Raw genomic sequence first — 71,472 nt, forward strand, 5'->3', positions numbered from 1 at the left:
AAATATCATTTATCTAGTTATAATAATAGAAATACACTTTCTAATTATGGCAGGTTAGTAAAAAGATAAATAGAACACATTAATAATTAATAAGATTATTTTGATAAAATTGATAGTATTATTTTTTGTGTAATTTTGTTATTTGTGCGAAATATTGTAACGTAACCATTGTCGTCTAATGAGAGAGTATACCGATTATCGACCGTTGATATCATTTTTACTTTTGTTAATCATCAAAATCCTCTCTATTTCGCAAATAAATATCTGACTCAATTTACGATAAGGAAAAATCCGATAAGGAGAGAATCTCGATTCTTCTGTGAAAAACCGATAACCGATTAATAAAGGAAAAAAAACCGATAACCAAAATGAAATCCCAAAAATGCCCCTGAAGTGTTTGACTTAAATAACAAAATCCTTAGTACATAACATCAATCCTGCATTCATTCACACACAAAACCAAGGGCAAGGTGGTGACAGAGTTACAAACACAAACACATGTTATTGTTCTTCTTCTTGTTGTTGCAGGTAAGACCATTTACAATGGTCACCAACATTAAACACCCTTCAACACCCACTTTTTCAATTTCCAACACTCCACATCATCTTCTCTCTCTTAATTCAACACTCATTCAACTTTAACCTCTCCAATGGTTTTTTTTCATTCAACACTCTACCCCACCACCTTTTATTTCTTATTCTTATTTAATTTTATATTTTTGTTTTTATAATTACATAAAATTACAATTATCGATTATAATTAAATTAAAATAAAGAAACACTTAACATTTTTTTTTGTAAAAACAAAATTTATTTAAATAATTTATTTTTATTTTCTTAACTTAAAATGCAATACAACAAACTAAGCACGCAACACACAAATAACTTAAAATGCAAGAAAAAAAAAAGCACACAACACACAAGCAATTTATTTAGTACGATACAAATCATCTTCAATCACGAAACATTCCAAACTTTTGTGTGTGTTTGTAATTTTATTTGGCGAGCATGTATATTTAAGTATTTAATTTTTTTTTTCCATGTTTAACATATCAAATGGCGCCATTTGTTGTTTTTTTTTTACTATTTTTTTTTGTTTGCCATGTGAAATGGAGAGCATAATATTTATTTATTTATTTTTTTTTTTTTTGCATGCCATGTGAAATGGCGAGCATCCTATTTGTTTTTTTTTTTTAATTTTTTTTTGCATGCCATGTGAAATGGCGAGCATCCTATTTGCACGCCAATTGCACGCCGCCACGTGGCATCCTGTGGCAGATTAATTGGTGTTGAATCCGTTAATCCTCTCTCTCGTCCAGCAGTTCATTCAACACAGTTTCAACATGCCATTGCAGTGCTTTTGCTTGTTTAATGTCAGGTTCAACAGCACCATTGCACATAGTCTAAGATTGTGAAGGAGAGTTGGATCCTCTGCTACAACCTTACCATGGAGATTTCTATGCGTAGGTCAATGGAAGAGGTTACAAAGGTAGCACAAGAAAAGGGTAGTGATCCTTTGGCTTGGGCCCTTGAAATGTATTCCAGTTTGAACTCATCAGGAAAATCTCTACCCTCTTCAGAACTTGCTGAGTTTTTGGTTTCTTACATTTGTTGGGACAACAATGTTCCTATTATTTGGAAGTTTCTTGAGAAGGCATTGATCCTTAATATTGTTCCTCCTATGCTTCTTCTTGCTCTTCTTTCTGTCAGGTTTGTTTCTTTCCTCAATTCTCATCCATTATTTACATTTTTTTTTTTTGAATATTTTGATTATCAACTTTATGCTGATATATTTGTTTTTTGTTTTTTTTGCAGGGTTATTCCTTGTAGACATGCTCAACCTGCAGCTTATAGGTTGTATTTGGAACTTGTCAAAAAACATGCTTTTGATCTTAAATCACAGATTAGCAGGCCAAATTATCAAAAGTAAGGTTAAATTTATGTAATTTATAAAAATAAATACTTTTTTGCATCTCAATTATATTATGTTCTTTGAAAATCTGTGATGTTTTTTTACTACATTTATGATTGATTGTTGAAATCTGTTTTGTAATTGATGGTCATGACTTTGGCCTTGTTTGGATAAATAATTTAATTAAGTGTTTATCATATAATTGTTTATGTATAACTATAAGCTATTTTTATAAGAAAAGAAAAAAATGAAGTCAAACTGTTTTCATATGCTATATGGGAGAGCTTATGGAAATAAGATGAAAACAACTTATGAACATATCATAAGTTGTATCCAAAAGCTAATCCAAACAGTCTCACAAGTGTTTATGTCATTGTCAAATAAGTCAATCCTGGCACATGGTCATCTTCAATGCATTTTTCTATGACTGAATGCTATTGCTAACTGAAGTTTCTAATTTTGAGGATAGTACGACACCTGACACCCTTTTTTTATGTCTGTATTTTGCGATATTTTTTATTTGAGATTACATCGCAGATGAAAAGTTTTTGGTATGAGAATTTTCTCTCCTCTATTGTTCAATGTTGATTTTGTAATTTCTTTTAGTGATTAATGGTGGAGACAAACACGAGCTATTAATAATATTAAGTTATTTTATCTCAGTGACGCGTTTTGGTTCCTTGTTAACTCTTTTGGTTATGCAACGGACAGGGACATGAAATCTATAGATGCTGTTCTCCATCTTTCCAAATTTTTCGGCATGTCACAAAGCGAGCCTGGCATTGTGGTGGTTGAATTTATTTTTTCAATTGTCTGGCAGTTGCTTGATGCATCGTTGGACGATGAAGGTTTACTAGAATTCACACAGGAAAAAAAGTCTAGATGGGCTATGCTATATCAAGAAATGGAATTGGATGGACGCAACAATTATACTGAACAAATTGAGAATTTGCGTAGTACAAATACGCTAATTGCTGTTGAGTTGATTGGGCGGTTTTTGCAGGATAAAGTATCATCAAGGATTCTTTGCTTGGCTCGCCGAAATTTGTACGTATTTGTTATCTTTATATTTATCCTCCACGTTCATTCTGGAATTTCTTATCTATTGAACTTGGCATATGATTCACAATTTTCCATTTTCATTTCTATTTTATCAGGCCTGCACATTGGCTAAGTTTTGTTCAAAGGCTGCAGCTGCTAGGAACAAATTCTTTAGCATTGAGAAAATCAAAGACTCTAAGTCCCGAGGCACTCATACATTTGACTTCAGATGCTTGTATGGTATTGTCTAAAGAATGCAAAACACATTCACAGCAAAAGTTCCGTAAAGTTATGGCTTTTGAATATCTTTCTTCTTCTGCGTCACTGTGTCACGGTGCAAGTCATTCTGCTCTTTGGATTCCTCTTGATCTGGTGCTGGAGGACACCATGGACGGCTATCAAGTTAGTGCAACAAGTGCTGTTGAAGAAATTAGTGGTAAGACTGGGAATACCTACGGAAATTGGAATCTAGCTGAAATGCTAGATTTGTCCTTTTAACTTTAAATTACGTTTTTGTGATATACATTTTTTGTTGTTGATGTTGTTTAGGTTTGATAAAGACCCTCCGAGCAATAAATGGCACCTCTTGGTATGACACTTTTTTAGGTCTTTGGTTTGCAAGTCTGCGACTTGTTCAGAGGGTAAAACTATTTTTCTTCAACTTTGTGTTTTCTTGTTAAGTTTTTGTTTTAAATATATATTGTCTATCAATTACCGTCAGTATTCAGGCGAATTCCGGATTACCTGAGCCCCATTTCACTGGGAACCAAAGGGTTAATACAAAATAAATTACTTCTTGTATTCCATTCCATTATGATTCACTTTGTTGCTAAGACGATTGCATCAATTGCTTACTTATTTTATATTAACTATATTTGTAAGAAAGAGATCCTATTGAGGGCCCAATGCCCCATCTCGAAACCCGATTATGCATGCTGTTGTGTATCATACCTCTTGTTGTTGCCAATTTTATTGAGGAGGATGAGGAGGAAGAAAAGACAACCATTGATGAAAAAGATGGCGATCTTACAGATCAATGGAAGGAGAAAAGGGTTCCAGGAAAATGTCGTAATGATTTAGTTTCAAGTCTCCAGGTATTGGGCGATTATCAGAGCTTGCTCACTCCACCTCAATCGGTTATTGCTGCTGCAAATCAGGCTGCTGCAAAAGCTATGCTATTTATTTCTGGCATCGCTATTGGCAGTGCATATTATGACTGCCTCACCATGGCGGAGATGCCAGTTGACTGTTGTAAGTGATATTGCGTTCTATAATATATAATATATCAATCATAAATTATATATAGATCTCTAGCTACTATGAGTGACTTTTATCAACTGTACCAATGTGTTGTTGGAGATGCTACTTAGCTTGTTCTGATTCTCTGTCTTTTTCTTCAAAATTTGATAAAATATATGCCTCCTGTTTCACATATTATTGACATGAAACGTAACAACAAAAGATGTGTATGATAATCATAATGTATTTTATTCCGGCGAAAACTATAATGAATATGGACTGTGGAGCAATGGGAGAGTATTAATACATGAAGTTGTGCAATAGGCACGTAGCTTTACCGTAATGCTTTGAATGTGTTTTTGTACTTGAGTCTGCTTTTGTGTTTCTGATTCTGTTGGAATTGCAGAAGGTTCAGAGGCCGCAGCTTTCAAAATCTTTTGAAAGGTTGTAATTTCCTATAATGCAACTGTCTCACTCTTTTAAAGGAAAATAGATTACCTAATTTGAATTAGGAAAACACTGCAGCAATAAAACATAGTACAGTATACACCGAATACATTTTTATTTGGAAAAAAATTGAAGATGCCTCCTTGAGCACAGAAAAAAGCCTATTTCATCCTTTGAACAGTGTAATCCTTTTAAGACCCGTACATATTAGCAAGTGTAATTTCCGCTACATTTGTTGGAGAAGTAATTGTGGTTTTTTTTTTTCTCTTTCATTTCAATGCCGTGAGCTATAGGAAGAGCAACTGTCTGTAAAAAAGTAGAAACCATTTTACTTGACTAAAGATTTTTAGTATAAATAGTTGACTTGTGCAGAATCATGGCCCTCTCTCCAAAGGTTGTTCTATTCCTGTATTCCTTTAGACTTTTGGTTTAGCAATTCACTTTTCCTGAAGTTGTTGATTTTGCATTTTTTGTTTAGCATTTTATTTTTAAGAACATATATTTTTCACACCATATCTCATTTAGAAGCTATATATTTGTGAAAAGTTAAAAACACCAGAAGGTTTTTGGTAAAAATATTTTGATTTAGGAACGTCTAATCACTCAACAGGATAGTGACTTTCAAAAAGAAAGAAGAGAAAGAAATGGGAGTTGGCGCCTACATAACAGATTGCTTGCTTACCAAGCCATCCCGGCTTTTAGCTCCTCCAGTTCGATTATTATTTATTATTATTTATTTTATTAACTTATTATAATAAATACTACTAACTATCAAAATAGAGAGTCCCACATACGAGAAAAGGTCACAAATAGAGTTGAACCAAGTAACATTGCAAAGGCATAATGATAGTAGGGTCGGGATATCCCCGCCCTCCGAACCGGACGTGAAGGTCTCCCCTCAAAGAATAGTTAGTGTTTAACAACTTGGCCTAATTTACCATTTGAGTAGTTAGAATTCCTTAATTGTAATAACTTCACCAAAAACTCCTAGTTTGTAATTTACCATATTTTTTTTTAAAAAACTTCTAATATTTCTTCTTTCTCAGCTGGAAACATGCGCCATCTGATAGTTGAGGCTTGTATTTCCCGGAATCTACTCGACACATCTGCGTACTTATGGCCAGGTTATGTGAATGGACACATCAATCAAATACCTCAATGTATGCCAGCTCAAGTACCTGGCTGGTCATCATTTTTGAAGGGAGCTGCACTTACTTCAGGGATGGTGAATGCTCTGGTTTCAAGTCCTGCCACAAGGTATGATTAAGTTTTTGCTTATTCAGTCATTTGATTCATATACCTATTTGGGAGTACATTCAAGAACTTGTAATGTGTGAATTTTGGGCAAACGTATTACTGTATAGAATTTATGGTATTCCTTCAACTTAGGCCTAGAGACACAATGCAATGACCTTTTTATAATTTTTTTTTTTTTGAAGTTTTATTTTATATTCTCAGTCCTGAACAGGCCACAAAATAAGTCACGTACAAATGTTTCAATGGCTCTACATAACTTCATTCTCATGGTCAATGCACCTGTCACTCCGTGGTTTTAAAATGTAATGTGGTTACTCTGTGAACCTTTATATTGCAGTAAAATGCAGCCTATGTGGTTGAAATTGTGGTCGGGGAGACTTCAAAATCCGCAATACTGAGGCAAACATGAGAAAATTTATTGTAAAGAAACATTCATCATAAACTAAATTTATACGATAACAAGGGTGACAGAAAATTAGTAGACTTTAACTTACTTTTAAAAACCGTGGCCTGGTCTTATGCTCTTTTTTGTAAATTTACCAAAAGGTAAATCAACTGAATTTACGCTCCTGGATTTGATGGAAGCTTAGCAGAACTGGAGAAAATTTTTGAAATTGCAATTGCGGGATCAGAAGATGAAAAGATATCTGCTGCTACCATTCTTTGCGGGGCATCCCTAATTCGGGGCTGGAATATACAGGTATGAATCAGACCAACAGCATGTAAAAACTATAACTTGCTCGGTAATGCAGATTTTAGAGCATATCCTTCTTCTGATCAAATTTCGCATCCTAATAAATTTTGTGTCTCTATTTTATGCAGGAGCATACTGTTCACTTCATTCTCAGATTATTATCTCCGCCAGTTCCTATAGAGAACACGGAAGGAAACAGCTATTTGATTAATTATGCTCCAATACTTAATGTACTCTTCGTTGGAATTTCATCTATTGATTGCATCCAAGTATTTTCGCTTCATGGCTTGGTAAGTTTAATTCTATATCAATCCCGAATTTATTAGGTGTTATTAACAAAACTTAATAATTCACATCAATGAAAGATGGAGATCAGCTTGTGCAACAGATGAAATCCTCTGAAAACATCATTACAACCAGAAACATGAAATTAGAAAACTCTTGAGTAAATAACCAGTGATGGCTTGGAATATGTTTTTGCTTATTTATTCTACACATAGTTTGTTACCTTTTCGGGTGTTTTGTATATATACATGAGCTAGGATTATGATTGTATATATACAACAAATTCTTTTCTTTAAACTTGGTATTAATTCATTTCCCGAATATCTAACCAGGTTCCGCAGCTTGCATGTTCCTTGATGCCAATCTGTGAAGTTTTTGGGTCATGTATGCCTAACATCTCATGGAAACTTACATCCGGGGAAGAAATATCAGCCCATGCTGTGTTTTCAAATGTATTTATTCTTCTTTTAAAGTTATGGAAATTTAACTGTCCTCCACTTGAACATGGAATTGGAGATACACCAAGTGTTGGTTCTCAATTAACTCCCGAATACTTGCTATTAGTACGAAACTCTCACTTAATGTCTGCTGGTAACATCCGCAAAGATCGTAACAGAAGGAGACTTTCAGAAATTGCGAGTCTATCGTCTCCAAATTCTGTATTTGTTGACTCTTTTCCAAAATTAAAAGTCTGGTACCGGCAGCATCAAGCGTGCATAGCTTCAACGCTCTCAGGTCTTGTTCACGGAACCCCTTTTCATCAAATAGTTGAGGGACTTCTTAACATGATGTTCAGAAAGATTAATAGAGGAAACCAACCAACTATTACAACCGGAAGCAGTAGCTCTTCAGGGCTTGGAAATGAAGACGCCTCTATTGGACCAAAGTTGCCTGCTTGGGATATTCTCGAAGCCATTCCCTTCGTAGTTGATGCTGCCCTCACAGCCTGTTCTCATGGAAGACTGTCTCCACGTGAATTGGCAACAGGTATGTATGTTTTTCACATGATTCTGAGGGAACACATTGAACACCTTGTTGAACTCATGATTTCTAAATTATCGAGAACTTAAACGGTCGTTGTTAAACCTTAAAAATGTTTATTTTATTAAGTTAAATTTCAAAATTCTCATTGATGTCTTTTACCTCTAAATATAGACCAACCAAACAAGTTCATGTTCATGTAACTTAGATTTTCAAAATTGTCATTGATGTCTTTTACCTCTAAACTTAACAATACCATAATCCTTTTCTTAATATCAGGGCTTAAGGATTTAGCTGATTTTCTTCCCGCATCTCTGGCAACCATAATAAGTTACTTTTCTGCTGAAGTAACTCGAGGAGTTTGGAAACCAGCATTTATGAATGGAACGGATTGGCCAAGTCCTGCTGCAAATCTACAGAATGTAGAGGAACAGATAAAGAAAATCTTGGCTGAAACTGGTGTTGATGTGCCTAGCCTTGCTTCAGGTTTTCTTCTTGTTACCTTGAATTCTTAAAATTCTCAAAATCCTGACTTATAATGCATTTTTGGCAACACAACACAATTTACATTTCATCTTTTACACAGCTTGATTCGAGTAATACATCCAATTGCTTTTTAGGAAATGCGTTCCTTCTTCCTTTTCCGACATTAGTATCAAGTTGTTTACTATTGTAACCAGTAGTTGTTATTTCCACAGGAGACAGCTCGCCTGCCACACTTCCGTTGCCATTGGCTGCCTTCACAAGCCTCACCATAACCTACAAAGTTGACAGATCATCGGAGCGATTTCTTCATTTGGCTGGCCAAACATTAGAGGGCCTAGCTGCAGGTTGCCCTTGGCCTTGCATGCCAATTGTTGCTTCCTTGTGGACACAAAAAGCAAAACGGTGGAGTGACTTCCTTATCTTCTCCGCATCTAGAACTGTCTTCCTCCATAACAGCGATGCAGTAGTTCAACTTGTTAAAAGATGCTTCACAGCTACCCTGGGCATGAGTAGCTCCCCTACCTCGTCCAGTGGGGGTGTTGGAGCCCTTCTCGGCCATGGATTTAAGTCCAATTTATGTGGAGGGATTTGCCCTGTTGCTCCGGGAATTCTCTACTTACGTGCTTACCGGTCGGTCAGAGATATCGTTTTCTTGACAGAAGAAATTGTTTCCATCTTGATGCAGTCGGTTAGAGAAATTGTATGCGGTGGGCTGCCAAAGCAGCGATTGAAAAAATTGAAACTAACCAAAGACGGCATAAAATACGGACAGGTTTCGGTTGCTGCATCAATGACAAGAGTGAAGCTTGCAGCTGCCCTTGGGGCTTCGTTAGTGTGGATATCAGGAGGGTTGACGCTGGTTCAATTATTAATAAATGAAACTTTGCCGTCATGGTTTATATCTGTTCAGAGATCAGACCAGGAAGAAAAGTCTAATGGAATGGTTGCCATGCTCGGTGGATACGGACTTGCTTACTTTGCAGTACTTTGTGGGGCTTTTGCTTGGGGGGTTGATTCATCATCATCAGCTTCAAAGCGACGTCCAAAAGTTTTGGGCACACACATGGAGTTTCTCGCAAGTGCACTAGATGGTAAAATATCACTTGGCTGTGATCCGGCTACTTGGCGTGCCTATGTGTCGGGTTTTGTGAGCTTGATGGTAGGTTGTATACCAAACTGGGTTCTGGAAGTGGATGTAAATGTGTTGAAGAGACTGAGCAATGGGTTGAGGCAGTTGAATGAAGAGGAGCTTGCTCTTGCTTTGTTGGGTGTTGGTGGGGTTGGTACAATGGGTGCTGCAGCTGAGCTCATAATTGACACTGAAATGTAAACACTTCATCATGCAGTTTTACATTTTGGACGATATGTACATTAGTTAAATTTCATGTATAACAGTTTTTTATTTTATTTTATTTTTAAAGTTGCATATATGAGAATTGAGAATTTTGACTTGGAAAAGAAGCTATGATACTATAATGAAGCTGCATCATGAATGGTTCAAATTCCGTTTAAATTTAACATAGAATAGTTCAATTACCTATTAGTTTATCTTGCACAAGACAAAATAGTGACCATACACTTGATGACTTTCTCTCCCCACAATTTATATATATATTTTTTTGAACAAGCACAATTTATTTCTTGATGAATAGTATTCATCAACAAAACAAGCACAGTTTATATTACGATTTGGGTAGTACTCTATATATGCGATCAAATTAATTTATTCTTAGTCCTCGTGAACTTAGCTTAGTTGACAAATGTTTTTATTACACTTTAGTTGTAGGTAGTTTGGGTGACAAAGATACCGTGATTAATCATACCTAATCATCCCTTTAACAAAAAAGCATACCTAATCAATTTTTAATTTTCAAATATAGATGAAAATGAATCCCTAAAAAAAATATAGATGAAAATGATTGAATCTTTTGCTAATCCTTGTGATGGTAGCTAGTGTAGAAATCTAATGGGCCGAGCAAAACCTTGTCTTAAAAGATAGACCGTTTCTTTTCCCACCCACCAATCTTCTCGCACATCCCATTCAATATATACAATCCAAAAAAATGGTTGGAGGGTGTTTTACGTTTTTCGAATTATATAATTTAAAATTTGTAGGACATGCGAGAAATCAGTAAGGAGAGAAAAAAATAGTCCAAAAGATATGGTATGTCAAAAAATAATGTAAACCTAGATTTGGTTATTACTACTTGGAGAACTTATTAACCATTTAGAAAGTTTGACTGACATGGTGATTTATTTTCTAATAAGTTCTTTAAATAGGTTATAAATTAATACTAAATAAGATTATAATTTTAATTCTTTCTATTTTTAGAGGAATTTTAATTCTTTATGTATACCAATAATATTTAAATTATTGAAAAAAAATCCGTAAGTAAAGTAGTTTTTAGACAATGTACAAAATATAATATCTAACAATAATAAATTAATAGTAAGAATAATACTATTATAGAACTAAGAGAACATCTTATTTCCATTGTCTTTTTTTTCTAGTGCTGTCCGGGTTCGAACCCCGAACCTAGCATATATTATTTTAAATTATTGAAAAAAAATCCGTAAGTAAAGTAGTTTTTAGGCAATGTACAAAATATAATATCTAACAATAATAAATTAATAGTAAGAATAATACTATTATAGAACTAAGAGAACATCTTATTTCCATTGTCTTTTTTTTTTTCTAGTGCTGTCCGGGTTCGAACCCCGAACCTAGCATATATTATGCATTGTCCTTAACAACTGAGCTAAGCTCACAGGAACCTTATTTCCATTGTCTAATAGAACGAAAATGTATTCTAAAAGGCTTATATTTAACTCTTAGTTGAATATACTTTTAGTTAAATACGTCATTCTTAAAACTTCTTTGATGTTCCTTAGCTTACCAATTTAACTATGTATGCAGGACTAACTCACAAATTGACCTACCTATGCAGGACTAACTTTAAAAAAATTTGATCATTTAATTGATAAGTTTGTGGACTAAATCATCATAGATTCATATAGATATTATCTTTTAAAAGAAGTAAAATGCCTCCAACGGTATTAAAAACTAGGCTTATTTATTCCTACTTTTAATCTCTCAAGTATTGCGATCATATAAGATTTTAGTTGTCACTTTTTTGTTTGTTTGAAGAAATATAAGATTTTAGTTGTCACTTTTAAATTGCACAATTGTAGTCGCTAATGCATCTCTCATTGCGAACTAACCACTGCGTGATTATGCAATTTTTTGCATCCATCTTTAATTGTACACATTTATGATGATCGAGATACTCAAATCTTAAAACCATCATGTCCAACTATAAATGGAGAAGTTATTTTGACTTCTAAAAGGATGGGTTCATTGCACAAGAAGATGGAAAAATTATTTTGACAACTAAAAAGTGTCGGACACCGTAAGAAAATCTAGTTGCATACGATTATGCATTTTTTAGGCACAAGTCAGGAATACCATTTGTTTATTGATTTCTTTTTCTCTCTTCGTTACATCAACAATTGTTTGAGGTGTATTTATATACGATGATCATGTATGGTGTTTGATTTGTGATGTTCAAATAACATTGTTCAAAAGAAAAATACATTATGGATCAAAATAAAAAGTGAGATTAAGCTGAAGAATTAAATGTCCAAGTACAAGTTATAGTATATGTTTAGTTTCACTTTTAAAGGTATCAATATTGGTTATGCAGGTATATGACTAATTTTGACTTGTTTAGATATTGTTCAGTATAATTAACTTTTCTTTTAAAATTAATACTAACTTAATTTGAAGTTAGGGTCTATAGCATTTAACTCAAAATGCGATTTTTACACATTGTTCAACTTACTTTTACATATATATGTATCCAAACATACATACAAAATGTGAAAACAATACATCAACGAAAAGCTTATAAAAGAAATGGCATACAACATGGAAGATTGGAATTCTATCAAGAGTGCACACCACTTACCAAACTATTTTTTAAAACATTTGACATCTTAATGATAATATCTTCTAGTCATCGTCAATATAAACAAGTTTTACACTAACATTCAATAAGAATGTAATATTATTTTAGAAAAGTTATAAACTAGACTTAGATTGACAATATGGTGAGTTCTTGTATGACATTAGTGTAAAACAAATGTCAAACAAATTTACAGAGAATCCCCATTAAACTTTATTTTCGAATATAGAAAAACAATTCTACCATATATTCCACTATCATTAGAAAGGGGCCAGCAACATAATTAATAATATTAATAAATTACAATTCACATTAAAACATAGTAAGAATAAAGTTATGTTGTTCCAACACAATGCTATCAGTCAGATCAAAGCAGCAACAATAGAATCAAAACCATAAATCAATTTTTACTAATATATTCATTTATTCATTCATTCATTTTAAATAGAAGTTAAAAAGGAGCAACCATATTAGATGATATAATCAAATAAACCAGAAGTTGCAACAACAATTCATAAGAGAGAGAATAAAAGACAAAATGAGAACTGGGAGGATGAAGATGAAGATGTTGTTGACTTGAGATAAATTCGCATACAGTTTTGACGACATTTCAATTTATCCTCCAGATTTTGCATAATATCTCTCATAGTTTCGAAGTTCTCTTTCACATATCTAACAACCACCAAAAGATTATCGAACTGAGCAATTTGTTTCATCATCCAGTTTTTCTTTTCGTCTTCTTCTTCAAAAAGCTTCCCAACATTCTTCAAAAGACTATCCACCTTTACGAATGCATTCATCACCGATCGTTTCTCTTCATTGTCGGGTTCATCTTCTTGAGGCGCAACCAGGTTATTTGTAATATACTGCAATTGGAAAGCATTGTAGTGTTCAAAAGCCTTGATCAGTAGACCAGGGATGTAAGTGGCCGATCTAAGAATGTGATTCTCCATGAATTGAGGATCAACAATGAGCGATTTCCACAACTTGCAAACACACCTTAATTGTAGAGGATTGTCTGACTCGACCCTCAAAAGGATTTCGATCATGAGTTCCGCTGGTAGAACCGTGATCGGTGACTCAGTAGTTGCTTCCGCCATCATGCGCCGACGATACCTCGTCATCATCGGCATCATTTGTTGTATAACTTGATTGTTGGATAGAGGTTGCTGCACTTGAAACCTGAAAAGTTTAATGATTATGCATGTTCTTGTTGTGCCTATATTGATGCCAAAATGCCAAGCATTTATAGTGCATTATACGACCCTTCACATGAGAGAAAACACCCCTTTGACTTGAATCAACACCATGGTTCATTAAACACCCTTTTACCAAAGGTTATGATCGTATACACTTAAATTAATGCTAAGGGTTTATGATCGTATACACTTAAATTAAAAAAAATTATCAATTTATTAATCCCTAAGTCAGCCCATGCAGAGTTGCAAGGATCAAGCTTATTGTATAAACCTTGGATGAGGTGACCATGAGAGTCACGAACTAAACCTCCACAATGAATACTCCTTGAAGATGCAGTAAAGGATCCATCAACATTAATCTTGTAGCAATTAGTGGGAGGTAGAGGCCACGAAATATCCACCAAATTCGACCGTGGTTTCAAAAGATTACCATTTTGAGGAGAACATTCAGCAATAAAGATGGTTTGATGTCTAATGTTGGAGATAAATATCATTTACAAATTACAATGTTGATATGATTCGATAAATACTAACTCATCACGTTTGTTCCAAATTTCGCTCACCGCAATACCAAACATAATTTCCAATATATAGTGTCCAAATCAATATAACCTTGAGAAAGGTTGCAATCGAGCTAATTATGAAGACTTAAACTAAAAAAAAAAAATCTCAAGTAATCTGGATGAATTAAAGGGTTCTAAAACTCTCTCATATCTTCGCAATCCCTCAAGCAATGCATGATGGATTCCAGAGCGTCATGGATTCCTAAACTTTCTACTACTTTTTGCATTTCAATTTTTGCCTCCATCTTTCAATTCTACACATTTATGGTGTTTGGGAGACACAAATCTTATAAAACAGCGATACTCACCACCAAGCGGACTCACTAAACAAACATGGAGTAATTTAAAACCGAGAACACTCACTTTATTTCCAACACTTGCTTTATAATTGAATGAATCATGTGCATTCCACCACTTTATTAGGGGTCTATTTCAAAAATGGTTGGACTCGCATGTTGTCAAAGGGAGTGCATTCGGTACATCTTAGATCGTTGAATCAATACCAGGGGAGTGCAGATTTCAATCACACTATTTTATTAAAAGAGAAATCAAAATATGCATTGAACTGTGAACCATTATTTGATGTTCAAATAACATTGCTCACAAGAAAAATACATTATGGATCAAAATAAAAGTGAGATTCAACCTGAAGAGTTAAATGCTCAAGTACAAGTTATAGTGTATGTTTGGTTTCAATTCAAAGTGTCAAAATTGATTTTATAGACATATGATTAATTTTGACTTGTTTCGATGTTTTTGGGTAGAAATTAACTTTGCCTTCTAAATTGATTTTAACTTGAAGTTAGAATTTATACCATTTGACTCAATGTGATTTTTACACTCAAATTTATTTTTCAACCCATTTTTACATATATGTATTCAAATATAAATCATTCTGACTCTAATTTGGTCACCTAGGAACCAAACATGCATAATGTGAAAACCATACATCAATGGAAAACTAATTAACTCTATTTTGGTTACCTAAGAATCAAACATATGAAAACCATACAACAACGGAAAACTAATATTTGAAATTCTACCAAAAGTGCACATGACTTGCCAAACTATTTAAAACATTTGACATGTTTATGATAATATATTCTAGGAAAAAAAGGACACATCGTCAACGTAAACAAGTTTTACACTACCGTCCAATAAAAATGTAATATTTAATTGTTACTTTAAAAAAGTTTGGACTTAGATGACGACAAATATGGCGAGTCCCCATTAACTTAGATGACAACAGTGTAAAAAGTAGTAATTCTAAAAATCAAAACAACCTCCTGAACCCACACAAAGCAAGATTTACCAAAATGTTTTTTAAACATTTGACATTATAAAACAACCCTATCATATACTCCGCCATCTTTAGAATGGGGCCAAGCAACATAATAATAACTTTATAATTCACATTAAAATATAGCAATAAGAACACGATGCTATTATATCAAAGAAGCATGCTTGTTCAGTTGTTCACATTCAACTAACTAACCAGCAACCAATGAATTTACAACCATTTCAGGGACAATGGAGAACCATGCAAGATAATCAGATAAATCACTAATTTTTACTCCTAAACATTCCTTCATTGTGATTTCATATTAGATCAAAAAAACAAACAAAAGCAACCATACAATATAATCAAATAAATCAGTTGCAACATTTCAAAAGAGAGTAAACACAAAATCATTTATGGTAACGCTTATTAAACAAAAGCACCCATAATGGCGGGTTGAGATTAATTCGCAGAAAGCTTTTGACACACTTCAATTTACCCTCCAGAGGTTGCCAATCACAAATACAGCTTTTGATAGACTTCAATCTATCATCCAGAGGTTGCATATCAAAGTTGATCTTTTCCACTTTCTCTTTGAGAATCCGAGTATCCTCCAAAACAATATCCAAATCAGCAAGTAATTTCGTCAAGCATTTTTTTGCTTCATTCACTTCTCCTTCATCACCAGCAGTTGCTACTACTTCCACTTTATCTTCCTTTACTTCTTCTTCGTCTTCTTCTTCACTTAAGTGTTTCTTGGCCTTAGAACCTAGATCGACAATTTCATCGTACGCTCTAGAAAAGTGATTACACACGAATTGAGGATCAACAGCCAAAGATTTCCACAACTTGCAAACGCCCCTCAGTTGTAGAGTATGGCTTATCTCAACCCTGGAGAAAATTTCGAGCATCATTTCCTCCGGGCGAATCGTAATCGGTGATTCGGCTATAGCCTCCGCCATCTTGCACCGTTGCCTCCACGTCATCACCGCCATTGTCAATGTATCGGTTTTTTGAGATTTTAGGGCTTCAGAAATACATATAATCGTACGTGTCTCAGTACACAGACCGGAAAATGAAAATAATAATAAAATAAAGTTTAAATACTATGTTTTTTTTTGGAGGAAAATACTATGTTTTTTATTTTTAAATATTTCAACTTTTGGTTTTAATGTATTTTTTTGCTTATGTTTTGACAATAATTGATTTTGAGTAAATTGATTACGACTATGACCCAACTTTTTTTAGAGCTAAAAGTTAATTTTGAATCAAAGTAGAAAAAAAGAATTTAAAAAATAAAGTCGAAGTTGTTTGGTACTCCATCCATCCGTTCAAAATAATATGTCGTAGTTTGACCACATGCACAATTTATATAAGGGGCATTTGTTTCAAGTTTACAAAAGATCAACCTCAGACTAATTTTTTTAGGAATATAAGAATGAGAATTTTATTCCCGGATTTACTGAGAAAATGTGTTTGGTTATTATTTAAAGTATTCGTGGAAATGACTGATAAAGCGGTATTTATGGATAATATTAATGATTTTATTTTCACTTTCATGGAAATTTTATTCCTCCCAATTTTCTTAGGAACAAAACAACATTCACATGAAATTCTTTTCCCAGGAATAAAATTTTAAAAATTTGAAACGAACATAATATAATATATCTTTCCTGCTATCATATTCGCAGGAATTTCCAAATATAATTTGAAACAAACGCCCCCTATACTTTGATTATATTTTCTTAACGGATATATAAAGACTTATGTTAGTATACAAGACATTAATTAATTTTTCATAATGAATATTTCTAAAATGGTCTTGCTAACCGGTTAAAATTAAAAACCCTTTAATAGAAATCATGCTTTGAAAATGTAAGTTTTTATTTTTGATGAAGTAATAATTACACTACATTTTTATAAAAACGTACTTGTTTTGGTTGTTTATCTAATGTTCCAGAGACACCGGTTAACATTTTCCTTTCTAAAATGTCAGTTTTACATAAATTTTTACAAAAATAACTAAAAATATTAATGATCGAAATTGTGTATTAGCATGTGTGAAATAATTAATTGCGACACACATTTAAAAACATAGAGAATACGTTTTAATTTCTTTTAGCTTAATTCCATTTCAAAATTAAATTTTACTATTTGATAGAACATTTTTACAAAACTCTTTTTCTATAATGTATTAAAGAATTTAACGAACATAAATTTGAAACGAACATAATTCAAATACATTATATTAAAGAATTTATTTTGAACATACTATTTCTTTCTTTTTGCTAAATTTTATTTTAATATTGTTGAAAAAGAATAAATTTTATTTTACTACACTTTACTACAAAGTTTTTTTTTTATACAATCTTGTGGTTGGCAAGTTTATCATTTTGAATAAAAAAATAATATACGTATCATTTTGAATAATATATGTATTAAATAATATAGAAAACAGAACCTGAGGCACCTTGAGAAATTCTAATATAGTCACATGACCAAAAAAATAGTGTTTGGTCACACACACATAAAAAATTGTTTTTTTAATAATAAGGAGGAAATTGATAAAAAAAAAATGATTGAATATTTTGAGGAGAATGTTTTTGTGTGTGTCCAAACATTATTGATTTTTAAAATTTTACAAAACCTTACACAAAAAAAACGAACAAACAAAACCTTTCACAAAAAAACAACAAACAAAACCTGGTAGAAACACAATGCAGGACATGCTACAACCAAATACCAGAAACACTAAAACAACCCCAAAACACCAGCCAAATCAAATAAAAAACGCAATCTCAACCAACCATACACATACAAGGATCCAATCACCATTCATAATAGAGGCAATGAGACACCTTCAATCTATTCAACCACCATTTTTGCAATAAAAGTTTGATTTTATCCACCGGATCCTTATCTCCATTTTCAAAAAAAATTCCTTTCCAATTAAAAGTTAAAACTCTATAGTCTATACCACACAACTGAAACAAAATTGCAATGAAGGAACAAATGTAATACAATCCATCAAATCACCTGATGGAATGACTCCTCGATTCCTTGTATTGTATTAACTAGATTATTTTTAGACGGAATTCTTTCCAAGAGAAAGCCCCTACCTTTGAAGGTAGTGTTAACCTCGTTAATTAAGAACTACTGGTGCCATAAACATAATTAATAATCTACATTTCACATTAAATATAACAAGAATCGGTTCTGCAGTTGTTACAAAAGTAAGAAGATAATGCAGTTGTGTTTAGACCACTATCTCTAAACACAAACAATAGCATCAAAATCCACTACTTAATTATTACTCTTCAATCAGAAGCTAAAAAGAAACAACCTTACAAAATAATCTAATAAATCAACAGTAGCAACATTTCAAAAGAGATTAAAGATACAATGAAACCAAAATGATAATCTCATATGAGAAAATGAAAATTTTATGTTGTTGATTTGAGATAAATCCGCATAAAGCTCCGGAGATACGTCATTCGATCCTCCAAATCAATGTTAGGTTGCATATCAATGTTGATATTCCTAGTTTCCACGTCCTTTCTTACAAACCGAAACATCTCCAGCTGATAGTCCAATTGAGCAACTACATTCTTCACCAATTGTTTCTCTTCATCTTCTTCATCAGGATTGTCCATCTGAACCAACTCATTCATTGTCACTTGTTTCTCCTCTTCTTGTTCTTCTTGTTCTACTACAGCTTCTTCGTTGTCATCTTCTTCATCTGTTTCTTCGTCATCTTCAACAACATCATCATCATCATCATCATCATCATCATCATCATCATCTTGTTCTTGAGGAATGACCGGGTTATTTACAATATGCTGTGATTTGAAAGCCATTAAGTGTTCCATGGCTTTTGCATATAGAACAGTCATTTCAGTGTACAATCTGTCAAGGTGATTCATCATGAATTGAGGATCAAGAATTAGCGAATTCCACAACTTGCAAACACACCTCAATTCAAGAGGATTGTTTGATTCAACCCTAGAAAGGATTTCAATCATCAAATCCTCCGGGAGTACAGAGCTTGGTGACTCCGCCGTTGCTTCTTCCATCATGCGCCGTTGGCTCCGCGTTATCACCGCCATTGTCGAGATTTGGATTTTTCTCTGGGATTTTTGGGTTTGATGTTCGGAAATCCAAACCTCTTTTTTATACAGTAACTGAGAAATGAAAATAAGGAAAATAATACAATAAGTCAATGAATTTATGAACAGTCAAACTTTGACTTGGACTTTGTAGCCTGTAGCACTTTAAAATAGATTTATGTGAAAAATTTATTAATGTTAAGTTTTTATTTTCTTTTGACTAAAATTATTACTTTCCCTTTCACATTTTTTATTTTTTTTCTCTCTTATATTATTCGTTTATTTTATAATATCAATATAATTTTTTTTTGAAAGATCAATATAATATTTATTGTTATTTTCACTAACATATCTTTATTTATTGTATTTCAATCATTTTTAACTATTTTACTAACTAGAATTAATAAGAGTGTTTTAGTAAATAATACTATATATTTTGCAATTAAAATCAACATTATTAATCATTTTCTTAATAACCGTATAAAACTCAATTGAGACACCTAACTTTGTTTGGGAGTTTGGAGAGGAAAGGAGGAAAGGAAGAAACAATTAGAAAAATATAAGAACACTGGGAGAGGAAATTCAAAAGTTGTATTAGAGAAGAGTTTTGGGGGCTTTTGACAGATTTAATTGAATTCTTTAAATTTAATTTGTGTAGTTATAATATTATAAATTTAAAATATATTAGTCATAAAGTTTCATTTATCATTCTCTAATAAAATATTCTTTTAAAAAATGTGAAAGTTTTCTCATTTTCCCTTATATTTTCCACCCATAAAGTTTTCCATCCTCTCACCTCTTAACTTCCAAACAAAGGCTTAATGTGAGACAAAGTGAGTATTTATATTAACCTTTCTAAGGATCATGAACTAAATTCGATAATAATGTTACAAACTAATTACTGATACTAAAAATGTGTTTGATCTACCAAAAGGTAAGTACTAAACACAATAGCGTAAGATTGGACATCACAATACAAGGTAGAACCACACAATACTAAATTTAAGGTATTGAACAATTTTTTGACTTGTACAATGCTTGATGGACAAAATGTTACTATTTAGATATTTTAGACAACTTACATTTTGGACAAAAAGTTGTGTAACGATTTAGCGAGGGACAATAATTCAAATTTTCTCCGGTCCCTTGTCCCTCAATTTTTTTCCAGTTTTAGGAACAATTTAAAAAAACAAACACGATACAACTGAAATTTGTCATTTCTAGTATCATCTCCATGACATAACTTTAATATCCTCCACCACCTCTATAGCAACTTTTACACATTGAAGAAGTAAACACAATTAGAAATAAGTACGAGTTCAAGTGAGTGTTCCAAGGAGTACTCCTCTTATTTGAAGAGTAGTGCTAGGTACACTGTTAGTTGAAGTTGAAGTTGAAGAAGTAAATGCATAAGGGGTCCATTTCTAAAATGGTGTAAATTTCACTTAATAAGAGAGCAAATGTTAGAAAGAAAGTGTAAAGGAACCTGGATTGTCTGCATCATTAATTTGACGTATTCACACATTCAGTGCATCCATGGTTATTGGATTGATATCGGACGGTGCAGATGTCATGCTTGGTGTTTCTTATTAAAAGAGAAATCAAAATCTGCATTGAATTGAATTGTGAACCATTCTCTCTTTATCTAAAGAAAAGAGATGTACCGAATGCACAAATGGGTCATGTTATTGACTGTGGGTAATCCAATTTCGTGTTAAAGCAAAAAAGAGGATAAATGTTAAAAATAAAGTGTTAAAGTGTGTGTTGCTACCTCGTCTGAAACGTTACATAAAAACTAATAAAATTGACAGCACAGGGAAAATTGAAATTCTACCACATGTGCACATGACTTACCAAAACTCTTATAAAAACATTGACATGTTTATAATAATATTTTCAAATATAAAAAAAGTTCTATCATACATTCCACCGTCTTCAGAATGGGACCAGAAACATAATAATATATAATTCACAATAGCAATAAGTTTTGTTGTTCCAACCACAAGACAAAGCTATCAGGTCAAAGAAGCAATATAATTGTTCAATATTTCACATTTAACTAACTAAACTATTGATTAACAACCATTTCAGTAAGAACCAATTCATTTCAGTAAGAACTAATTTTTACTTCAATATTCATTCCTTCGTAAAAAAGAGAAGCAGTTGCAACATTTCAAAAGAGATCATAAAAGACCAAATCAGAACAAAGAGGATGATGATGTTGCTAACTTAAGAACAATCCGTATAAAGCCTTTGAGACACTTCACTCCATCCTCCATATGTTGCATTTGCATATCAGTGTTGATACTTTCCTTGTTCCCTTTGATAGACCAGATATTCACCAGAAGTTTATCCAACAGAGCAACTGTATTCATCATCACTTGTTTCAGTACATCGTCTTCTTCTTCTGCTACTTCTTCGTCATCTTCATCAATATTATCATCATCATCTTCTTCTGTTCCTTCTGCTGTTTCTTCGGCTATTTCTTCGCCATCTTCATCAACATTATCATCATCATCATCATCATCATCATCTTCGGATGCTTCTTCGTCATCTTCATGAACATTATCATCGTCGTCTTCTTCTTCTTCGGCATCTTCATCAACATTAACATCTTCTTCTTGAGGGACGACCGGGTTATTTATAATATATTCCAATATGAAAGCATTGAAGTGTTCAGTTAGAACGGCAATGTCTGTGACCGATCTCTGCACGTGCTTCATCACGAATTGAGGATCAAGAATCAGTGATTTCCACAACTTGCAAACGCACCTCAATTGTAAAGGATTGCTTGATTCAACCCTAGAAAGGATTTCGATCATCAGTTCTTCTGGGAGAATCGTGTTCAGTGACTCCGGCGTTGCTTCCTCCATCATGCGCCGTTGCTTCCGTGTCATCACCGCCATTGTTAAGGTTTCGGTTATTTGTTTTGGGATTTTAGGGCTTCAGGGATTTATCACAAAAGAATTTGTTTCAATTCAGGTGAGAATGTGTCGCGCTTTTTTAGACTTTTAGGATCCGACTCTGATGCTTCAGAGATCTAATCCTCTCGGTAAATACTCCACTGTAAGAATGAAAATATTTTATAATTAACTTCCTTAATGGATCTATTGATCATTTTATTTTATAAATAAAAAGATCAATTTGTTATGAGATAAAAATATAAGAATGTGAGCATAGCTCAGTTGGCAGAGATATGCATTGGGTCGGGGTTCGAACTCCGGACGCCCTCCTTATTCACTTTAAAAATTGAATTCTAGCCGCAATAAATATAGAGGTTGGGGTTCAAATCACGAACACCTTACTTATTCACCGTAAAAATGTGAATTTCTAACTACTATGCTACTTGACTAAAAATAAATATAGAAAAACAATTTATTTTCATCTCTTTTAATATCTTAATTTCAAAAAAATAATTTTGATATTTTTAAAATCGTCATGGGTTTTCAAAATTTTATCATATCAATTTTCTCATATCATACATAAAATTTGGCTTCCGTATATAAAAACACATAAAATTTGCAATGTGTGTGATGTAAATATTTAAAGGTGATTTGCATATAAAATAAAACAATATTTAATAGAAACACCACATTAATGTTTGTAGGTTTAAAATAGTTATGTGTTTTTTTAAAAACAATCTCATATCGATAAATAAAAAATTGCTTCCACATATATAAACACATAAAAATCTGCAACGAGTACGTTGCATATATAACGGTGTTTTGCATATAAAATGAATTTTTTTAATAGAAATACTATATATTATTGTTGATATTTTGAAAATAGCTACGAATTTTCAAAATGTTATCATATTGGTGTGTAAAAATTTACCTTTATAGACATAAACATAAAAAATCTGCGACGAACGGGTTAGAAACACTATAACAAAATATTTAATAGAAACACTACATTATGTTGATACTTGATATTTTGAAAATAGTCATGATTTTCAAAATTTTATCATATCAGTTTTCTCATATCAATACATTTTTTTGGCGCATCTCATATAAGTATTTAAAAACTTGCTTTCGTAGATATTAACAAATAAAATCTGCAACGGGCGCAATGCAAATATTTAACGGATTTTTGTATATAATTTTTTAATATAAACATTACATTAATGATGATAATTTTCATTTACTATCTTTAAATATTTTACAATATTATTAACGTAATTATTTTTTATATAATCACCTAAATGCTATGCGACCCATACAAATGCACGAGCCTTTTACTAGTTGAAGAATGAAAATAACAGGGTTAAAATGTGTTTACCGTAAAAAAACGTTTACCTTTCATCGAATTTATTAATCCCTAACGTCAATTTTTTTTTTTATTAATCCCTAACTTAGCAAGTAGAGTTGCAAGGACCAAGCTTATTGTAAAAACCTTGGATGGGGTGAGTATGAGAGTCACGAACTAAACCTCCACAAGCAATACTTCTTGAAGATGCAGTAAAGGATTCATATCCACCAAATTCATTCAAAAGATTATCATTCTGAGGAGAACATTGAGCAATAAAGATGGTTTGATGTCTAATGTTGGAGATAGTATCATTTACAATGTTGATATGATTCGAAAAAAACTAACTCATCACGTTTCTTCCAAATTTCGTTCACCGCAATACCAAAAATATTTTCCAATATATAGCGGAATCCAAATCAATATCATCTTGAGAAGGTTGCAATCAAGCTAATTATGAAGATTGACTAAAAAAAAATCTTAAGTAATTTGGGTGAATTAAAGGGTTCCAAAACTCTCTCTCAATGCATGGTGGATTCCAGATCATCATGGCACCTTGAGCAAGTTTTATTAAAGGTCATGTTTAGGAAAAATCTTTTCTCATTCGTCATGAGCTATTTTCGAGAGGAATCCCTTAATACGGATTAGGCCCTCACGATGATCTATTTATATCAAAAATAAGATTCTGATAAGTATCAAAATTTTGTTGATGCATTTGATATGCATACTTTAGAGAAAAGAAACCATCTTAAATAAGTTAAGATCCAAGGAAAACCGTTGGCTCCTTGTGATGGAGGATTTAGATTCGAACAATGCTAAATGGCGCGTCACATTGTGTGCACGAAAATGAACGACACTGAGAAAAAATGACATTTTGACTTTTCCATCATGAACTAAAACTTGATTTGCTCATAGTCTGGTACATGCATTGTCCTTCATGCAAGATATCTATCTAAAACTGGTTAAAAAAACACATTTTAACAAACCACAATAATGGTGAAAAATCTTCGATTCCAATAGTATAGAGAAAGGCATCGATGGTCACTAGAGAGAGATAGATGGGTACTTGAGATCAGTGAGTCACATGGTGGTGAGCACCGTCACAGGAAGCCAATGGAGAGATATGGTCTTTCCTATTTATTTCTGAAGTGTAATTTGTCTTGATGTCGTCATATTGGAACTTTCGTGTGATTGACACGAATTTGTTTTCGCACACAATAGCATTTTTCTTTAGAGTCATGATAATATCGCAAATGTCATTTGAAATAAGACTTTTAATGAGGTCCCAATTCCAAGTTACATGAGACGCATAATGATTGACATGAAAATCTATTTCTCATCGAGGAATAGATGCAGCAAAGTTATATGTTAAAGAACCACATCCAGGGACACCCAAGAATGCTTCCAAAATTTTGTACCTGACCATCTCGATTATGTATATGGGATACACATATCCATCTTTGTTAAGATTAGTGTAAGTGAACTCATTTTGAATTGCAAAATCTTGGTCCCTAGAAATAAACCATGATTTTTCCAGACTTTCTCCTACTTTTTGCATTTCAATTTTTGCCTCCATCTTTCAATTCTACACATTTATGGTGTTTGAGAGACTCAAATCTTATAAAACAGCGATACTCAATACCAAGCGGACTCACTAAACAAACATGGAGTAATTTAAAACCGAGAACACTCACTTTATCAATTGTACACATTTGTGATATTTGGGTGTTTGGGAGACTCAAAACTTATAAAACCATGATACTACTGTACTCACTACTTAGGGGACTGACTAAACATGGGGGAAATTAAAGGGAAAGAGAGAGGGGTTTATTGCACAAGGAAAAAAACATTAGTACAAGTTATTATCTGCAAAACCTTATATCAATGAAAAACTAATAAAAATGGCATATACTAATATGAAAGATTCAAATTCTACATTAAAATATAGAAATAAAAAGTTCTGTTGTTCCAACAACAATGTATCACTCATATCAAGTCTAATAAGCATTCTTTGTTCAATTGTTCACATTCAACTAACTAATCCATTCATTCACAACCATTTGACAAAGAAACTATTTCTGAACACAAACAATAGCATCAAGTAATTTTCACTCTTCATTCATTTTAAACTGAAGCAAAAAGAAGCAACCATACAAAATGATAATCAAGTAAACTTGAAGTTTCAACATTTCAAAAGAGTGTAAAGAAAATCTAAACCATTGATACTCATAACTGAGAAGATGAAGATTTTGCTTATTTGAAATAAATCTTCAAAAAGCTTTTCAGACACTGTTGGTATATGACTCAAAATTGAGTCTTTGTGTTTCTGAGGAATCGTGACACGATTTGTGAAGCGTGTCACGATTTTGCAATGCCGTGAGCATGTTTTGCAGAGTGTCCAATCGTGACACGATTTTGGGAAAACGTGACACGATTTTTGGCTTGCTGGGCAAGTTTTCAGGATAAGGTTGGTCGTACCTTGGGTCGTACGCACCAAACGTGTCACGATTTGGGAAATCGTGACACGATTTTGACAGATCTGAAACACGTTTTAAGCATTCTTTGACCCATTTTGTTGGGTAAGCTTGGTGAATCTCATGGAAACCAAAGGAGGGAACTTTTAGGGTTTTAGATACTAAAGGTTGAGGGTCTTTGGGTGAGGTTCAAAGCTTCAAGATGTGAATCTTGGAGAACCAAAAGAGGGGGCTCTTGGGAAAAGGGTTGGTGCCTTTTGGGGAAGATTCATGGGCTCTTGGGAAACACATGAGTGAAGAGTTTTTTGTAAGCAACATGGGTGAGTCTTGTGAAACCAAAAGAGAAGATCCTTAGTGAAATCAAAGGCTAAGGGTTGGTTCTCTTTTGGGGGTTAGATTCTAGTGTTGGGAAACAATTGTAAACACCTTGGGAGAGTGAAAATTCATGAGTGTCTTGTTCATTGGTGAGATTGGGAAAATGGGTAGAAATTAGGGTTGTTCTTTGTGAGCTTGTTGAAGCTAATTTCTTGTAACCCATTTGTATCTCTTTGTAAGAACTCATTGATAGTGGATTGGAGAGATCAATCTCTCCCCCAGAGTAGGTCAAGTTGGACCGAACTGGGTGAACATTTCTTGGTGTTGTTATCTTTTCTTTACTCTCTTTATCTTGTTTATTCCTTGGTTGGATTGTGGTTTTGCTATGCACTTGGTTTATAGTTGTTGCTTGTGGTTAATTTTGGTTGTTGGTTGCCATTGATACTTGCTCCACACATCATAGTTTGTATTGGTGTGAAATTTGAGTCCGGAATTCACAACAATTGGCGCCCACCGTGGGGCAAGGGGAGAAGTTTGTCAAGTGTGCACCATGGGTACCAAAGGTTACATCTTGGAGATGGAAGCAAGCATAGTTCAATGGAAGTGTATGGAAGCATTGAAGGTTGAGGTTTTGAAGCCGGTCATCCTAGCACAATCGAAGAAGGTAAAGTGTGAAGAGAGGAGGTCATGATGGTAGTGTCATGGCGGTGATGTGTGTGTTCTCAATGGGTAAGTTCAGCCTGGAGAGGCGGTGTGAATAATACTCGTGATCAACCTTTGAGGTGGAGTTTCAAGGTGGAAGCATAGTGTGAGTACGCATTTGGAAGTTGAGGTAGAGAAAGCTCAACTTGTGGTGGAGTTGATGACACCGGGAATGGTACGACTATGGAGGCCTTGGGTGCTATGCTCTAGTTGTGAGCATGTGAATTCTTCAAGAGGACGGAAGGCATTCCGGGGTTTGAAGAATGTTTGGCATGGCTTGTGGAATTACCGGAAAAGGCCAATGGTAATTGGAGGCAAGTGAATCTTCGGGAGGACGGATTTGATCACTCCGGGGGCCGAAGAGGTTATGGTGTAGGCTTGTGGAACTACCTAAAAATCCTAGTGTAGTTGGATGCAAGGAACTTCAAGAGAGCGGAAGGCATTCCGAGGTTTGAAGAGGTAAAGGTGAGAAAACTTGTGGAACTACAAAGTGTAGTTGGATGCAAGGAATAAGACTTGGAAGCTTGTGGAACTACCGAGGGTGGTTGGATGCAAGTGGAGGTCGGTGTGTGGATCAAGGTTCAAGCGGGTCTTTGGACTTGATTGGTTTTGTCTTGGGGAATAGTTCAAGGCAAGGTTAAGGAGCAAGATGGTTGATGGTTAAAGTGGCATCGCCATCAATTTAGAGTCAAGGTGGAGAATGTTGGTATATGACTCAAAATTGAGTCTTTGTGTTTCTGAGGAATCGTGACACGATTTGTGAAGCGTGTCACGATTTTGCAATGCCGTGAGCATGTTTTGCAGAGTGTCCAATCGTGACACGATTTTGGGAAAACGTGACACGATTTTTGGCTTGCTGGGCAAGTTTTCAGGATAAGGTTGGTCGTACCTTGGGTCGTACGCACCAAACGTGTCACGATTTGGGAAATCGTGACACGATTTTGACAGATCTGAAACACGTTTTAAGCATTCTTTGACCCATTTTGTTGGGTAAGCTTGGTGAATCTCATGGAAACCAAAGGAGGGAACTTTTAGGGTTTTAGATACTAAAGGTTGAGGGTCTTTGGGTGAGGTTCAAAGCTTCAAGATGTGAATCTTGGAGAACCAAAAGAGGGGGCTCTTGGGAAAAGGGTTGGTGCCTTTTGGGGAAGATTCATGGGCTCTTGGGAAACACATGAGTGAAGAGTTTTTTGTAAGCAACATGGGTGAGTCTTGTGAAACCAAAAGAGAAGATCCTTAGTGAAATCAAAGGCTAAGGGTTGGTTCTCTTTTGGGGGTTAGATTCTAGTGTTGGGAAACAATTGTAAACACCTTGGGAGAGTGAAAATTCATGAGTGTCTTGTTCATTGGTGAGATTGGGAAAATGGGTAGAAATTAGGGTTGTTCTTTGTGAGCTTGTTGAAGCTAATTTCTTGTAACCCATTTGTATCTCTTTGTAAGAACTCATTGATAGTGGATTGGAGAGATCAATCTCTCCCCCAGAGTAGGTCAAGTTGGACCGAACTGGGTGAACATTTCTTGGTGTTGTTATCTTTTCTTTACTCTCTTTATCTTGTTTATTCCTTGGTTGGATTGTGGTTTTGCTATGCACTTGGTTTATAGTTGTTGCTTGTGGTTAATTTTGGTTGTTGGTTGCCATTGATACTTGCTCCACACATCATAGTTTGTATTGGTGTGAAATTTGAGTCCGGAATTCACAACAGACACTTCAATCTATCCTCAAGAGTTTGCACATCAACTCTCAGAGGTTTCATTCTCCCTATGAAATTTCTAGCAATCTCCAAAATACTATCCAACCAAGCCACCTCCGTCATCATCCAGTTTTTCTCCTGATCACCAAGATTATCCCACTGAGCAGCTGCATTCGTCAACTTATCCCACCGAGCAGCTGCACACTTCAACAAATCAGGACGAAGAGTTGTCGATCTGAAAATTTTGATGTATTTCGAGGCCTCAACAAGTAGAAGGGTGATCTCAGTGCATAATTCCTTAATGTGATTCTTCGCGAATTGAGGATCAAGAACTAGCAAATTCCACAAGTTGCAAACACACCTCAATTGCAGAGTATTGCTTGAATCAACTCTAGAAAGGATTTCGATCATCACTTCTTTTGGGAGAATCGTGTTCAGGGACTCAGCCGTCGTTTCCTCCATCATGCGCCGCTGCTTCCGTGTCATCACCGCCATTGTTATGGTATCGATTTTTTTTTTGGGATTTTAGGGTTTCATGGGTTCAACACGCAGATTTTGTTGTGGCGCAGTTTCGTTTTAACCTTTTTAGGCCTCCAATATTTATTTCATTTTTATTACCTACTAGACGTTTGACCTGTGCGATGCACATGTCTATTAAAAAAGACAAAACAACTTAATAGATACACAATATTGATTCTTCAAAAATAAAAAAAAGATACACAATATTGAAATGAAAATCATCTCAATATACCTGTCAAGAGCATAAGAAAAAAAGAAGAAGCTTATTTTCTTATATTTTCTCTTGAATAAAGCACTCATTAACATTTATTAGACACTCTTCCTTAAAAAAAAACATTTATCAAACACTCTTAAAAAAACATTTTTGAAACAAAATAGTGATTGAAAATAAATCTCTATCAACCCATAGTATTCTCTTACAAACATAACATTCTTGTAAAACCTTTGTCTAATGGACAATCAAAATCAACAACAGCAAAATGATCAATGAGATTTTACAGCTACCTTTCTAACTAAACACAAAAATGACATCGAGATAGTTTCTTTTCATCTCTTATCAACATTATAATTCAAAAGAAATTATTAAACCGAATTGTTTTTTGACAAAAATTTACTAAAACATTAATTAGAAGCCTTCATATTCACACATTTGGTGCATCCATGATCGCTGGATTGATATTAGACGGTGCAGATGTCAAGCCTGGTGTTTCTTATTAAAAGAGAAATCAAAATCTGCATTGAACTGTGATGTGAACCATTCTATCTTTAGAACTTGAGACCACGAGGAGGAGCACTCTCCCAGATCCTAAGCCAATACCACCAAGCCAACCCAAATGAGTTCATTCTATCTTTATCTAAACAAAAGAGATGTACCGAATGCACAAATGCGTCAAGTTATTGATTTTGGATAATCCAATTTTGTGTTTAAGCGAATAAGAGGATAAATGTTAAAAATAAAGCGTTAAAGTGTGTGTTGCTAACTCGTCCGAAACCTTACATAAAACTTGTAAAATTGACAGCACAGGGAAAATTGAAATTCTACCACAACTGCACATGTCTTACGACGCTCTCTTATAAAAACATTGACATGTTTATAATAATATTTTCAAATATAAAAAAGTTCTATCATACATTCCACTGTCTTCAGAATGGGACCAGAAACATAATAATATATAATTCACAATAAAATATAGCAAGAATAAGTTTTGTTGTTCCAAGTTCCAACCACAAGACAAAGCTATCATGTCAAAGAAGCATATAATTGTTCAGTAGTTCACATTTAACTAACTAAACTATTGATTAACAACCATTTCAGAAAGAACCAATTCATTTCAGTGCAACTGTATATTCACCAATGTTGATATCTCATCGAGGAAAACCTATTTCTCAGTAGTCCACAGGACAAAGCTAACATGTCAAAGAAGCATATAATTGTTTTATATTGATTGTTCAGTAGTTCACATGACGATTGACAATGAAAACCTATTTCTCATCGAGGAATAGATGCAGCAAAAGTTATATGTTAAAGAACCACATCCAGGGACCCAAGAATGCTTCCAAAATTTTGTACCTGACCATCTCGATTATGTATATGGGATGCAAATATCCATCTTTGTTAAGATTATTGTTCGTTCCAATTTGAGTTTTTAATCTATAACAGAAGATCAAGTGCACAAAAGATCAATTTCAACTCAGTACAATAGACCTTTGAATCTTCATTTCAAGATTAGAAGAGCTACTATGCAATAGAGGACTTCTGATTATATTTAATTAAAGATAACATTCAATTCAATACAAGATATACACAGGTTTTTTAGATCAAATTCAAATGCCTCGATATACAACATCTGTTTTCTTGAAATTTCACTTTCCGGATGTTATTTTTAATGTTACTGGTACGAAGCAGATTTAGTTTTACCCCATCGTAAATTTATTATTATATTAATAAGGAAAATGCTAACCGATGCCCCTGGGGTACTGGTTAAGGATATGAAAAAGGAAATTATATAGTAGTTAACATTGAAATTGTGTAATTAATTTATAAAGTCAAAAACAGTTTCCTTTTATGATAATAATTCCGTTTTATGGTATGCTTAACCAGTGCCCGGGGGCACCACCCTATTAATAAAATATGATTTTATATCTATTACTTGTGTTCCTTTATTTTAGTTTTTATTTGCATTTATTTATATGAAATACAAAAATTCAAATAAAAAATGTGTATTAAAGAAATCTAACGTGAATTCGAATAAAAACTAATTAAATCTAACGTGAATTCAAATAATTAAAATTGCGTATTCGAATAAAAACTAATTAAATTTAACGTGAATTCAAATAATTAAAATTGTGTAATGAATAAATAAATTCGAAAAGTGAATAAAAAAGATAATTATTGTTCCATTCAAAACAACATGTATTATGCATATTCAAATATATATGTTATCACATTACATTACATTACATTCCGGAATGTACCTTCCAACTGCAACAATTATCTTACCTCTAAATGGGGTAAATTCAAACTTGCTAAACAGCAGGACTCCAACATGTGATCAACATTTTAAATGATGATATTCAAGTGTCAAAAGAATGAGGTGCATTCCTTGACACTTGAATACCATCATTTAAAATGCTCATCGAATGCTGGAGTCCTGCCGTTTAACAAGTTTGAATTACCTCATTCAAAGGAAGACAATTGTTGCAGTTGGACATTTGTACCGAACGTTTGTACCTTCCGACTACAACAATTGTCTTACCTTTGAATGGAGCAAATTCAAACTTGCCAAGCAGCAGGACTCCAATATTCGACCGACATTCACACCGTTCCATTCAAAAGATTAAATTCTTGTTAGTTTGGTTTAAATGACGGTATTGAAGTGTCAAAAGAATGAGGTCCATTTCTTGACACTTCAATACCTTCATTTAAACCTGCCTAACAAGAATTTAATCTTTTGAAAGGAACAATGGGAATGCCGGTCGAATATTGGAGTCCCACCGTTTGGCAAGTTTGAATTACCCCATCCAAAGGAAGACAATTGTTGTAGCTGGAAAGTGCATTCATTCGGTATCTAATGACGATCTTCTGACGGAATCAGACTGTTGATAATATCTTCAGTTGATCTCAGCAACGTTACCCGCATATCGATCCATTGGAACATGTTGTGCTCCCAAAACATGATCTTCACGTTTTTGTCACTACAACATTTTTGACTTTAAGCAACCCTTTTTTTTGCAACTCTCAAAAACCGTCCCAATAACATAGAATAGGCAGCAGTATTTGTCGTGTTGCATGCACAATTACCAATAGTCATAAAACCGCCCCTAAAACCATGTTTAGGCGACGCATTTCAACACCGTACTTATTGTTTATACCTACCGTCATAAAACCGCGCCTAGAACCATGTATAGGCAATGGTGAATTTATTCTTCTTACCAACGGTTAAATGTTGTCCCTAAAGGACAAAATATTCAGCCCGCGGGAACTATCCCGCTCAATTGAAAAGAACCAAATAATTTTATTTATTTTATTAATATATTTATAATAAAAAATTATTAAAAGAATAAAGATAAAAGAAGAAAAAGAATCTAGAAAGACCCATTTGTGTTTGTCTGAACAACACATACCAGAAGAAGAAGAAAGATGAAGAAACTAGAATCACCCACCGTTCTCATCTCAATCTCATTTTTTTAGTCATTCCTACTTAATCGTTTTCCTGTTCAAGCGTGTACTTATTTCGTTCATTTCGTACTCATCTTGTTCAGTTCGATAGCTTTGCTCATTCATCTCATTTTCTGAGTCAATCATTCATCTCAAGTGAGTTCAATCTTACCCAATCCTTTGTTTTACTAATTGTTTGATATACTAACTATTTAGGGTTAAAGTCATTTGTGGTAATGGATTGATTTTTCAGCTTATTAAGATTTGGGGATATTTTTTTTTTTTTGTATTCCTTTTTCTTATTAAGTCTATGAATCCCGTTGTACACTTTTTTGAGAACATGAATGACCAGATTTGGGGGTTATTTCAAGCTAGTAATTTGGGTTTTGTTTGGTTGAAAACGTGAAACTATTGTACCCTTCTTATTTAGCTTATTAAAATTTGGGGTAAAAGTCATCTGGGTACATAGGTTATGTGTGTCAAATATAGCTAGAGAGAAATTATTTTTGAATAAATAGCAGATGAGGGTTTTGGCTATATGATTTTTATGTACAAGGTAATTGATAATCACACTTAGATTTTAGTTTATCCCTGATTGGGTACTGTTAACACAGTAGCAAGAAATTTGTTCTTGATGAATTGATATTGTTTTTAGTTTCCATTCCGTGTATATGGTAGGAAGTATATTCATTGTGTGTTTATTAGACCAACATTAATCCAATGAAAATATATGTCAAGTCTATGAACTGAGTAAATTTAGTGCTAGGAACAACTTTATTTTTTATTAATTGCTTTGTATAAAGTCATATTCTGTAATATGTTTCTACTTTATACAAATATTTAATTTAGACTTTCTTTTTCTAGAAGGAAGAATTAAAAACATATAGTGTTGTTTGAAGTTAACTACCCACCAAAGCTCCATCAAAAAAACGTGTAATCCTTTAAGAGATAAGGTTGACTTATTAGTTTTTTAAGATCCAGAAGCTTTCAAGTTTTTATGCTTTTCATTTTTTTAAGATCTGGAAGCTATCAAGTTTTATCTACATACTAGTGTCTAGTAGTATCTATACTTAAGTAAAAACTAGCATTAGATAGTGCATGTGGCTGCTTTATATGAATGCTGAACTGTGTATGGCTGTTAGCTGTAAAACAAGTGGGTCATATAAGATTATTGTGAGTCATAGTTTATCAAACTTTATCTTTAATGATAAAATCCCAAGTTAACCCCTGAATGGTAAATAAGTAAGTAGACTTACGTTGCTACTAGAATAATACAATAAATGGATATATGTTTGAAGTTAAACATATAGTGTTGGGTGCATAGGTTATGTGTGCCATAGATAGCTAGAGATAAATTTTCTTGTACAAATGGACTATATAAAATAAATGGATATATAACTATGAAGCACAAACACTCTTCGAATAAGTCGTGTCCCGGTGTTGGACATGTTACACATGATTTTCTTAAAGTATTAACGGTGTCGGCGTGTTAGTGTCCGTGTTCGTATCCGTGCTTCATAGATATAGAATGGTCTTATGGTTAACAATTATATCATCAACCATTGAAAATATGATTCATGTAGAACTAAAATATGGGAGGGAGGGTTAACAAGGCCGCTGCATCTAAAAAAATTATATGTTGGTGAATTCTGATTTGTGAGACTGTCACTTCACTTACTTCCCTATAAATACTTGTGTTTTTATATCCAAAAAATATGTTAAGTTCATCCAGCTTGCAAATGTAACTTATCTTGTGTATTTATATGTTGTCGTATTTAGCGCATGATTGAGTGTTTAACTTGTGATGTTAAGTGTGTGGATAACATTTTATTGTATGCAAATTCTTACTTTGTATTACACTGTATTAGATTGGTAGTGATGGACAAAGAGTGGACTAAGCTACCAAGGCTTAGTCGTGAATATAAGAAAGGTGTTGTATCTTTCTTAGATTTTGCCTTTACTAAAGGAAAACCAGAAGGGAGGGAAATTCTATGCCCTTGTGCCAAGTGTAAAAACACTTGGTATGAAAAAAGAAGAGTGGTTTTTGATCATTTAGTAGCCTATGGATTTGTTGAAGGCTACAAAATTTGGGTATACCATGGGGAGCGAAGATCAAGGTTGACAAAAATTGATGATCGCATGGAAGTTCAAGAAGACTCACATGATGACATTGATGGCTTATTGTTTGACACATTTAGAAATTTTGTAGAAACCGATGGAGTTAACAAGGGACCTAATGGGGATGCTAAGAAATTCTACAAGTTAATGGACGAGTCAAAACAACCATTGTACACAGGATGCGAAAATTTCTCTACCTTATCCTTCATTATTCGGATGTACTTATTGAAGTGTCTTCATGGGTGGAGCAATGCATCGTTCACTTCTCTCTTAGAGTTATTGAAAGAAGCAATGCCTGATCTTAACATTCCCAATTCTTTTAACAAAACAAAGGCCATGATTAAGGACATTGGTCTTGATTATGAAAAGATTGATGCTTGCCCCAATGATTGCATGCTATTTTGGAGAGAACACAAGGATGACAATTTTTGTAGATTTTGCAAAGCTTCTCGGTGGAAAGAATCCCCTCTAGTGGATTGTGAGTCCGAGCAACCCAAAAATGATCATAAAGTTGCTGAAAAAATTTTGAGACACTTTCCTTTGATTCCTAGGCTTCAAAGGTTGTTTATGTGTTCAAAGACAGCTGATTCAATGAGGTGGCATAAAGATGATCGCACTAAAGATGGGTGCTTAAGGCACCCTGCTGATGGCAGAGATGGTATTATATGTTTGTCTTTCAAAGAAGTAAATTTTCTAATAAATATAATTTTTTGATTTATTATTTATTTTGTTACAGCGGGCAAAGAAGGAGGATGGATCAGATGTCACTCAAGCAGAAATGTTCATTGAAACCCGCACAAGTCGAAAAGGAAAAGAAGTGGATCAAGATACGCAAAATGTTGTTGTAAGTATAAGAGTAAATACGAGTATATTAAGTATTTAAAAATTGATAAGTTCAAATATACATAGTTGCAAGTATAACATAAGTTGCAAATTGTTAGACGGATAATTAAGTTGACGGAGAAGTGAAAGAGAAAACCAAAACAGACTTTAGTCATTCATGTGGCAGTGGGTGTAATGCCTCTGTGTGCAGTTTTGTATTCTCCTTTGTCATATTTTAAATCGTTGGTTTTATTTATTGGTCTAACAATTAATCTTGTAACTAGGGGTGGGGTTGTTTTGAATTTAGCATGCCTAGAAGACATTTGGTAATTAGGGGTTGTCTTTCATATTACTGTGTTTTAGAAGTGAACACAGTTTGTTTCAAACATTTCCAACAATTGTTTATTTGTGAGATTGCTATTAATTAAGATAGCAACATGGATGGTTTTTTAGAGTAGTGTAAGGACAACTAGTACTGTAGAGCTCCTTTCATAATGAGATCCAGGCACGTGTTTGATCATTGCATGTCTATTATTGTATTTTCGAGGCTTAAGTGGTATAATACCTTAATTTACTTTTGACGTGACATACTATAACGATGAAATTTAACTGATCTTGTGCTAGTTGTACTTGACAGAGATGCTTACCAAGTAACATTGTTGTTAGCCAAGTTATTTGAACTTATGTTTAACCTTTTTTTTTACTAGACTAAACTTCATGATTCCATTCAAGAGTCAAAAGAATGTGCTGGGAAGACTTTTGAATCACTGTTTGGAAAAGAAAAGGCTGGTAGAGTTCGTTGTTTTGGAAGAATGGTAACACCAACTGTGTTAAAGAGAAATGAAGAAATTGCTGATATTAAAAGACAATGTTCTAAAGAGACGGCTCGTATGGCTAAGCAAGTTAACGGCTTACAAGGGCTAGTTAAATGCTTGTTAAAGCAAGTGAATCCTGATTTGGATGATGAAGCTTTGGACAATATCATGGAGAATGCTATGGATGTTGAATGCGGTGCTTCCACATCAATGCATACGAGGAATGTTGAAAAGGTAATACTTGTGACTTATTTAAAATTTTATGATCTTATTCTGTAAGTATTTGTGGTATTTGATTGGAGTTTAGTTAGATATAAGGCTTGTATAGTTTCAGATTTATAGAAATGTTCTGTGTGTAAATTTTCTTGGTCTGGTACATGGACTTTGTATTGTCATTTGCGGTCTAGCATGCTAAGGGAAATGGTGTTGTAAAGTCAATTTAAGAGATATTTCTTGTTGCTTGCACACCTTGTGCTTGGTTGTAATCAATAATATCACTAGGACTAAGAAACTTTCTTATAAATGCAGGAAATTCATCCAACTGGCGAGGAAGGCCAACCTGAAGACGAAGATCATCCTGGAAATGAAGATCAAGAGGGATGATGTTATTTGCATGTTTAGATTTTATAATCTCCAGCTACTACTAAACTATGAACAATGTGTGTATAAACCAATACTTTTTGGTTTTTTTGAAGCAAACACATATGTTACTTTCAATTCGTATATGTTTTGGATATTATCACGCATGTAATATTATGATGCAAGACTATTACCTATTTTATTGAAGTTCTTATCATTCAAAATCTTGAGTAGTTATTATATATATATATATATATATATATATATATATATATATATATATATATATATCGACATATCTAAAACTACCATTCCTATAAATTCAATTTAACAAAAAAGCATTGCAAAAACAGTCAATAATCTACTATGTATTTATAACTAGAAAAGTTTGAATAACTGTCCCTAGAAAGCTTGAATAGCCGTCCCTAGAAAAGTTTAATCAAATCAACAACAGCGAAAAAAACCGTCCCTAGAAAAAATCGAATAACTGTCCCTAGAAAGTTTGATTAAATCAACAACAGTGAAAAAAAACCGTCCCTAGAAAAAATCGAATAACCGTCCCTAGAAAGTTTGATCAAATCAACAACAGTGAAAAAAACTGTCCCTAGAAAATTTGAATAACCGTCCCTAGAAAGTTTGAATAACCGTCCCTTGAAGACTGTGAAACCGTCGCTCATGACTCTGAAGAAACCGCTGCTCCTCTGTCCTTTAGACAACGGTTTTACGCGACTGTGGCCTAAAACACAAAAACCGTCGCTTTTAGAATAGGCCACGGGCGTATAAGGGACGCTTTCATAAGCGTTGCATAACCGTCGCCTATGGATTTAGGGACGGTTTTCTTGTTTACAACAACGCATTTTGAGTGTTGCCTAAGATCAAAAATGTTGTAGTGTGTTGTTCTTTAATTCCACCCAAGTGAATGATACTCTCCCCTCGTCGAGTGTTGGACATTTATATAGAACGTATTCCACCCTCCTTGTGTCTCTGGGGTTGACTCCTTGGTTGAATTCATTCAGTTAATCCTTGAGACCTCTTAACGTTACACGAAGGCACCGAACCTTCAACCTCTGAGGTTCTCCGCCGTTGAATTCTGCATTAACGTCGATCCACCCGACCATTGTTTCAAATCTACACAATTAGAAATTAAAAATAATCAATGAAAAACTCGTTCAAACACTTGTAATGAAAATTTGACATAAACCCTAAAAATCCTAAACAAACCCTAAAAAATTTATAAAATTCGAAAAAAATTATAAATTTAAGCAATATAACTTCATTATAACAGGTGTTCATAATATATGTTAATAGCATTTCAGATCTACAACATAACTATATTAAAAACAAAAATTCAAACCCTAAAAAATTTATAAAATTCGAAAAAATTATAAATTTAAGCAATATAACTTCATTATAACAGGTATTCATAATATATGTTAATAGCATTTCAGATCTACAACATAACTGTATTAAAAACAAAAATTCAAAATTTAAAAATTAAACTACAACTAAAATTATAAACATATAAACACATATACTAACTAAAATGTATGACAATAGCATAAGTGATAACTTACTTGTGATCTAGCGAAAAAAATTTGGATGATTTGGTAGAGTTTTTTTAGAGAGAGAGTGAAAATTTTAGAGAGAGTGAAAATTTTATAGAAAGATGGTGATGATGGAGTGAGTTTCTGGATTCTGGCTACTGGCTTGAATATATTACGAACACAATGGCAGTTAACTGCCGCTGGAGCCAGCGGTTGTTAACAGCTGCCGCTTAGTCCAACGGTAGTTAACTACCGCTAGGGGCTATTTAGTAAATTACTTGTGTCATTGTGAAGTTCTCAATATCAGAAAAGCAATTTTCAGTTTTGTTTTCCTTGTAGGCCTTTTATGGGCCGGCGGCCGTCCGTTGACTACTGCTAATCACAACATTATTTTAAATTATTAAATTAGTTGGATTTATGTTTAAAAAAAATCTGGGCTAGAAAAAATGCACTATTTGATCTTGTTGCATAAAATTCATTTAGGGGATTGTATTGGATATTCTAAGGGATTTTAAAAGACTTTTAATGATGAAAAAGGCTTGTGGTATTCAATCGAAACTCTTTGCAACTTGAAAAAGTATTGTGGTATTCAAGCAAGATTCTTTCTCATTTTAAAAAATTCTTGAGGTATTCAATCAAGACTTTTCATTATTCTAAAAAATCACGTGGTATTCAAAATCATTCAAATTTCAAAGGTTTGTTTAATAAATTGAATTTTGATGGATTTTTTGGGATTTTTTAATGAAATTTTAGCATGAAAAAATCTTTGATGAAAACATGAGATTTTTGAGGATTGTTTTTCTTTTAAAATGTTACTCTCTCTCTCTCTATCTCTCTCTCTCTCTCTCTCTCTCTCCTCTCTTCCCCTCACTATCTCCTTCTCTTTATCTCATAAAAAATAATAGGAGTCTGTATTGTGAATATTATGATAGAGAGTGTGTTGCGATCATTTCTTTTCAACGAGTTCTTAGAATTCATAAAATCTTTTGAAATCTTATAAATCCATAAAATCATTTCAAATATTTTAAAATTTTATGATGTAAATCCAAACTGTAAATCTTGATAGTCCTTTAAAATCGTGAAAGTCATTAAAATCCTACAATGTCTTTTAAAATCCTTGAGACTTTTTTAAGCAAAAATTGTCCTTTAAAATCCTAATCCAATCCACGCTTAGATTGAATTCATTAAGAAAACACTTCAATAAATAATACACCTCTTCAAAAAAAAAAATAATACACTTGATTTATGGATCGGATGGACATCCATCCATTAAAATCTAATAATGGATGAATTAGATGGACATAATACTTTTTTTCTATGAACATAATACTTAATGGATGGATTGAATGGTTTTTCTCAACAACAAAAATAGTGAATTTTAATGGACTAATGGATTGTTTAAATCTATCTATTAGGATCCAATTTTATATCCATCTAATCCATCTATTTTGCCACCCCTACTTTTTTATGCTTTGAAAGAAAGAAAAAAAAACGACAACATTACTTTCATCATATTAATTTAATACTACTACCTACTATCTTTCTCTTTAAAAAAATTAAAGAGAAAGGGAAATGCTTCTTTTTACGGGAAAGCATTGAACGAAAATATGCATTGCAATGGGGCGGGGTTGTGACATGTTTTACCTTCCCCGTTCTCATATCTTACTCTTAAAATACTTATCAGTTACCCTACCATTACTTAACGGGGATGAAAAATTGAATCTCATCTTCATCTTTGACGGGTTTGGATATCCCCGCCTCACCCCATCCCGAACGTGCATAATTTTTTTTAATAAAAGAAGAAGTATTTTTCAGGTCCGGACCCAATGTTGTAATACATCATCCAACAAAAGATGATGATGATTGATGGCTCTGGTGATGGAGAAGAGAGTGATTGAGGGTGTGAGATGTGGAAGGAGAGAGAAATCAGAGAAGAGAGTTAAGTGACCGGCAGCGAAGAAATTCGGGACCACGGGCCTCTCCAAATGCCTTTAGAAATGAGCCGTTGATGTTGTAAATTGCCACATATCGTATGTTAAGTGACTCAAATGGATATATCAATTTCATGGAGAGGATCCTGATTCCTTATTGATAGGGACGTAAGGATGTTGCATTTACACTACTCCTCACTTTTGAATTGCACAATCTTGGTCCCTAGAAATAAACCCTCTGATTTTTCCTAAACTCTCTCCTACTTTTTGCATTTCAATTTTTGTGACTATTCAATTTTTGCCACCATCTTTCAATTCCACACATTTATGGTGTTTGGGAGACTCAATCTTATAAAACAGCCATACTCACTACTTAGCAGACTGGCTAAACAAACACGAAGGAATTTAAAACTGAGAACACTCACTTTATTAACACACTATTTCCAACACTTCCTTTATAATTGAATGAATCATGTGCATTTTACCACTTTATTAGGGGTCTATTTCTAAAATGGTGGGACTTGCGTGTTGTTAAAGGGAGTGCATTCGGTACATCCGTGATCGTTGGATTGATACCAAGGAGTGCTGATTTCAATCTCAGTATTTTATTAAAAGAGAAATCAAAATCTGAATTGAATTGCGAACCATTCTATCAATTGTACACATTTATGATATTTGGGTGTTTAGAAGACTCAAATCTTAAGGGACCGACTAAACATGGAGGAAATTAAAGGAAAAAGAAAGAAGGGTTTATTGCACAAGGAACAAACATTAGTACAAGACATGGAAGATTGAAATTCTACCACAACTTCAAATCATTTTACAATTCACATTAAAATATAGAATAAATAGGTTCTGTTGATCCAACAACGATGTATCACTCATATCAAGTTTAAGAAGCATTCTTGTTCAATTGTTCACATTCAACTAACTAATCCATTCATTCGCAACCATTTGACAAAGAAACCATTTCTGAACACAAACAATAGCATCAAAATCACTAATTAATTTTCACTCTTCATTCATTTTAAATTGAAGCAAAAAGAAGCAACCAAACAAGATGATAATCAAGTAAACCAGAAGTTCCAACATTTCAAAAGAGTGTAAGGAAAATCTAAACCATTGATACTCATAACTGAGAAGATGAAGATGTTGTAGACTTATGATAAATCTTCAGAAAGATTTTGAGACACTTCAATCTATCCTCCAGAATTTGCATATCTTCTCTCAGAGTTCTGAATCTCCCTTTGGCATACCAAGCAATCTCCAAAACACTATCCAACTGAGCCACCTGCTTCATCATCCGGTTTTTCTCTTGATCACCAAGATTATCCCACCGAGCAGCTGCATTCGTCAACTTATCCCACCGAGCAGCTGCGTTCCTCAACAATTCAGGACGACGAAATGTCGATTTGAAAAATTTGATGTATTTCCAGACCTTAACAAGTAGAACTGTGATTTCAGCGCATGATTTTTTAATGTGATTCTTCGCAAATTGAGGATCAAGAACTAGCGAGTTCCATAAGTTGCAAACGCACCTCAATTTCAGAGTATTGCATGAATCAACTCTAGAAAGGATTTCGATCATCACTTCTTTAGGCAGAATCATGATCGGGGACTCAGCTTCCTCCATCATGCGCCGCCGCTTCCGTGTCATCACCGCCATTGTTAAGGTATCAATTTATTTTTTCTTTTTGGGATTTTAGGGTTTCATGGGTTCAACACGCTGATTTTGTTGTGGCGCAGTTTCCTTTTAACCTTTTTAGGCCTCCAATTTTTATTTCATTTTTAATACCTACTAGACGTTTGACCCGTGCGATGCACATGTCTATTAAAAAAGACAAAACAACATAATAGATATACAAATTGAAATGAAAATCATATCAATATACCTGTCAAGAGCATAAGGAAAAAAAATGCTTATTTTCTTGAAAAGGACAAACTAAACATTTTCTTTTGAATAATGCACTCATCAACATTTATCAAACACTCTCAAGAAAACATTTTTCAAACAAAATAGTGATTGAAAGTAAATCTCTATCAACCCATAATATTCTCTTATAAACATAACATTCTTGTAAAATCTTTGTCCAATGGACAATCAAAATCAACAACAACAAAATGATCAAAGAGATTTTACAGCTACCTTTCTAACTAAACACAAAAATGACATATAGTTTCTTTTCATCTCTTATAAACATTAGAATTCAAAAGAAATTATTAAAACGAATTGTTTTTTGACAAAAATTTACTAAAACATTAATTAGAAGCCTGCATATTCAAGTAATATGTATTTTTGACCATACTGCACAAATCAAAATCTCCGATTAGAAAATCCAATGAAAGTTAAATGAATTTTACCTTTTTTAATAACATGTATATACAATGTCAAGAAGACTATAGTGGCATTAGAAAATACAGGCCCATGAATAATATAGTTCCAAAACCACTCTTAATGCACATGCAACATATAATTTATTAATGCTTATATCCTTAGGCTTGACCATGGAATGATACAGATTGGTTTTATAAAAAATTTGAGATAAGTATTAGTAAAAAAAATAGAGATAAGTAGTGTTAATATTGCAAGATAACTTGAACAATTTACAATAAAGGGGTATAACACACCCACCTTCAAGTCTAAACAAAAGAGTTCCTCTGTGATTGCATTACAGAACCACACCCACCTTCAAAACCATCCAGATGAAATTCTGAAGTGCAATCCATAGCTTCTAGTCGCATCAAATTCAGTCCATATAATCCAGAACCTAACAATCAAGAGCACAAAATGAACACATGCAGGCTTGCTAGGGTGAAAGAAGATAGTGGAGATAAATTGAGATGGTCGTCGAATAAATTATATACTATTAAGAGCAAATTGTTTCCACATATAGAAGAAGAGAGATGGAGCAATGGAAAATGATTTAAGTTGCTGTGCACAACCCACTTTCCCTTTTTTGGAAACTCAATCTGATTTTTTATTAGGTCGATTCCAATTCACAAATGAAAAGATAGTCAAAAGATATATCATTCCTAAAACTGGTATTCAAAATCAAACGTAACATATTTTGATTTCAACCATCAATTAGTTTGAAGCTTGATATTCTGAATTAAAGTTTGCATATTCTCTTCCTTATACTTAAAATGTGACCATTGCGTTATCACCAAATTCTCCAAACTGTAAAAGTCCACATAACATTCAACATCATTCAATTCCTTTTGGAAAAACCACCTAAAGCACCAAAGTGAATATGATGTTGTGGATACAATCGTTTCCCACAAAATCATATCCTAACCAAGCTTCCATCAAAGACCATAATTTGCCAAAAACATCGCATCAAGTTTACAAAATCTGGAATAGTTAAATAGACATTTAAAAAATCTGGAATTTTCTTCTCCTATGGACTATGATATTACAAAATGCATGACATTGACTCGTTCAGATCTGGTTTACAATTTGTCCACGATATATTCTTCATCAAGTTCCAAACATAATGAAATTTATTGAGAGTGGTCAATGCCATGAATGAAGAGAATGCAGTTCATGAATTCAACATTTCCATAATTTCGTCACGACAGAAGCTAAGAAATTTGCATATTCATTCTTGGATCCATCAATTTGAATTGTTCTAACAATCCAATCTCTCTTCAATAATTTGAATTGTTCTAACAATCCAATCTCTCTTCAATATGTTGGACATGAAATTACACCTGTTAGTAGTAAGGAATCTGTTGTTGATAGCGCAATAACAATACTAACATATTATTCATTTAAGGATAATCTTTGTGAAGCCTGCTTCCCAGGCCAACTCAAAACCATGAATGACTCCTCAACCATTCAGCAGCATTTGCCATAACGATTACAATGTTGCTTTAGAAGCTCCATCCATATTCAATTTGATCCAACCTAACTCAGGTTTGGTCTAGCCAAGTAGCCAACATTGCCTTGCATTCTTCTTGGACCTTTCCATTTTTAAATCTTCTTCCGAATAGAATTGTCGACCTAATCCTACCTTCAATCTCTAAAGTATTGCAATTCGCAGTTTTAGTTCGTCAATTTTAAATTGCACAGTTTTGATTTCCACTTTTTCTCCATTGTGCAATAAACACTAATTTTTTTCCTTCCAACTTTTAGCCTTTTAATTATCGTGATTGCGCAATTTTCGCCTTTATCGAGCTGTCATAGACACATAATCATAACTTAACAATTAAATTTATCAAAAAAATACATAATATAACAATTCACTTTAAAATATAGCAAGAATCGATTTAACAATTAAGCCATAAACGCGTAATCATAACTTATCAAGAAGAGGTCAAAGAAGCATTGTTTGTTCAGTAGTTAATATTCAATTCAACTAATTAATCCATTTGAGCAAGAACAATCTCTGAATACAAACAATAGCATCAATTAAATTTTACTCTTCATTGAGACTAAATTGATGAAACAAAAAGAAGCATACTTGTTCCATTTGAGGAAGGAAGAACTATTTCTGAATCACTAATTAACTTTCAGCAGTTGCGAACTTGTGATAAATTCGCAAAAAGCTTCGGTAACACTTCAATCCATCCTCCACAGCTTGGGTTTCCATATCAACTTTGAGGAGAGTTTTCATATCCTCTTTGATAGAAAGTAAATTCAACAAAAGCTTATCCAAATGAGCAACGTCAATCATCAACCATTGTTTCACTTTGTCTTCATCTGGAGCAGCATCGTCTTTTTCTTCTTTTTCTTCAGCAGCATCTTCAACACCAGCATCTTGTTCTGGATGATGCGATTTGAAAGCATCAATGTGTTTCTTGACCTTAGAAGTTAGATCAGCGACTTCAGTGGATAATTCCACATTTTAGGATCAACGACCAGCGATTTCCAGAGCTTGCAAACGCACCTCATTTGCAGAGGATTGCTCGAGTCAACCCTAACAAGGATTTCGATCATCAGTTCTATAGGTAGCACCGTGATCGGCGACTCCGCCATCATCACCGTCTTAAGGTTTCGATGATTTTCTTTTTTTGGGTTTTAGGGATTTATCAAATCAGATTCGTATTTTGCTTGCGTTCTGTCGGGTCGGACTGTGAGCAGGTTCGATTGGTACGTATTAGGATCTGATTTTGATGGGTTTTTTTTTTCTTACACCCGATTTTGATGGTTTGGAAATATAACTAGAATTTGTTTTGGTTACTTTTTCTTCTTAAAAAATATTATTTGAAAATCTAATTATAATGAAAAAAAATGCAATAAATCATATTGTTAGGGAAAAGTCAAATTTCTCACTAAAAAAAATTATAAGTCAAATATTGTCTTTAAGAAATGAGAAGGGCACGTTCGAATATATTACTATAATAAATCTCTAAAATTTCATGTTAAAAATTAAAATAGATTTTAGTCTCATTAGTTTATTAGCGTATTTTCTTTTTGGATTTATTAGCTTGTTAGTCTATTAAAGTATAAGTATAATAAATCTCTAAAAATTCATGTTAAAAATTAAAATAGAGTTTAATCTCATTTGTTTATTAGCTTGTTAGTCTATTAAAATATAAGTAAGACAATTTATCTTGTCAAAAAAAAAAAAGTAAGACAATTTAACTTTATACGTTAATATGAAAGACTAGACTTTTAAAAAGGCTAAACTTTGACCTTGATTTTTTTTTTAAGGCAAATTTAGGTATTGCAAAATCTAATTTGACTTAGCTTACTCTCATCCCTACATATGAGGGGTATTTCAAAAATTACTTGCTTTTTGTAGGCAAAATTACTCTTGTTATCTCTTAACTTAACTTCAGGCAAATTTTTTGTCTTTTATCCTTTTTTTTTCACATCATTTATGTTCTTTTGATCAATTTGTATATGAATTTTCAACATTCCAATTCATGACTTTATTTCCATATGAACTCTTAAGCGTTCAAATCTATGTTCGTTCATTCATGTTTTCATATGAATTTTAGATTTGATATATCTATGTTCGTTCATTCATGTTTTCATATGAATTTTAGATTTGATGCTTGAAAATTCATATGCGAAAATTCAAATGCTTGAAATTAAGTTAAAGGACGATAAATGTAATTTTGCATTTTTTTACTACTTTTAGAACAATAAATAAAATCAATTACGTTTTTTTAATGTGTAAAAACAATTATTGTGTCTAACCGAACAGGAGTGTAAAATCATTTTAACGATTCTAACTTTTATTTTACTACTTTCAAAAACCTTAACCACGCGCCTTTATGAAGGACCATAATAGATTTATGGAAAAAGTCGGTCGGGAATTGCAACTCAATCGGAGTTTTACACACAAACAAAATCACAACTCTATTAGTGGAACAATTTAAGAGGCCTATTGAACAACCATCAAAATGTAACTCACTGTTGCATTAGTCCCTAATTCAGATAAAACACAATCAAACTCTTCACTCTTCACTCTCTTCATCGTTTTAATTCTTGACATTAAACATGGACGTTAACTCGGTCAAAATGATGTGGCTACTAAGAAGTCAAATTGTATGATGATGTGTATAGAAGGGACGGAAATAAAAGAAAACTATGCCATTCTTTTTCATCATTTCACAACATGTTTTTTTTCTCTACTCTCCTTTTCCTCTCTTCATTAACATATTAATTTTTTTAAAAACGGGAAATAATATTGAATTACTCCCTCCGTCCAAAATTATAAGCAAAAAAAAAAAATAACACTTATTAAGGGCCTGTTTGTTACGGATTAAAATAAAAGTGATTTTGACATAAAATAATTTAGAGATTATATTTTAGAGATTTTGTGAAAAATCATAATCTATTTTGCGTTTGTTTACCGTAATAAAAATCATTTTTTTAAACAAATAATCTAGTTTGTTTGGATACAACTATATAAAAGTGATTTTTTGTTACAAAATTAGTTCAATCTTTTAAATCATATTTTCTCTCTCCTATAAAAAAAATTTATTTTTTGAGAAGCTGCTCTTAACAGCTTCTCATTTGAAGCTGTTTTTAGATTATTTTTAGATTCTGATTTTTTAAAAAATTTGTAACAAACAGATGCAAAACTCTTAAAAGTGATTATTTTTTTAAAAAAAGTGATTTTTTTTAAAAAAAAAGTTATAACAAACGGGCTTTAAGAAAACTAAAACATAAGAATTTGGAGTATAGTTTTTTGTGTTTTCTTTGGAAAAAGTTTCATTGGAAGATGTAAAAATAATTTTCATTGGCTATTGGTTATGGAAACAATTAAAGAGAGAGAGAATTGAATGTAATTTGCATTTAATTATATGAGAATAAACAAAAGTTTTTCTTGGAAAAGAGATTTTTTAAAAATAGGCTAAAATATGGTATTGGTCCCTGCAAAATAGACCAGTTTTGGTTTTAGTCCCTGCAAATTTTTTTTATAGTTTTTGGTCCCTGCAAAAATAGGTCAGTTTTGGTTTTAGTCCCTGCAATTTTTTTTTATAGTTTTTGGTCCCTACAAAAAATTTTGTTTTTGGAAATAGTCCCTGACCCCAGTTATGTGATGATTTGTCACTTTTATAAATTAAAAAATAATTATTGTATCTGTTTTATTATTATTTTTTAATTAAAAGATAATTACTGTTATATAAATTATAAAAAATAATATTCTTTTTATTAAGTAAGCACATATGCCACATATGCACAAAAGTGACAAATCATCACATAATTGGGGTCATGGACTATTTCCAAAAACAAAAATTTTTGCAGGGACCAAAAACTATAAAAAAAATTGCAAGGACTAAAACCAAAACTGGCCTATTTTTGCAGGGACCAAAAACTATAAAAAAAAACTGCAGGGACTAAAACCAAAACTGGCCTATTTTTGCAGGGACCAAAAACTATAAAAATTTTTTGCAGGGACTAAAATCAAAACTGACCTATTTTGCAAGGACCAATACCATATTTTAGCCTTAAAAAAACAAGATTAAATAGGATAAAAGTTTGTCTTTTTTGCTTATATTTTGGGACAAAGAATATGGGTTTTTTTTGCTTATATTATGGGACGGAGGGAGTATCTCAGAACGAGCACCCGGCGAGATACAAAATTTTACTATAGACCCTGCATCTAGTAGGAAAAGAAAAGCTAAAAAACACTACACTACCGAAGAGCCTAGTAGATGCAACAGAACCTCAAAGAACCAAAACATAACCTTTATTAAGGCTATCCTAGAAACAATATGTAGCTAACACAAGATGCTTTTACAAAAGCTGATTTTGACCAACCAACAACTCTAACTAAAAGCAAATAGAAACACTTGACACAAATGAAAGTTACAATGAACCATAACAGTAGCAAAAACTATAAATGCAGCACTTTAATCTACATAGAAAAGCATCGAATGACAGTCCCTACGGTAGAAAAACCGCGCCTTCACCTGAGAATTCCAGCAGAAAAAGACAATCCAGGTCTGGTTCTTTTCGCTGAACACAGCAGAACACAACAACAGTAACTCACTGCCTCCCAAACCTAAACACAGTGAACACATCAAGCATATACACAAACAGAAAGTCCCTAAAATTCAGCAACAACACAACCAGGCCTGCAACTCAAACAACCAGAACCGCAGCAGCAGAGAACAGAAAGGGGCTAACAAAAATTTTAATATCTTCACGACGACATCACAGGGAGAAAACCTCCACCCCAAGTCCCCAATAAAAGCTAAAAAGCATGACACTAATAAGCAAACAATCCCTCGGGTCCCAAGACCATTCATAAAACAGACACGGGGACGCCTTCAGTCTCAAACTCCACCTCCACGATACCACCTTTATCTCATCCAACAAAACCTTAGCATTATTATTTATAGCCTCATTTGCAAAAATTATCACATTTATAGCTTTTCAAATAATCCATAATATTACATGCCAAATCAACCCATAGCCCTTCCGGATTTTCTTACTTTTTCCCTACTCAAACACTAGAACAGGACAAACAAATTTGGTGACATAATGTTAGATACTGGTTCAGATGTGAATAAATACCGATGATAATTCTATGGTATTTGGGAGATTATTGCATAATAATAAGGGAATGATGTTATTATTGATACATGAAAGTAATTGCAGAAAAGTAACCAACCTCTAGGAATTAGAGAGCCTAGTCTCTCCCAAACCAACCCACATACAAAATACCCATTGTCCTCCCTTTTCCTCTACATCTTTATTTATAATCCTAACTCACTATAGCAGTTACATAGAAGTTCTGCAGATAGCAGTTATTATGTAACAGTTACTAATTAATATAATAAATAAACAACTAATATTCTATAACTTATGCCCTTAGGAGTCCTATATCTAACAATACTCCCCTCCTATAGATTCACCTTGTCCTCAAGGTGAAGGATAACATAAGTGTCCTCCAGGATCCCATAACTTGAAGTAGAGTGACAGATCAAGGTGTGGAGCATGAAAACATATGCCTGGATCATACACTCTGTTTTGAGTAGTATTTTTGGCCCAGAAAGAGAGTGAGGAAGCAGTAGGCCTTTTCTCCATCAAAAGACATTGGCCACCCTCCTCAAAATGGTTGTCGGAATTCCAACAGCAGAATCCTGAAATGACCGTGGAGAATGGACCCGGCAAGGCAATGATGATAGGGCGAACACTAAGGTTCACAGCGAGGAACTCCCCCTTCATCTTTTCTGCATCCTGAACCTTGACTTCTTCTTTGACATCTTCATCGATAACCGTCATTTTCCCTTCTATATCTGAAATTTCTCGTGTCCTTCAAACACCCTTTCAATGGTTCTGCAATGGACCCTTCATTTCTTTTTCCTTCATTTTCTGACTGAATTTTTTCCTTGTCTTCTTCCAACTCAATCAGAACGTTTTTCCGTTGGTTAGTCCCTTGTTGAACATCAAATGAACCTTGAACCGTCAACGACTTCGATTGAATATCATGCTGCTCTTCTTCATCATGTATAGGCAAGACGTCTCGATATTCTGGTTTAAAACGCCACAAAAAGGCAGTGACGAATGATTGCCAACTTGCATGTGGATGACGGCGGTGCCACCAAAACCACCATTGATGAGCACATCCACGCAACGCAGTCACAACTTCTGCCAATTTCTCTGTCTCTGGTGTATTCTTTGCAGCAAAATATTTATCGAAGCAAAGTAACCACCAATATGCGTCTTCTTCGCCTTCAAACACTCGAAACTCCATTTCTGCCATAACATACCACGGTTCCAAGATCGATGCTCTGATACCAGTGTTAGATACTGGTTCAGATGTGAATAAATACCGATGATAATTCTATGGTATTTGGGAGATTATTGCATAATAATAAGGGAATGATGTTATTATTGATACATGAAAGTAATTGCAGAAAAGTAACCAACCTCTAGGAATTAGAGAGCCTAGTCTCTCCCAAACCAACCCACATACAAAATACCCATTGTCCTCCCTTATCCTCTGCATCTTTATTTATAATCCTAACTCACTATAGCAGTAAAATAGAAGTTCTGCAGATAGCAGTTATTATGTAACAGTTACTAATTAATATAATAAATAAACAACTAATATTCTATAACTTATGCCCTTAGGAGTCCTATATCTAACACATAATAATTACTAGACCAAGCTAACTAAACACTTTGGTCCATACTTTAAAGGCAAAATCACAATGCAAAAAAAGGTGAAGAGACGTTTCTTCATTACCAACACACCAAACACACTCGAGAATCTTCAATTGGAATAACTTGCCGAAACACCAAATTACTTTCTGTTGGGATTTAATCATGAAGAAGTTGCCAAGAAAACGTTATTAACTTTGACAGTGCTGGACTTCTCCACATATATCTTAACACTTTTTCCTCCATGCTACTGAACCTATTCTCAATCACCAACATCCCCTCCAATAGAACCAGCAGTTCTTGAAGGAGGTTAGCCTCCCACACAAACAATCTCCTACGCCAAGAAAAAACCCACCTCCAGACATTACCTTCCCTCACCCTCTAATCTTGCACTATAGCATCTCTTTGATGAGAGATAGAAAACAAACGCGTAAATAATTCACAAAAAGAGGTGTTCCCCATCCGCCTATCTCTCCATAAACTAGTCAAGGCCCCATTTCTCACCATTCTAAAAACTGTCCCCGCGAACCAATTGTTATATACCGTTTCCTTTAAAGCACAAATGTCTTTCCACCACCTAGAAGAATTGTAAGGACAAGACTCTGTTCCCCACTCTGCCCTATGCAAGATATACTCTACATATTTCCTCACAAGAACTTCCTTCAATAATGACTATTCATTCTGAAGCAACCTTCATCTACACTTAGCCAAAAGACTGAGTTAATGTCCCTATCAACATCAAGGACTAAAACGACTAACATAGTGAATAGTGGAGGATTTAATTGGTTTTTTCCCTGTTAGGGACCAATGTGACAAGGCGAAATGGTGGTTTTCCTGTTTTCTCTTTAAAAAAAAATAGAAGGCCTTCAATGGTATTAAAAGCTAGGCTTAATCCCACTTTCCTATCCCATTTCCCTCGTTTTGCAATATACCCTCATTTTTTCCAACTTTTCCCAACTTAGTCTTTCAAATATGTTGATTATGCGATTTCTGCCTACTTCTTTCAATTGTACACATTTACCCCTTACTTATAATAATGTTTTCAAATATAAATGTTTATATATACTCAACTGTCATCAGAATGGGGCCAGAAACATAATCATTTAACAATTCACATTGAAATATATAGAAAACATAGGTTCTGTTGTTGCTCCAAGATCAAGAAGAGAAAGTTATATGGTCACAGAAGCATACTTGTTCAGTAGTTCACATTCAACTAACTAATCCATTCATTTACAACCATTTAAGTAAGAAACTATCTCTAAACACAAGCAATAACATCAAAAATCACTTTTACTCTTCATTGTGGATTCAGATTAAATTGAAAAAGAAGCAACCATATTAGTTAATAATCAAATAAATCAGCAGTTGCGACATTTCAAAAGATATCTAGTAAAGACAATAATCAATACTAAGAGGATGAAGATGTTGTTGACTTGAGATAAACCTGCAGAAAGCTTTTGAGACACTTCATTTTATCCTCCAGAATGTGCATTTGAGATAAATCATTAATAGTTTCCAATTTCCCTTTCAGAAACCGAACATCCACCAAAATTTGATCTGCCTTAGCAACTGCCATCATCATCAATTGTCTCTCTTTTTCTTCTTCATCAAGATTATCAAGCTTAGCCAACTCGTTCATCGGCAATTGTTTCTCCTCCTTCTCCTCTTCTTCCTCTTCTTCATCATCATCTTCTTCTTCACCATCTTCATCATCGTCGTCATCTTCTTCTTCATCTGCTACTTCTGCTTCATCATCATCATCATCATCATCATCATCTCCTCCTCCTTCTTCATCATCTTCTTCTTCTTCTTCTTCTTCTTCTTCTTCTTGAGGCATAATATTCTGCAATTTGAAAGCATTGTACTGTTCCCAGACCTTTGCATATAGAAAGGGAATGTCCGTGAATCTCGATAAGAGCTTCCTAACGAATTCATGATCAACAACGAGCGATTTCCACAACTTGCAAACGCACCACAAAAAAAAGGAAAAAATGATTTATTAATCTCGTGGTAAAAAAAAAAAGATTTTAGACCCAAAAGTTGCGATTTGAAACCCGTTAATACCTTATGATTATGAAGGATTTAAGTTTCGATTATAAAAAAAAAATTTAATTAATTCAAGAAAAAAACAATAAACACTCTTTTCTTAAAATAAAAAAACTATAATAATAAGAGAAAGAAGAGAAAATAACCTTGTTCATATAATAATAAGAGAAAGAAGCAAAAATATATAAATACTTAGGGACAAACATGAAACACCAAAATTTGCATGCCATGAATAACAAAAAAAAAAGCCTCTTGAACTAAAGCTTGTTTGACATTATCTTCCAAAGTAAGTTAATCTGCTACTACTTACTCGTACAACTTTTTACAAAAGAAAGTCTCAACTGAGTTTTTAACAGATGCTTCATTGCGATTCTTATCAATTTTTTCTTGGTCTAATGGAGGTTTATAATTTTTGTACCTTTTATTTCTGCATCTGGCATCGATGAAGGCAGTGGGGGCAACAATGTTTTTAAGGGTTTTTTCATCCAGTTTGAAGCTTTGGCATGACTAGAAACTATTTCAGTTTGTTTGTCTTGCTTTCTCTTAAAAAAAAATGTTGCCACTGCTTCTTCAGCTTTATGTTTATCCGGCTTATTGTGTGCAACATTTTTTTCCCATGATTCAACTCGTTACAATGAGATATATTATTCCCCACAGTCTGACAATTTTTGCGAAAAACATGAAGTTTTTCATGGATAACACCAACATGAAATGTGAACCCTTCCCTCTCGACTAGAATATAGTCGTGAATAGGTTTTGATAAATCAACATCTACAACCATTCTTACAAATGGCTAAACACTTTATTTCTAGTACGCCCATCTAATGAAATAGGCATTCCAATAACACAAACAATCTCAAATGAAGTTTTAGGGCGCCAAAATTCCTAATGCTAATGAAGATAGGTTAAAAATAACGAACCTTGTTAGACGTACGAAGATCACAAGTTTGAGATTCCGGGCCAGTAGAACAGACATAACGCATATCATAAGAGTTTGGAAAGAAAATTTGAAGAAACCTTTACTAAGCAATATCAATTTCCAATTATTGTTGAATTCCAAAAGAGAGCTTAGGATTTCACAGAGCTCTCTAGCAGTGGAGGCTTATCTCCTTTCCTAAAAACCAGCCTCCCTTGGAGGTTGTTGATGCATCCTTCCATTCCCTTGGTATTCTTCTTCATAAATTTTGATTGAAATAATGTTCCCTTTCAAATAGGGCTGAGGTAAAATCAATGCACTACAAACAACTTGGGCGAATGAGTTTGTCACCTAAATTGGAGGCGGAGTCATGGTTTTCATCACCGCTTGTGCAAACTATTTCTGTGGTTGCGACTTCGTCTGAATGAATGAAGGTGGAGGAGAAATTTCCCTTGCAAACAATTTCGGTGGGTCGAGAAACCTCCAAGGGCGGATCAAAGATGGATTCGCGAGAAACGTGGATGAAAATTGAAATCTCATTCTTTTGTTTCTATAATACCTTGTTAGAAATTTGGTAAATTGCAGCAATTTAGCAGATAATAGTAATCTTGCTAGAGCTTTTGATTGTTGTGATAGTTTAAATTTGAATCTTAATTAGGCTTGAATGTAGGAATTCAACTAGAATTAGGATTCAATATTCTGATGAGACACAAGTTGATGTATTGAGATAATGGTTTCCCTAAGGAAGTTACCTTAGTGACTTTTATAGCTCTATCTAGTCTTGTGTAATCTGTTTCTTAACTGCTACACTAGTATTGCGCTCGATGTTTCTAGCTTTGAGGCCCTGGTCGTGACAAGGCAAGACATGGGAGATTGAACGCTCATGTTGGTACTTCTATTGCAACTCTGGAGAGTTGAGGATAGTACCTTGAACAAGTAGACTGCAGTTATTGTCTACGGCTGCTTTTTTTTTCATGCATTTGGAGCATCCTTTGGCATGTGTATCAGCAGTTTTTTCGTCAAAGAGTGTTGCTGCTGTGTTTTTATGTTTTCTTCTTTGGTGTTTGCAGATTTGTAGGATTGTTTAGGGGCATCAGGTGTGCTATGGTAGCCGTTTGAGTGAGGTGCTCTGGCCGACAAATTTAGCAGGTTTTTTCTGTTATGTGTTTAGTCTAGTTGCATGTGTTTTGTTTCTGTGTTTTGATCATAGGCTGATTTTAGTGGTGCTGGTTTTTGTCGTTGGGGGTGGCAGGTTATCACGTGCTTGTTTTATGTATTAGTAGTTGTTTGCTTCATGAGTAATTTTTAGCTTTGAATTACCTTTGTTAGAAGTAGTTTCCTGTGAAGGTTTATATTTCACAGTATCCTTACCATTTGTACACTGTAACAATTCCTGTGATGGTAATATTTGAGAAAAATAGTAACTAATATCAACTTATTTCAGGTGCAAACTAATATGAACTTTTTTTTAAGGAAACTAACATGAGCTTAAAAATTGAAAGTTGCAATTATTTTAAAACAAACTTACTGTTCTGCAAATATATCAATGATTGTGAGAGGTTGAGAAGATTTTTGATATGGAGGTAGTGGAATTCAACTTATTTCATGTATGGATTTGGATTCTAACAACATGAAAAAGGAGAAGATGAAGAGAAACAATTGATGATAAATGAGTTGGCTATGGAGCTGGATAATGTTGATGAAGATGGAGAATTGAAAAGATGGATGAGGAATGAGGTGATTCAGTTGAATAATCATATGGTTGTTGCTAGATATTTTAATGCAACAACATCTTCATATTCCCATTTATGATTTTCATTTTTGTTTGGTTTTGCTAGAGTATCTTATATGGTTGCTTCTTTTGCTTATTTATTTAATTTGAATCAACAATGAAGGAATGTTAATGATTTTTATGCTACTGTTTGTGTTCAGAGATAACGGTTCTTCCTCCAATGGTTGTAAATGAATAGTTTAGTTATTTGAATTTGAACAACTGGACAAGTATGCTACCTTGATTACAATTGGTATCGGTTTGTATGGGACACGGGTTGATCATTTGGTTTTATTCGGGTCAGCACATCAATAAAAGAAAGAGCTCTTTTGATTACAATTAGATATAAGATATTCAATAGTTCTTGTTACACTCAATTCAATAAAAGATATATGCACAAGTTCTTTAAATTGCAATTTAATACAAAATCAAATTCAACTTCCTAGATATATACAAAGATCTCTTTTCTTGGAATTTCACTTTCTGGATAAGTAAATTTGTCAAAGTCCATATTTCACAGAGGAATTTTTACTTGGTCCTTGGCTCATTATCTTCCTAGACTACATTAGAATGCAAGACGGAGACTCTTGTGATCAAAATTTGGAATTTTTTCTGGTGTTCCTTACAATACCAATTCAATACAATGAACTTCGCTAAGTTGTGCTTTCTTTAGGATAAATTTTTGCTTCCTCTTTGTTTAGCTATCTGACTGGCTATTCATTACACTCCCTTTGGATTGATGTTTTCGTTTCATTGAAATAAAGGCAACCTGCATGAGACAAACACAAATGGGGATACATAGGTTCAACCACCTTCATAAGCAGTCAAAGCTAATGCCAAATCATCAGTTTACAATCAAGCAATTTCAAATACCTACTATAAGAAATCATCATAGAAAACTGTTGCGTATTGACCTGAAGATGTTTTCAGTTTCCAATCATAGCAATTTCACTCTTTGCAAAATTGCAATAAACATGTGTGAGAGTGAACATGCCCTATGAAGCACGGACACTACTAGGATTAGACGTGTCGCGGTGTCTGACACGCGTCGATGTCCAATACTCATGTGACACTTGCAACTGTTATTAGACAATATCTGATCCTGACTAGCTAGAAGCTATGAAGACTAAATAGCAAGCTCTTCTATCCAATAAAACTTGTGGTCTTGCAACTCTACCACCACACAAGAAGGCCATAGGTTGTACCTGGATTTTCATAAAGAAGGAAAATCGAGATGGTTGTCTAAATAAAATTTGTGGCAGAAGGTCTTGGTCAATGTTAGGGTTTTGCGAAACCTTCTCTCCAATTGCGAAACCGGTCACCAGTCACATTCTTTTAAACCTTGCAATTCAAAAAAAAAAAATTTAGCTTTGTCTCTGACTCATAAGTGGCTTGGGAACCAAATAGACATCAACAATGACTTCCTTAATGAATTTATTTAAGAAGTGTATATGTGTCAACCACCAGGATTCTCAAATGCTGATAGAAATCTTGTCTGGAAATTTCACAAATCCATCAGTGCCTTAAAGCATGCACCAAGGACCTCATATGAACGTTAACATCTTTTTTTTCTTCAATTTAGTTTTAGGCCCTGCCGATGTGATCTATCTCTTCTCATTTTTCACAAGAACTCTATTCACAAGCTGGAAAATCAATTTGCAGTTAAGCAACTTAGCAAATTTGAACTATTTTCTAGGTGTTGAAGTTAAATACTTGCCTCATGGTTCAATTCTTTTGTCTCATTCTCAAGGAAAATACATTTGAGACCTTATTACTAAAGCAAATATGCTAGATCCTAATGAGAGTTCTAGTCCCATGGCTAGCACCTACAAATTAGGTAAATTTGGTACTGAAACACTTTCAGGTTCAAGCTTGGCTTTTGCTTCTATCTACAATAGGCGCTCTTCAATACACTACTTTCGCTCGTCTGTATATCTCTTTAGTGTCAACAAAGTTTCTCCATCACTCTCAATAAGTTAGTTACACTTAGTTAAGAATAACAAACTAGCTCAGCAATGCAACAATGTTGACAAAACTATATCCATATCAGCAATAACATAACACGGTAAGCTCTAAACTACAATACACACACAAACACACAAATATCCCTTTGATGCTACGATGTACATCTCTTAATATAAAACCAGCAAAACATCATAAGTTTGTCTTTCCTAATTTTTACAGCAAAACATCATATGTAGGTCCTTGTATCATCTGTTTAAATCCTTTTTGCAGCCTGTCAACAACCAGACACAAGAACTAGACATACACCTCTCCCAAAAAGTTATTTGCACAAGTTATGAGACCATGTTGCCATCTCTCCTCTTCTTCGCTTCTAGAGTAATTACAATCAAATTTTCTATCAAGCTAAATGACCAATCAATTTTCGCACAAATTAATTGTATTTAAAGGAGAAAAAATGAACAACATTCTCAAATTAAGGAATACGAAAATACAAACAAACGGGTATCAATCTTCACCGTCCTGCTGCTGAAGTCATGTAGTGTTTGAACAAATTTTCCTAACCACCAGCGCCGTCGTCGAGCAGATTTTCATAATCACCGGTCATCGCCAGCGGCATGTTTGGATTGAACTGAGCAGTGGAGAAGTGGTGGTGATGTTGTGTAAAGGCTTGGTGAAGATGGTGAAAGCAATTGTAACCCGGGGATTGCGAAAGGGAGTCAGGTTGTTGTTGCAGGAGGCACTTTCTCACCTTTTTTTCTCTCAGTCTTTGGATTCAAAGGACTCAGTTTTTCCTATTGTTTCTCCAACTTTTAGCCTTACAATTTTTTTAAAAAAAATAAAAACTTTATTGATATAGAAAACCAATCACAAGATGTCTACATACATTTACAGCTTATACCATTCCAAAACCGTATCCATATGATCAAGACGCGACTAGTGAATGAGTGTATCATTGTGAGCTTGCAACAGGCCTCCTGTTTTGGAACGGACACGATAAGTTACAATCAAGAAAGCCACTAAAACTTAGTACACACACCAATTCAGCCTTTGGATGATTTGAATTACCCTAAAATATTGTTGACCACTTCTTGGGGTTCATTAACTTAGCTAATCATTGTCTAAAACTTAGTACTTGTCCAATTTACTAACAGCAAACGAATCTACAGACCATTTAAGAAAGACTTGCAACATAGTACTCCCCAAACTAGTAATTTATTCAGCAAAACAAAGTTCTAATTTGGGAACAGGTGCATAAAAAAATGAGACCCTGCAAATCAGCCCCTCCACAATCACCTACTGCCTGAAGTATTCTAAAATACTCTATCTTTACTTTTTGAGTGTTTGAGAGACTCAAATATTAAAACCATTATACTCACTACTTAGGGGGAAATTAAGGGAAAATAAAGGGGGTTTATTACATAAGGTAAAAACATTATGAATAAAAACAAGTGAAATTATAACTGAAAATTAAACAAAAGTTGAAGAAGTAAATAAATAAGTACTCCCCTTAATCACCTGAAACCTAACATTCATACAAAAAGTAATAAAAATGTCATAACACCGAAGACTGAAATTCTACCTCAACTAATACTTTTTTTTTAAAACATTGCCATGTTTATAATAATATTTTCAAATGAGTAAACCACCAAAGTAGTCTTTTCCATGCAGGACACTATTGAATAGGTGTTTGAGACGAATTTATAAAATATTCCACGCTTCAGAATGGGACCAAAAACATAATAGTAATAGTAACAATTCAATGTATAAAAACATAAAAAATTTAACAATTCACGTTAAAATATAGCAAAAATTGGTTCTCCGGTTCCAATAGCAAGTCTGTCCAGTTGTTTACATTCGATTCAACTAACTAATCCATCCATTTACAACCGTTTGAGTAAGAAGCTACTATCTCTGTTTTCAAAACACAAACACTAGTTGCAACATTTCAAAAGAGATTTATCTAGTAAAGACAAAACGAAACCATTAACAATCAAAGGTGAGAGTATGAAGATGTTGCTAACTTGAGACAAATCTGTAGAAATCTTTTGAGACACTTGACTCTAACCTCCAGAATTTGCATATTAACTCTAAAAGTTTTGATGTTCCGTTTGATATACCTAACAACCACCCAAAGATGATCCAACTGCGCTACCTCCTCCGCCTCCTCCTGAATTAGCTGAGCTTCTATTAGTATATCAGCTTTGATAGTTTTCAAGTCCTTTTTGAGTAACCGAATTTCCACCAACAGATTCTCCAACGGAGCAATTAAATTCATCAACCAATGTTTCCACGTCCCTTTCTCAGCAGAAGCATCTTTTTTATCTTCTTCTTCGTCAGCATCAGCATCAGCAGCATCGTCTGCTTCTTCTTCATCTTCATCATCGTCGTTGTTTTCTTCTTCTGGCGGCACCATAGGGTTCTTTGAAAGCTGTGAACGGAAAGCATTCCAGTGTTCCCTGCCCTTCGTATATAGAACATAGATGTATTCGGTGAAATATCTGCGAGAATGGTTCTTCACGAATTGAGGATCAAGAATTAGCGAATTCCATAACTTGCAAACGCACCTCAATTGCAGAGGATTGTTCAAATCAACCCTAGAAAGGATTTCGATCATCAACTCCTCCGGTAGTGCGGTGCTCGGTGACTCCGCCGTGGCTTCCGCCATCAGCGCTTTCTATTGTTTTGGGATTTAAGAAGAGTTTCACGGGTTTATCAACAGACAGAGTTTTGTTTCCGGGTCGGAATGTGGAGCACTTTTGATTTGGGGCTCCGAATTTGATGCTTCGAAATTCTTCTCGTATTTTGTTCTTTTTGGTTGAATTCACATCGTATTAACACAGTAGTAATTTTAAAAAGGCTTAATTACACCACAGGTCCTTTAAGTTTGACGTTTGTAACATATAGGTCCTTTAAGTTTGTTTTGTAACAGATAGGTCCTTTAAGTTTGACGTTTGTAACATACAGGTCCTTTAAGTTTGTTTTGTAACAGATAGGTCCTTTAACTTTGTAACAGTGTGCAACTAAGTCATTCTGTTAACTCACCGTAAAAAAAAAAACGCTGACGTGGCTGTGAAGTCTGTCAATTTCGTCTCCTTTACCCTTACATTTCCCCAATTCTCAAACCCTGACTCCATTTTTATTCATACCAAAGCTTGAATTCGTCAAATCAATGGCTTCCAAGTGTAATACCAGCATTATTGCAGGGGAAGAATGCAGGATAGATGATAACAATTTCTTATATAGAGAGTTGAGTATATTTATCATCGGTTTCATCATCTCAGTTATTGCCTTTGCAATGTACTTGGTAATCTTGGACAAGAACTTATAAAGTCCAACAATTAGATTTCGTGTGGTAGAACTGTTGTCTTCTTTCCTTCGGTTATCTTCTCCTGATTCTTCAAAAAAAACTGGGTGTAGTAAAGGAGATGAAATTGACAGACTTCACAGTCACGTCAGCGTTTTTTTTACGGTGAGTTAACAGAAGGACTTAGTTGCACACTGTTACAGAGTTAAAGGACCTATCTGTTACAAAACAAACTTAAAGGACCTATATGTTACAAACATCAAACTTAAAGGACCTATCTGTTACAAAACAAACTTAAAGGACCTATATGTTACAAACGTCAAACTTAAAGGACCTGTGGTGTAATTAAGCCTTTTAAAAATGTAAATAATGCGTAGTGTTTATTTATCTAAAAAAAACGTACTGTAGTTTTTATTTGGTTTTGTTCTTGAATTCACATCGTATTAACACAGTAGTAATTTTAAAAATGTAAATAATGAATAGTGTTTATTTATCTAAAAAAAACGTACTGTAGTTTTTATTTGGTAAAAAAGTATACTCTAGTAGATACCAACAACAATGGATTTGGTCTACATTGTTAAAAAAAAAAAAATAATGATATTTTGACATCTATTTGATGACAACTTTGTTGACAACCTTGTTTTTCTCACTTCTTATTGGTCAAAAACAATGGAGAGAGAAAAAGGAAGAGAGAGGATAACAATATCATGTGAGTATGAGAGAGAAAGTTGTCCAAAAGTTGTCAAAAAGTGGTTGTCAAAATATCATTTCTAAAAAAAAAGGCATTGGTTGATTTAAGTCCTAAGAAATTTAAGTTGTTAAGGTCTCACGTTGACTCTTTAAGTATGAAAAAATTCAATTTAAAGATAAAATATTTGATTTTTTCTTATAATAGTGACTGGAGGGTACAGTGTTTTACTACTAAGTTTACTAAGATTATGTTTCATATTTCATAGGAATATATAAATTTAAACATTTTCATATGTACTCTGATCGATTTATAATAGGTTGACTTGTATTTTCTTTAATGTTTTTGTCAACTAATATTTTTTGTTTTTGTAATTATGTAAGTTGAAAATTAAAGGTATTCAAATGTAGTGTTTTTGAATACGTTCAATCCTTAATAATATGTTGGTAAGACTAAGCAAAAGTTATTACTTTTTAAATTGGATTTTTAGACGTATCAATCAATCGAACCAAATTGAGCTGATGTAGACTTAATCTGGTTGGATGTTGTTTTGATTGAAAATTGAATCAAACCGAACGATTACACCTTTAAATAAAAAATGAATCTTGTAAGAAAAACAATTGTCCTCTAGTATTGTGTACATTATGCAAATACTGAACTATTGATCAGGGTTTTCCGTGTAGCAACAAACAATGAAATATTATCACTCTCCGTGTTCTTTTTTATTCACTCTTTGCAAAGACTGAACTATTGAGAGCTTTCCATGCACGTAAATACTATAACTGAAAGTTTCCATGATCATAGTTCAATTGGCAGGAGACATTGTAGTTTGTAGGAGTCAGGTTTCGAACCTTAAGGTTCCTCACATATTCATCTTTTACATTTAATTATGTATTTTATGTATGGGAGGGAACTTGTTCCATTGAGATATAATTTGAGAATAATATCATTATTCAACTTCTTTTTGTATATATAAAATATGACAACTTTTTTGCTTTTATTTAGATCTATAACTAATCATACATGGCTTAAAAAAAAAATCACTAATGATACATGTACACGCTCGTTTTGTGTACACCTTCCCAACATCTATATGGCTTATTCACGTTCATATGGAACATCAAACCTAAACGTTCATATGTTTTCGTTTTTCCAATAACATTGTGGAGGTTTATTGATATTTGTCTTTGTAACCTTGTTCTCTAACTTGCCAACCTTCTCGTCACAGTAATGCTTTTGGTTTGAGCTAGATTAAAATGAAATTCTGGAAAAATATAAATTTGGTGTTCAATTGGACCCATTTTAAAATTGAAAGTAAATGAAATTCGTACGTTGAAAGTAAACCAACAATTATATAAACATGTTATCGTAAGAATACCTCATCATTTATAAAATAATACTAATAAACCAACAATTATATATGATAAACCAACCTTTTTTTTTGACAAAATATGATAAACCAACCTAGATATATAGTTCATACATATCTTATTCATGGAGTTCCAGAAACACGCTAGTTAATAATTATAATAATAAGGCAACAATTATTAATTTATATATAATAAACCAAACTATATAGCTAGGGTAGATGTGTGAAAGAGTAAAGCACACCGATGAGTGAGCAGATGCCACAGAGAAATGAAGGCATGGCGACGAGGAGGGAGGTAAGGCTCTGATGGTTTTTGTTGAGGTCACTGGCTACTATTGTGAAGGCACATGCCCAGAAAGAAGTTGATGAACTACCTGCAAGAAGCATAATAAAGTCTTTGGTTTTGGAAGTCTTTAAGTAAAAGCTAGAGTATAGGAAAACTGCTCCTGAGACCATGGTCATGAATAGGCTTAAAATCATCATAGTCATTGCTATTTTTGGAGCTGCATGGGAAGACATTGGAGTTTGGAGAAGAAAACCAAATAAATTTAGTGAATGTTTTAGAGCTAGTAATCTCAATCGATTCCAAAAATTATATTGGTAGGGATTATGGTTGGATATCATTAAAAGGATTGAGGTTGATGCGGTTAAAAGTCACCATCCATAGTAATTATCTTTTTCCTTTATTTAGAAAAATATTGATTCCATACGTATTTCTTTTAATCTTTTTTTTTTGACAGGAATTTCTTTTAATCTTTTTGATAATCTATATATGGGTTGATATTCATAGCATACGCTAGCTCTAATTTGTAGAAAGAAAAATGTTATAATTAAAGCTAGCAATGTTATAATTAGGGTGAGAACTACGTTACCCTCTCTTGTTTAGGGGGTAATTACTCTCTCATGATATCAACCAATCAAAATGTAATATGCATAGACAACATTAAATGTCAAATAAATGAATCAATTTTTTCTAAAAATAAAAAAGTTAATCTTAATCATAAGGTAACTTTTAAAAAATTTTATTTTTATTTAGAGTAAATTACACTCCCCTCCCCTCTTATGTTAAAATATACACTTCCCTCCCTTTAAAAATAAAATCTACACTCCTCTCCCTATAAGATGCTTGAATTACAACCCTCTCCCTTAATAATTAAATATGTACTACATTTTAACATAAATAAATATTTTTATGATATATACTAATTTTGAACCACCATTTAAGAAAAATAAATTCATTTCTTTATAATTTAAATATCAATGGTAATTAAACTTAAATATTTTGCTATTAAGTTTATAATTTATAGTATAAAACTAATTTTTAAATAACCATATTTTACTGTATTTAGTAATTATTGTAATTTTATTTTTTGGTTGTTTTATATTTTATAATAGGGTTTAAAACTATATGTTAATGTAATTGTGAATAAAAAATAGCGAAAAATATGTATTCAAATTTTGATTATGTTAAAATAGACCCTCAGTACTTTTTTTTTTAAGTGTGTTAGATTATTTTATTTTTTTTGCTAGATTATTAAAAAAAATATTGAGGAAGTAAAGTGTAGATTTTAACATAAGAAGAGAGAGGAATGTAATTCAAGCTTCTCTTAAGGGAGGGGAATGAAATGTTTTCTAATATGTTTGGAATAAGGGGGAGGGGAGTGTATATTTTAACATAAGAGGGGAGGGGAGTGTAATTCAAGAATCTTTGAGGGGAGAAGAGTGTAATTTACTCTTTTATTTAATTATATTAACGTGTTCAATCTTAATTAATTTACACTACAAGACTTATAACAAATAAAATTTTTACATCAAATTTCTTTCATCTGGATGTCCTTAAATTCATCACTTACATTCATAAAATTTCTTTCATTCCACAATCCCGAATGTGAGAACAAAAACATCTCCTTCATTCAAATTTCTTCTTTATTCTTCCCTATTGATCAATTCTTGTTTCTTTTTCGTTTTCTTCCCATTTTGATTATTCAATTTTGCCGTTCCAAACTGCTGCAGTTTCAAATTTTAGTGAGAATTGTCGTTGTTTCTAGAACCGCTTCAGGTATCGTGACTTTTTTTTTATTTAAGCAGCCAACCTAATAAAATCTGCTAACACGCATAGAACTGCCTCACTATCAGCCAAAGCCTTTAAGTCCAAACAAAAGAACAAAAGCATCATGACATAACCATTTCAGCAGCAACCGAAAAAAATGCTAGCAAACTCCCAAAACATCACAGCGGCAACACCTGCTAGCAATCCTTAAAGCATAACGGATGACTTACTCAATTGTTATAATTAACTACCTCACAACCAAGAAAAATCAAATCAAAAAGAAAAATCAACTCACCATACCTGACGTGGTTCTGAAAATAATGGTAATTCTCACGATATTTGGAATCAAACGAACGACGACGATTCTCACGAAAATTGAAAAATGCGGCAGTTCAGAACGACAAAATTGAACAATCAAAATGGGAAGAAGAAATTTTATGAATGTAACAGATAAATTTAAGGACATTCAGATGAAAGAAATTTGATGTGAAATTTTAATTGTTCTAAGCCAGTCTTGTAGTGTAAATTAATTAAGATTGAACACCTAAATATAATTAAGGCAAGATTACATTAGGGGTCCTTTATCTTCTTTTTTTTTGTAACAATTTGGTCATTTATCTTTATTTTTTCCCGTTTAGGTCCTTTATCTCTCTTAAAAGCACATATACATCTTTTTTCTTATTTTTTATTAAAAAATACATAATTTTATTTTTAAAAATATATTTTTATTAAAAATGAAAAAAAATCCAGAAATATGATGAAGATGTTCATCATCTTCATCTTCTTCCTTTGAATCTTCATCATCTTCTTTAAATAAATAAAAATTCTACTAAAATATATCTCTAAATATCGTGAATTAATGTTATATTCACCTCAAATCTTCTTTTAAACACAAAAATCAAAACCTTAATTTCACAAATGTTGCAAGGCGGATGGTGGAGGCTTAGTCACTGACGAAAGGGTTAGGCTTTACAAAAGTTAAGATTGTTCTGGAAACAACAAAATTGATGTGCAAAGCTGCTCTCAATTTTGGGGTAATTTTTTTGCCGGGTTTGAATATTGAGTTAGAAAATAATAATAATATACGGTGTGACAATTTATATAAATAATTACTTTTTTTGTGATGAAACTAAATCTCTTTTCTATAGGGTTTTGATTTTCGTGTTTAAAAGAAGATTTGAGGTGAACATAACATTAATTCATGATATTTGGAGATATATTTGTGTAAAAAAAATTCTGATTCAATGAAGATTCAAATAAAGAAGATGGAGATGATGAACATCTTCATCATATTTCTGGATTTTTTTTCATTTTTAATAAAAATATATTTTAAAAAATAAAATTATGTATTTTTTTAATAAAAAAATGAGAAAAAGGATGTATATGTGCTTTTATGAGAGATAAAAGACCTAAACGGAAAAAAATAAAGATAAAGGACCAAAGTGTTACAAATAAATAAGATAAAGGACCTATAATGTAATTTTGTCTATAATTAAATAAAAATTAAAAGTATTAAAAGTTACCTAAAATTGATTTTTTTTATAGAAAAAATTTACTCATTTATTTCACATTTAATGTTGCCAATGTATATTGCATTTTGATTGGTTGATATCATGAGGGGGTAAATACCCTCTAAACAAGAGAGGGTAATCTAGAAAAAACCTATAATTAGTCCAAAAAAAATGTTAGTACTTTGATTCCATACGTATTTGTTTGTTTTAATTTTTTGATAATCTATTCCATACTTATTTGTTAGTACTTTGTTTTAAGAATTTTTTTTAGGGAACTTTGTTTTAAGAATTAGTTATGATAATTACTATCGAATAGATCATAAAAATAAATTGATATGTACTAATTTATAGGTCATATGTTAGAGATTTTTAAAATAAGCAAAAACTATTTTCGTTTTGTTTACCATAATGAAAATAAATTTAAAAAAAATGTTATAAAAAATGATTTTGTAGAGAAGCTGCTCAAAGTAGTTTCTCATTTAAAACAATTTTTAGATTTTCTATTTTGGTTGGATAGGTGGGTGGGTGGGGTCCCTCTTTGTGTTAGGTTTCGCCGTTTGTATGAGTTATCAGAAAATAAAATGGCAACTGTTGCACAGATGTTTGCTTGGGGTGGGAGGTTGTGGCGTGGGAGGAGGTATTGGTAGAGAAGTGTAAGAATATGCTGTTAAATGTTGTGTTGCAGATTGATATGTTGTGTTGCAGATTGATACCGAGGATTCCTAGAGGTGGACACCTGATCCGGTTGCATGGTATACTGCCAGTGGTGCTTATCGTGTGCTCATATCAGGGCCGCCCACAACTACTCATGTCTCTGCGGCTCAATTATGGAGGAAGGATGTTCCATTGAAGGTTTCCGTGTTTGCTTGACGTCTTTTTCGGAATAGGTTGCCCTCTAAGACAAACCTGTTCCTTAGAGGCATTATCTCTCCTGAAACTCAGTTGTGTGTTTCTGGCCATGGGCAACAGGAATCAGCGACCCATTTATTTTTGACATGTCGTCTTTTTGGTCAGTTATGGCAGTTGGTTAGGAACTGGCTTAGTGTTTATTCAGCGAATCCATCTAACATTGTGGATCATTTTTATCAGTTTGGTACCTCTTTCGGTTTTGGCAAATCATGATGCTCTCTAATTCATTTGATTTGGCTTGCTTGTTCGTGGGTGATATGGAAGGAAAGAAATGACAAGTTATTTCTCAATAAAGAAAATTCCCCAACTCAGCTTCTGGAGAATGTTAAACTTCTCTCCTTCTGGTGGTTTAAAGCTAAATTTGTAATCTTTTATTATAGATTTCATAATTGGTGCCAAAACTCATTCTTATGTGCAGGTATTGGCTAATTTATTTTGCTTTTTGCTGAACTCTTGCTGTAATTTTCGGATGTCTTATGTGGTACATCTTGTACTGGGAAGATAGTTCGATGTTCGTTTTAATATATCATTTTAATTACTTAAAAAGAAATTGTAACGAAGAAATGCAAACTTTCAAAAGTGATTATTTTATTAAATAAAAGTCAGTAACATATTACTAATTCCCTCAAATAAAAAAAAAAAAATTGGTAACCACGAATTTAAAGCACATTTACCGATAAATGGAAAACTTTGGATCCACTCAATCATTAAAACTTGGGTAGTGTTAACTTGTGCCCTTAGGGCATATGTGAAGAAATCGAAAAAAGGAAATATTCCTTTAAATTTTGTGCATTCAATTCATTAAAACATTAAAGATTAAATTTAATGCATGCATTTCAATACATTATTTCTATATTTGGTTTCTAAACTTGTGCCTTAAGGGCACAAGTTAACATTTCCCTTAAAACTTTAAGGGTCTTTTTTTTTTTTTGAGAGAAAAACTTAAAGGGTCTATGTGGATGGATTAGATCATCATTAAATGCATTGAGCTCTACAACTTATAAAAATGATGAATGGGGTCTAGTAATGCTAATGGTGAGATCATCCACATAACCCTCTCAAAGAAGATTCATATAAGTTGAACACTACTACCTCCATATAAAATATCTTCCCTCCCTCTCACAATCATGATCTATGTGCAAAAAAATAAGTTTGTTTTGAAATAATTGCAACTTTCAATTTTTAAGTTCATGTCAGTTACTCCTCGAATAAAAAGTTGATATTAATTACTAGTTTTCTCAAATTTTACCTTTTTTTTTATCAGCAAATAAAATTTTAATAATTCAATTTTTAAGTTCATGTCAGTTACTCCCCGAATAAAAAGTTGATATTAATTACTAGTTTTCTCAAATTTTACCTTTTTTTTTTATCAGCAAATAAAATTTTAATAACAAGAAGTCAAGTACAAGACGAACCCCAAATTGTTACGAAGTACAAATGGCAAGGATACTGTGAAATATAAACCTTCACAGGGAACTACATCTAACAAAGGTAATTCAATGCTCAAAATAACTCATGAAACAAAAACTACCAATACATAAAAGCAATTAATAACCTGCCACCCCAAACAACAAAAACCAGCACCACTAAAATAAGCCTATGATCAAAACACAGAAACTAAACACTTCCACTGTAAAAACACGCAAAACACTTTACAGAAAAAACCTGCTAAGTCTGTCTGCCATATCACGTCACTGAAACAACTACCATACCACACCCGAAGCCCCTAAACAATCCTACAAATCCGCGAACACCAAAACAGTAAAGATAAAAACACAGCAGCAACACTGATGGAAAAATTGCCGATACACGTGCCAAAGGATGCTCCAAATGACAGGAAAAAAACGGCTGTAGACAATAACTGCAGTCTACTGATTCAAGGTACTATCCATGTCCTTCCTCAACGCTAAAAAATCGCTACATAAGTACCAACATGAGCGTTCAATCCATGTCTTTCCTTGTCACGACCAGGGCCTCAAAGCAAGAAAAATCAAGTACACCACTGCTATAGCAGTTAAGAAACAGATTACACAAGACTAGGTAGAGCTATAAAAGTCACCAAGGTAAGAGTGTAACACCAAATCTCACCAACTTCTATAAACCAACCGAGAAAACTAACACCTGCAACTATACTAAACACATAACCAAGAGAACAAAAAGAAGTCCCTACAACTTCCTAAACTTTCAAAACACAGACAGCGCTGCTACCCGAAACAAAACCACCCAGAAACAAGCTAAAACCAAACGATCCTAAGCATCAACAAAACTGTGCCTGAGAAGAAGGCTCCCTGCTTACAGAGACAGTTTAAAAGAAACAGCCACCCTTCAAACACCACCCCACCAAAACCTACACATAAAGGCCCTCTTTGAAACAGCATCACTACTACACTACTGCCAAAATCACATCAAACACTAGCAACGGTCCTAACACCGTTTGTATAAAAGACAATGAAAAAGCTTTTTACCATCTAGTTAGAGGAGAATCAATTCCATAAAGTCCTAAATTGTTGTCCAAACTCCAACAAGGTAGGAAATATGCATATTCATCCTTGAATCTATTAATTTGAATTGTTCTAACAATCCAATCTCTCTTCAATATGTTTGTAATTTTGGACGGCAAATGACACAGGTTAGTAGCAAGGAATATGTTGTTGATAGCAATAACAGTACTCATATTATCCATTTCAAGGATAATCTTTGTGAAGCCTGCTTCACAGGCCAACTCAAAACCATGAATGACTCCCCAATATTAATTAAAACCATAATGCTCACTAGGGGACAAAAAAGGGGGTTTTACTACACAAGGATAAAACAATACACCCTCCATTCCTTTTAAGTGTCATCGTGACCATGTGCACTATACTCATAATCTACTTTGACCATATTTTTTTTATTAATATGCAAAGACAAATGTTAACATATAATATGTTGTTTAATTTGTCTCAATGAATATTTTTAAAATATAAACATTTTATAATTTTTTGTGATAGATAATAAAATATATTACAGCTGTTAAAGTTGTGTATTGGCATGAAGTGGTCAACAACGACACTTAAAAAGCATCGGAGGAAGTATGAATCAAAAAAAAAATGAAACTTAAACCTAAAAATGGAACAAATTTGGTAGAAATTTTAGAAATAAATGCACAAGTACTCCCCCTTTATTATCTGAAACCTGACATAATACAACAAATAATAAAAATGACATAACAGGCAGGGAAGATTGAAATTCTACCACAACTGCACATGACTTACCAAACTACTCCCTCCGTCCCAATTTATCTGAGCCCTTGGCTCATTTCACACAGATTAAGAAAAATGTATAAATAAAGGGGAAAGTGGAATATATTGTATTGGGAATGATAAAAGTAGTATTATTTAGTGTTATATTGTATTGGGAATGATGAAAGTTGTATTGAAAATTGAAATGACTCAGTTATTTTGGGACACTTTTTTTTAGAAAATGGGTCAGATATTCCGGGACGGAGGGAGTACTATTTT

At 33.4% G+C, this 71,472-nt stretch overlaps 10 protein-coding genes and 1 long non-coding RNA gene across 12 annotated transcripts; 2 read left to right on the top strand and 9 right to left on the bottom strand.

Moving 5' to 3' along the window:
• Positions 1-433: 433 nt before the first annotated feature.
• On the top strand, positions 434-9,844 carry RFR1 (REF4-related 1). Its single transcript, XM_085742854.1, has 13 exons — positions 434-529; positions 1,405-1,710; positions 1,816-1,926; positions 2,624-2,959; positions 3,070-3,389; positions 3,503-3,594; positions 3,835-4,204; positions 5,686-5,896; positions 6,482-6,596; positions 6,719-6,880; positions 7,208-7,862; positions 8,136-8,342; positions 8,555-9,844. The coding sequence occupies exons 2-13, from the start codon at positions 1,448-1,450 to the stop codon at positions 9,670-9,672; spliced, it is 3,960 nt and encodes a 1,319-aa protein (XP_085598980.1). The 5' UTR covers positions 434-529; positions 1,405-1,447; the 3' UTR covers positions 9,673-9,844.
• A 2,975-nt stretch (positions 9,845-12,819) lies between these two features.
• Positions 12,820-13,431, bottom strand: LOC146944462 (uncharacterized). Its single transcript, XM_085747956.1, has one exon. It carries the CDS (start codon positions 13,429-13,431, stop codon positions 12,820-12,822), a length of 612 nt encoding a protein of 203 aa, XP_085604082.1.
• A 2,327-nt stretch (positions 13,432-15,758) lies between these two features.
• On the bottom strand, positions 15,759-16,343 carry LOC146944463 (uncharacterized). The gene has a single exon (XM_085747957.1). The coding sequence runs from the start codon at positions 16,341-16,343 to the stop codon at positions 15,759-15,761; it is 585 nt and encodes a 194-aa protein (XP_085604083.1).
• Positions 16,344-18,571: 2,228 nt separating this feature from the next.
• Positions 18,572-19,559, bottom strand: LOC146944464 (uncharacterized). Its single transcript, XM_085748791.1, has one exon. It carries the CDS (start codon positions 19,452-19,454, stop codon positions 18,792-18,794), a length of 663 nt encoding a protein of 220 aa, XP_085604917.1. The 5' UTR covers positions 19,455-19,559; the 3' UTR covers positions 18,572-18,791.
• Positions 19,560-21,559: 2,000 nt separating this feature from the next.
• On the bottom strand, positions 21,560-22,503 carry LOC146944465 (uncharacterized). The gene has a single exon (XM_085742855.1). It carries the CDS (start codon positions 22,358-22,360, stop codon positions 21,653-21,655), a length of 708 nt encoding a protein of 235 aa, XP_085598981.1. The 5' UTR covers positions 22,361-22,503; the 3' UTR covers positions 21,560-21,652.
• A 6,381-nt stretch (positions 22,504-28,884) lies between these two features.
• Positions 28,885-29,434, bottom strand: LOC146944466 (uncharacterized). The gene has a single exon (XM_085747958.1). The coding sequence runs from the start codon at positions 29,374-29,376 to the stop codon at positions 28,885-28,887; it is 492 nt and encodes a 163-aa protein (XP_085604084.1). The 5' UTR covers positions 29,377-29,434.
• Positions 29,435-33,043: 3,609 nt separating this feature from the next.
• LOC146944467 (uncharacterized) lies at positions 33,044-37,599 on the top strand. 2 transcript variants are annotated; one of them, XR_015025940.1, is made up of 4 exons: positions 33,044-33,214; positions 34,927-35,834; positions 35,913-36,020; positions 36,706-36,844. XR_015025940.1 is itself a non-coding variant. In XM_085742856.1 (4 exons), exons 1-4 carry the CDS (start codon positions 35,823-35,825, stop codon positions 37,414-37,416), a joined length of 537 nt encoding a protein of 178 aa, XP_085598982.1. In that variant the 5' UTR covers positions 35,699-35,822; the 3' UTR covers positions 37,417-37,599. The 2 variants fall into 2 exon arrangements, 1 of the variants encoding a protein (XP_085598982.1); XM_085742856.1 differs by lacking the exon at positions 33,044-33,214 and adding an exon at positions 37,342-37,599 and having other exon boundaries at positions 35,699-35,834; positions 36,706-37,047.
• A 4,256-nt stretch (positions 37,600-41,855) lies between these two features.
• On the bottom strand, positions 41,856-42,668 carry LOC146944468 (uncharacterized). The gene has a single exon (XM_085742857.1). The coding sequence runs from the start codon at positions 42,531-42,533 to the stop codon at positions 41,997-41,999; it is 537 nt and encodes a 178-aa protein (XP_085598983.1). The 5' UTR covers positions 42,534-42,668; the 3' UTR covers positions 41,856-41,996.
• Positions 42,669-44,054: 1,386 nt separating this feature from the next.
• Positions 44,055-46,002, bottom strand: LOC146944469 (uncharacterized). The gene is made up of 2 exons (XR_015025941.1): positions 45,331-46,002; positions 44,055-45,044 (listed from the first exon to the last, which is right to left on the bottom strand). It is a non-coding gene; the product is annotated as an uncharacterized LOC146944469 (long non-coding RNA).
• A 2,993-nt stretch (positions 46,003-48,995) lies between these two features.
• Positions 48,996-53,416, bottom strand: LOC146944470 (uncharacterized). Its single transcript, XM_085742858.1, has 2 exons — positions 52,888-53,416; positions 48,996-49,332 (listed from the first exon to the last, which is right to left on the bottom strand). Exons 1-2 carry the CDS (start codon positions 53,278-53,280, stop codon positions 49,237-49,239), a joined length of 489 nt encoding a protein of 162 aa, XP_085598984.1. The 5' UTR covers positions 53,281-53,416; the 3' UTR covers positions 48,996-49,236.
• A 6,468-nt stretch (positions 53,417-59,884) lies between these two features.
• LOC146944471 (uncharacterized) lies at positions 59,885-60,913 on the bottom strand. Its single transcript, XM_085742859.1, has one exon. It carries the CDS (start codon positions 60,804-60,806, stop codon positions 60,132-60,134), a length of 675 nt encoding a protein of 224 aa, XP_085598985.1. The 5' UTR covers positions 60,807-60,913; the 3' UTR covers positions 59,885-60,131.
• Positions 60,914-71,472: the final 10,559 nt, after the last annotated feature.

This window comes from Medicago sativa, chromosome 2 (genome assembly GCF_051527215.1).
Source record: "Medicago sativa cultivar Bolivia chromosome 2, Bolivia_mono, whole genome shotgun sequence".
In the NCBI taxonomy this organism is placed as follows: domain Eukaryota; kingdom Viridiplantae; phylum Streptophyta; class Magnoliopsida; order Fabales; family Fabaceae; genus Medicago; species Medicago sativa.

Bases quoted from the DNA above. Each gene is read 5' to 3' on its own strand.
- RFR1 (XM_085742854.1), top strand. From the start codon at position 1,448: ATGGAGATTTCTATGCGTAGGTCAATGGAAGAGGTTACAAAGGTAGCA. The intron at 4,205-5,685 runs GTAAGTGATATT...CTTCTTTCTCAG, and splicing joins GGAGATGCCAGTTGACTGTT to CTGGAAACATGCGCCATCTG. The intron at 5,897-6,481 runs GTATGATTAAGT...ATTTGATGGAAG, and splicing joins GTTTCAAGTCCTGCCACAAG to CTTAGCAGAACTGGAGAAAA.
- LOC146944462 (XM_085747956.1), bottom strand. From the start codon at position 13,431: ATGACGAGGTATCGTCGGCGCATGATGGCGGAAGCAACTACTGAGTCA.
- LOC146944463 (XM_085747957.1), bottom strand. From the start codon at position 16,343: ATGGCGGTGATGACGTGGAGGCAACGGTGCAAGATGGCGGAGGCTATA.
- LOC146944464 (XM_085748791.1), bottom strand. From the start codon at position 19,454: ATGGCGGTGATAACGCGGAGCCAACGGCGCATGATGGAAGAAGCAACG.
- LOC146944465 (XM_085742855.1), bottom strand. From the start codon at position 22,360: ATGGCGGTGATGACACGGAAGCAACGGCGCATGATGGAGGAAGCAACG.
- LOC146944466 (XM_085747958.1), bottom strand. From the start codon at position 29,376: ATGGCGGTGATGACACGGAAGCAGCGGCGCATGATGGAGGAAACGACG.
- LOC146944467 (XM_085742856.1), top strand. The intron at 36,021-36,705 runs GTAAGTATAAGA...TTTTTTTACTAG, and splicing joins AAGATACGCAAAATGTTGTT to ACTAAACTTCATGATTCCAT. The intron at 37,048-37,341 runs GTAATACTTGTG...TTATAAATGCAG, and splicing joins ATACGAGGAATGTTGAAAAG to GAAATTCATCCAACTGGCGA.
- LOC146944468 (XM_085742857.1), bottom strand. From the start codon at position 42,533: ATGGCGGTGATGACACGGAAGCGGCGGCGCATGATGGAGGAAGCTGAG.
- LOC146944470 (XM_085742858.1), bottom strand. From the start codon at position 53,280: ATGCCTCAAGAAGAAGAAGAAGAAGAAGAAGAAGAAGAAGATGATGAA. The intron at 49,333-52,887 runs GTTTATCTCAAG...CACTGTGTTTAG, and splicing joins GTCTCAAAAGCTTTCTGCAG to GTTTGGGAGGCAGTGAGTTA.
- LOC146944471 (XM_085742859.1), bottom strand. From the start codon at position 60,806: ATGGCGGAAGCCACGGCGGAGTCACCGAGCACCGCACTACCGGAGGAG.